The sequence below is a fragment of the Chenopodium album genome, chromosome 22 (genome assembly GCF_948465745.1).
Source record: "Chenopodium album chromosome 22, dcCheAlbu1.1, whole genome shotgun sequence".
Lineage (NCBI taxonomy): Eukaryota > Viridiplantae > Streptophyta > Magnoliopsida > Caryophyllales > Amaranthaceae > Chenopodium > Chenopodium album.
This window is the reverse complement of record NC_137855.1, coordinates 38,261,090-38,332,850: the sequence shown is the minus strand read 5'-3', so window position 1 is coordinate 38,332,850 and position 71,761 is coordinate 38,261,090. Positions and strand designations below refer to the sequence as shown.

At 35.0% G+C, this 71,761-nt stretch overlaps 5 protein-coding genes and 1 pseudogene across 9 annotated transcripts; 3 read left to right on the top strand and 3 right to left on the bottom strand.

Annotated features, from left to right (window-relative positions):
* Positions 1-12,494: 12,494 nt before the first annotated feature.
* On the top strand, positions 12,495-14,132 carry LOC145604865 (ATP synthase gamma chain 2, chloroplastic-like). Its single transcript, XM_081660843.1, has one exon. It carries the CDS (start codon positions 12,710-12,712, stop codon positions 13,835-13,837), a length of 1,128 nt encoding a protein of 375 aa, XP_081516969.1. The 5' UTR covers positions 12,495-12,709; the 3' UTR covers positions 13,838-14,132.
* A 572-nt stretch (positions 14,133-14,704) lies between these two features.
* LOC145605482 (uncharacterized) lies at positions 14,705-23,600 on the bottom strand. The gene is made up of 6 exons (XM_081661541.1): positions 23,323-23,600; positions 22,056-22,183; positions 17,796-17,965; positions 16,903-16,980; positions 16,279-16,423; positions 14,705-15,430 (listed from the first exon to the last, which is right to left on the bottom strand). Exons 1-6 carry the CDS (start codon positions 23,420-23,422, stop codon positions 15,026-15,028), a joined length of 1,026 nt encoding a protein of 341 aa, XP_081517667.1. The 5' UTR covers positions 23,423-23,600; the 3' UTR covers positions 14,705-15,025.
* Positions 23,601-28,591: 4,991 nt separating this feature from the next.
* Positions 28,592-30,044, top strand: LOC145603719 (protein translation factor SUI1 homolog 2 pseudogene; annotated as a pseudogene). The gene is made up of 2 exons (XR_014104896.1): positions 28,592-28,742; positions 29,441-30,044. The product of XR_014104896.1 is annotated as a protein translation factor SUI1 homolog 2 pseudogene (transcript).
* A 990-nt stretch (positions 30,045-31,034) lies between these two features.
* Positions 31,035-35,335, bottom strand: LOC145603718 (calcium-dependent protein kinase 33-like). 4 transcript variants are annotated; one of them, XM_081659684.1, is made up of 9 exons: positions 35,197-35,335; positions 34,037-34,771; positions 33,417-33,560; positions 33,172-33,324; positions 32,559-32,671; positions 32,249-32,416; positions 32,033-32,160; positions 31,426-31,525; positions 31,035-31,339 (listed from the first exon to the last, which is right to left on the bottom strand). In XM_081659684.1, the coding sequence occupies exons 2-9, from the start codon at positions 34,749-34,751 to the stop codon at positions 31,262-31,264; spliced, it is 1,599 nt and encodes a 532-aa protein (XP_081515810.1). In that variant the 5' UTR covers positions 34,752-34,771; positions 35,197-35,335; the 3' UTR covers positions 31,035-31,261. The 4 variants fall into 4 exon arrangements, with proteins under 4 accessions (XP_081515810.1, XP_081515812.1, XP_081515811.1 ...); XM_081659686.1 differs by having other exon boundaries at positions 34,037-34,764; positions 35,197-35,263; XM_081659685.1 differs by lacking the exon at positions 35,197-35,335 and adding an exon at positions 34,861-35,182.
* Positions 35,336-50,997: 15,662 nt separating this feature from the next.
* On the top strand, positions 50,998-54,040 carry LOC145605035 (reactive Intermediate Deaminase A, chloroplastic-like). The gene is made up of 6 exons (XM_081661045.1): positions 50,998-51,232; positions 52,205-52,320; positions 52,418-52,462; positions 53,314-53,387; positions 53,478-53,527; positions 53,646-54,040. The coding sequence occupies exons 1-6, from the start codon at positions 51,046-51,048 to the stop codon at positions 53,738-53,740; spliced, it is 567 nt and encodes a 188-aa protein (XP_081517171.1). The 5' UTR covers positions 50,998-51,045; the 3' UTR covers positions 53,741-54,040.
* Positions 54,041-59,656: 5,616 nt separating this feature from the next.
* On the bottom strand, positions 59,657-63,325 carry LOC145604368 (uncharacterized). The gene is made up of 5 exons (XM_081660280.1): positions 61,753-63,325; positions 61,057-61,606; positions 60,651-60,950; positions 60,451-60,547; positions 59,657-60,373 (listed from the first exon to the last, which is right to left on the bottom strand). The coding sequence occupies exons 1-5, from the start codon at positions 63,323-63,325 to the stop codon at positions 59,657-59,659; spliced, it is 3,237 nt and encodes a 1,078-aa protein (XP_081516406.1).
* Between the last annotated feature and the right edge of the window lie 8,436 nt (positions 63,326-71,761).

The following is a 71,761-nucleotide window of genomic DNA, read 5'->3' as shown; positions in this document are numbered from 1 at the left end:
TCAACCAAATATGGCCTTACGGTTCTTAACATGTTCACTCTCTCTTTTTTTTTTTTTTTTTAAAACCATATTTTCTCTGAGCGGTGCCCGGTTAATATGCGTTATTAACAATGTTTGTCAATATAGTGGCAAAATTGCAATTATAAGGGGTTTGTTGTATTATTTTAATATTTTCTCAGTTTCCTGGTGAGGTGGCACTTAACTTGGACATTAGTCAAAGGTTAACTCTCATTTTGGATCCCGTTTTGACTCATCCATACCCACCTCGTAAAACCGTTATTGTTGTCTTCAATCTCCATTTTTGTCAGAGCTCTAGTTCTTCAATGATTCAATCTCCAGCAAATTTTTAGAGGGCGAGACGGAAATTCAAGGGTGTAGTCTTCCGATCGAGATTGTTGGAGCTTATTTGGTGCAGAGTGCTGTTAGCGCCGCAAGTAATTTACAGATATATTCTCCATTGAGCAATCAAAACACGTAATTAGCGACTATATTGCAACAATAGCATGCCAAATTACAGAGATAGTCTAACTTAACAACTCAATCAACAAATGTATACGCAATCACAAAAATTTATCATATAAATCGCAATAATATCATGAAGATACACGAAATTTAACACAGAAAATAATGTAGGATGAAACACAAACCAGTGGAAACCCTTGCTGAACTTGCAGACGCCAATCCTTCAATTGTTCGAAATACAATTGACCACTGATATTGAGTTACCTCGAATTTGATTGCGCAAGAACTGGTTCATTCAGAAGACAAAATACCTCGGAATCGCAATCTCGTCTACGATGGAGTCCGGTAATGAATTTGAATCGCAGTGACCGACTGACCTCAATTCGCAGTTCGAGGTTTTATGAGAAGTCATTTAATTATTTTGAACGGGAAATCTTGAAAACGGGGGATATCCAACGTACGGAGCTCATTCTATTTAGAATTAACGGCCGTTTGTAGCAGTTAACGCTTGTATTCACGGTAGACATCTTTACCCCTATGACTTACGCGGAAATGACCACCGTACCCCCATATAAACGCGGCTGGTTAATATGCGATATTAACAAGTATTTTCTCGTTTTCTCTCCCTTGTCCAAATAAGTTTAGTTTAATAAAATAAATTTCAATTAAATAATTTTTGGGTTTTTTTACGTGGTACCCCTGAGTTATTACCAATTCTACGTTGTGCCCTTCTAAATAAAATATTTTATACGGTGCCCATGAGTTCTGTTGGACTTAATGATTTTGATGATGACACAACCTTACTTACTTACATACTAATAAAGGCTTGATTGTTTGAGTATGTGATCAGTGCAAAGACTAGGAGAATTAAGTGTCGAGCAAAGATACCATGAGGAACAGGAAAGCCAGAAACAAAGTTATCCAAAAAGAAGAGTTCCCTCACAGGAACTGACGCTTCAGAAATGAAGACTGGAGAAGAGAAGGTTCCCTCAGGGAACAGAAGCTTCAGAGAAGAAGCATCACCAGAGAAGAGAAGTTCCTTCCAAGGAACAGAAGCCTCGGAGTAGAAGCTTCATCAGAGAACATGAAGACTAAATATATTTTTATATTTTAGGATTTATGTAAGTATAAGATATTAAATGGCACTCGAAAAATCTGTGTGGAATTGGTCTAAGAAGATAAAATTGTGCATGCTAGTTTTTAGGAAAACGGTTGCTTTCTAAAACGTTTATCTTTTGAAAGGGATTTTATCTCTTTCTGAATTTCGAAAATATCTTGTGCAAAAAGATTTTATTTTATTTTCTTATTTTCGAAAATATCTTCTGAAAAAATAAAATCACCATGTTTTCCAAAACTTGCGGCCTACTCTCCCACGTTCTTCATCAAGTCGTGGTTCTGCAAAATTGAGGAGTTCATGGTTCCTTAAATTAAGGGACATGATCTTCTTAGTGGGGATGAGTAGTGGCGTAATGGGTTTGCAGCACAATGAAGTTTTTCCAAGGCGTTTTGTGATCTATAAATAGCTCTTGATTTCTGTTGGAAAAACTTGTCCTTGCTCACATAAGTTTTCAAGCTTTTAATTGAGTCAAGCGTCCAATTCCACATAAGTTGATTAGAGTGTTCTTAATGTTCTTATACTAGAGTTTGTTTTCCTTTCGAGTTGTAATTGGGGAATGGGGAAGTTCGAGTGAACATTTGTGTATGAGAAAGAGAAGAGAAAGAGAAAAGAGAAAGAGAAGAGAAAGAGAAGAGAGAACAGAGAAAGAGAACAGAGAACAGAGAAAGAGAAGAGAGAACAGAGAAGTGAGAAGAGAGAAAGAGAAGAGAAGAGTAACAAGTTGGGTGACTTGTTCCTCAGGGTCTCAAGTTCGTAGAGGAACTTGAGTGTGAGTCTTTAGCTTGTAATAGGATCATTTGCCCTATTCTAGTGAAGATTCTTTTCCCAAAATCCCAAGTGGTCGTGGTTTTTCTCCTTGTTAGGGCCAAGGAGTTTTCCACGTAAAATCTCTCTTGCATTCTTTAGTTCCTTCAGTTAATCTCTCAGTTCCTTTAGCTAGCTTAATTTTAATTCCGCAAAAAGTTTGGCTAAACTCTTATACTACAATTCAACCCCCCCTTCTTGTAGTATTCATTGAAACAACAATTGGTATCAGAGCCTAACTTCTAAGAGAATCAGGAAACCCTGAAGAAGAAAGGTCTTGGAGAAAATGAATACTCACGAAAAGCTCGAGGAAGGATACTCAACTCAGAGACCTCCTATGTTCAACGGGAAGTTCTATACCTACTGGAAGAACCGTATGGAGATCTTTATCAAGGCGGAGAACTACCAAGTATGGAGGGTCATTGAAGTTGGTGATTTCGAAGTCACCAAGACAAACGCTCAGAATGAGGTAATCCCTAAGCCCATGTCTGATTATGAGAAAGAGGATTTTGACAAAATGGAAATCAATGCTATGGCTGTGAAATTGCTCCATTGCGGGCTTGGACCTCATGAGCACAATCGTGTTATGGGGTGCAAGAACGCTAAGAAAATCTGGGATTTGCTGCAGATTACTCACGAAGGAACTAACGAGGTTAAACGCTCAAAAATCGATCTACTTATGTCTAAGTATGAAAGATTTGAGATGCAACCTAAGGAAACCATCCAGGAGATGCTAACTCGCTTTACTAACATCATAAATGAGCTGGTTTCCCTTGGTAGACAGATTCCTACAGATGAGCAGGTTAGGAAGGTTCTCAGAAGTCTTCCACAGGACGAGAGATGGAGAGCTAAGGTGACAGCCCTACAGGAAACTAAGGACTTCACCAAGTTCAACATAGAACAACTTGCTGGTTCTCTCATGACTCATGAGCTACACCTTGGAGTCAACACTGAAACCATGAGGAACAAGGGGTTGGCTCTGAAAACAGAGGAGGAGGAAGACTCAGAAGTGGACGAGGATGAAGCTGCCATGATCGTTCGAAGGTTCAAAAGGATATTCAAGAAAGGCCGCACCTCAAGGAACTTCGGGAAAAAGAACTCCAATGCCAAACCTGACTACAGCTGCCACAAGTGTGGATCCCCAGATCACTTTATCAGGGATTGTTCCCTCTGGGAAAATGATAAAGGAAAAGGAAAGGGCAAGGAGCAAGGAAAGGAAAAATTCAGCAAAGCAAACTTTCAAAAGTCGGACATGAGAAAGGCCATGGTAGCAGCTTGGGGTGATTCTGACAGTGAAGAAGATGAGGATGACCAACCAGAAGAGGAGACAGCCAATTTGTGTCTGATGGCCAAATCAGATGATGAAAAGGCCTACCTTGAGGAACTCCACAAAGAGGTATTTCTTGATCCTAAACAGCTTAAAACTCTCTCTAAAGATGTCTTAATAGATTTGTGTCTAGAAGAAGAAGAATTCTTTAGAGAAACTTGTGTGAAACTGAATAAGTGTGAGAAGGCTCTTAAGGTTTGCAAGGAACATGGCACTTGGTTTGAAACAGCTTATGCCAAGTCCCAAAGCAAATTGCAAGAGCTGAATATTAAGTATAAACACATAAAAGAGATAGCTGATAGAATCAAGAATGAAAGTATTCTTTTGAATGTTGAATTAACTCAGTATAAGCTCATGAATTCTGATATCAGTTCTAGCAGTTCCTCGAGTGATCAGTTGCTAAAATTCAATGTTGATTTTGAAAATCTGAAAAATGAACTTTCGACTTTAAGGAATAAAAAGGATCAACTTGAAAATGAACTGAATGCTAGAAAGGATAGGAGTATTGACCCAAAAGTTATACCCAAATGGATTGCTGAAGCTCAAGGAAAAAGAACAGAAGGACTTGGTTATATGACCAAGAGAAAAGGAAAACAAAAGAAATATGTTGAGCTTCCTAGCATGAAGATGTGTACCTTTTGTGGTAAGACTGGACATCTCTATGGTAAATGTTGGAATAGAGAAGAAGCTAATCAAAGGAATATGAAACAAGTGTGGGTCAAGAAAACTGATATTGCATCCACGTCAAAGGAACCCAAGGAAACCTGGGTTCCTGATTCTAATGCTTAGTTTTCTTGCAGGTTCTAGTGAGGGGGAACAACTCGTGGTATCTCGACAGCGGGTGTTCAAAGCATATGACAGGTGATAAATCAAAATTCCTCTCACTAGAAGACTACCCTGGAGGAACAGTAACCTTTGGGGATAACAAGAAGGGCGAGATCATTGGAAAAGGAAAAATTGGAAGATCAAAATCTCATTCCATTGATAATGTGTTCCTGGTCGAGGGCTTAATGCACAATCTGCTCAGTATATCACAATTTTGTGATAAGGGAAACTCTGTAAGTTTTACTTCTGATTCTTGCAACATCATCAACAACAAATCAGGAAAGGTTGTTCTAGAAGGAACAAGAAGAGGGAATACATATACTGTAGACCTCAACTTAATCCCAAGGAACAACCTTACATGTCTGAGTGTTGTTGAAGATGATCCCCTGCTATGGCATAAACGTTTTGGACATGCTAGCTTTTCATTACTGGACAAACTAAGGTCAAGGAACTTGGTTGTTGGAATTCCTATTATCAAGTTCCTACAGAATAAAGTTTGTGATGCATGTGTGAAAGGCAAGCATGTTCGTTCATCTTTTAAATTGAAGAAAATGGTGAGCACTACAAAGCCTTTGGAACTAATCCATATGGACTTGTGTGGTCCCATGAGAATTCAAAGCAGGAGTGGCAAGAAATATGTTTTGGTTATTGTTGATGATTACTCCAGATTCACTTGGGTTATTTTCCTTGCAAGTAAAGATGAAACTTTTGACGAGTTTGTTGCTTTTGCTAAGAAAATACAGAAAATCAGTGGTTACTCACTAGTCCATCTCAGATCAGATCACGGAACTGAATTTGAGAACTCAAGATTCGATGAGTTTTGCAGGGAAAATGGCATGAACCATAACTTCTCAGCTCCAAGAACCCCCCAACAGAATGGGGTTGTGGAAAGGAAGAATCGAACCCTTGAGGAAATGGCTAGAACCATGCTGATTGCAAGTGGATTGCCAAGGAACTTCTGGGCTGAAGCCGTGAATACAGCATGTTACATTCTTAACAGAGTAACAATCAGAAGCATCATCAACAAGACTCCCTATGAACTTTTCAGGGGAAGGAAACCAAACATATCTCATCTTAGGGCTTTTGGTTGTAAGTGCTTTGTGCATAATAATGGTAAGAAAATTCTAGGCAAATTTGATGAGAGAAGTGAAGAGGCTATATTTCTTGGATATGCCTCTGACAGCAAAGCTTATAGAGTTTACAATAAGAACTCAATGTGTGTTGAGGAAAGCATTCACATAATATTTGATGAAGTTAACCAGTTTGTGAGTGTACAGGAACAGGAAGAAGATAATGATTTTGAAATAGGATTGATCAGAGACAAAAATGAAGAAGAAGATCAAAAGCAAGCCAAAGAAAAGCATCCTGCAGCAGAAGAAGAACCTCAAGAGAATGAAGACGTTCCTCACCAAGATGAACAGGTGAATGAGGAACAAGCTGAAGAGGAACAAGCAGAGGGAACAGGACAAGAAGCTCCTCAAATTGGAGTTCCAGCAAGGGAGTATAGAGGTTCCCATCCTACTGATCTCATAATCAGTGACATTGGGAAAGGAACTCAAACCAGATCACAAATGAGGAACTTCTGTGCGTTCCAAGCATTTCTATCCATCCTAGAGCCTCGAAATCATCAAGAAGCCTTGGGAGATGCTGACTGGATAGTAGCCATGCAAGAGGAACTAAATGAGTTCGAAAGGAACAAAGTCTGGCACCTTGAGCCAAAGCCTAAGGAAAAGAAGATCATTGGGCTCAAGTGGGTGTTCAGGAACAAGCTGGATGAGCATGGTACCATTGTAAGAAACAAGGCAAGGTTGGTTGTGAAAGGCTATAACCAACAGGAAGGTATTGATTTCGATGAAACCTTTGCTCCAGTAGCTAGATTAGAAGCTATTAGAATTCTAGTAGCTTTTGCCTCTTTTATGGGTTTCAAACTCTATCAAATGGATGTGAAATGCGCTTTTCTAAATGGTTTCTTAAATGAGGAGGTGTTTGTAGAACAACCTCCAGGTTTCGAAAATCCTAAATTTCCAAATCATGTCTTCAAGCTTGATAAAGCTCTTTATGGGCTTAAGCAAGCACCAAGAGCCTGGTATGAAAGGCTCTCAAAGTTCCTCCTGAAAAATGATTTCAAAAGGGGAAAGGTTGATAAAACTCTTTTTCTTAAATCTAGAGGAACTGATTTGTTGGTAGTACAGATTTATGTTGATGATATTATATTTGGTGCTACTAACAATGGTTTGTGCAAGTACTTTGCTGAGCTAATGGGTGGTGAATTTGAGATGAGCATGATGGGTGAATTAAATTTCTTCCTTGGACTCCAAATAAAGCAAACAACAGAAGGAATAATGATTCACCAGCAGAAGTACATCAAGGAACTTCTGAAGAAGTACAACATGGAGAATGCCAAGACAAATCACACACCTATGGGAACAGCAACGAGACTTGATGATGATCCACAAGGAACAAGTGTGGATCAAACGACTTATAGAGGTATGATTGGTTCATTGCTATATCTAACAGCCAGTAGGCCTGACATCTCTTTTAGTGTTGGATTGTGTGCTAGATTTCAGTCTAACCCTAAGATATCTCATCTAACGGCTGTTAAGAGAATTCTGAGATACCTCAAAGGAACAGATAACCCGTGTCTGTTCTATCCTAGAAGTGATGACTTTATACTTAGAGGATTTACTGATGCTGACTATGCTGGTGACTTAGTCAACAGGAAAAGCACCTCAGGTATGGTTCAGTTCCTTGGCTCTTGTCTAGTTTCTTGGGGTTCCAAGAAACAAAATACTGTTGCATTGTCTACTGCAGAGGCTGAGTATGTAGCAGCAGCTGCTTGTTGCTCTCAAGTCCTTTGGATCAAACAACAGTTGCGTGACTTTGGTATTAAATTCAATTGCATTACTATCTATTGTGATAACACTAGTGCAATTTGCATATCTAAAGATCCAGTCCATCATTCAAGAGTCAAGCATATTCATATAAGGCATCATTTCCTTAAGGATAATGTTGAAAAGGGTTTAATTAAGTTAGATTTCTGCCAAACTGACAATCAAATTGCAGATATATTAACTAAGCCCTTAAATAGAGAAAGGCATGAGAAGATGAGAATGGAACTTGGGATGATTAAGTTATACTAAGAGAAATGCATCAAGTTCCCTCAGGTATGAAACTCAAACTGACGTGCTTAAACTATTGTATACTGTGCACAAGTGTTATATGTTTAATTACATAGTTAAGGCAAGTTGTGAGCAGGAGTAACATTTACTAATGGGCATGTAAATTTGAAAGTCATAGATATTAGAAGTCCAAAATTGATTGCATGAGCCTTGTTGAATTGTTCCGTGTATCAAGTTGTATTTGCAAGCAATTTCATTGAATTCAAAAGATAAAATTGTTGTGTTTATCTGATCTTCAAAATTCCAATTTTTTTTCTAAACACTAAATTCGGATGAATATATCAAAATTCATCATTATCTTTTGTTCAAAAGTTGCCCACATCCATTACTCTCTTGAAACACGGTTTACGTTTCCCTAAGCAATAAATAGGAGTGTCAAATCAACTAAATTCACCTCACCTCCCAAACGACACCTCACTCACTCAAGTTACCTCCACCATAAAAGATGTCAACCTCACACAAATTTACACCACACAAAAATTACCTTCTCTCTCATCACTCCGATCAAAACTATTCTCCAATGTCTACCTCTCCAAAAACCCAAATTGAAGCCGACCTCAACACTAACCAAATTCCAGAAATTACCATGGAAATCCCACCGGCAATTAACCCCATTGATAGCCAAGAGCCTCCAAAAGTGGATTCAACCACCGAATCCCAATCTTCTCGAAAAAGGAAGTCCGATGACATGCAAGAAGAAGAAGAAAGCGCTCCGGAACTAGGGGTCAATTACCGAGACAAGCCTGCAGCCATGAAAAGGCAAGAGAAGATCAGTGATCACTTTGTGACAGGTTTGGCTATTAATCTTCCTTGGTGTAAGTCTGTTAAATTGTATGAACTGCTTGATTTGATTGAAGCTCAAAATTGGGTGAATTTGTTGAGTGAATGCTTTAATCGGAGTATGTATGTTGATGCTATGAGGGATTTTTGTAAAAGTTTCAAATACTCTAAAGGTGTTATTCGCTGCTGTGTGTATGAAAAAGAAATTGAGTTTGATGCGATGTACTTGGCTGAGTTGTTTGATGTTCCTAATACTGGATATGACCTGTATTTTAAAAGCAATGTGATAAGGAACCCTCTACCTGATGCAAACATTGATGAGATTGTGGAGTATCTAGGTGGAGACCCGGAGGAAACCTACATAAACCACAATGTCCTAACCCCTCTTGACAAAATCTTGCTAAAATTTGTGTTCAATGACATAATCCCTCGCTCTCAAAAGAGAGACAGTGCAAACAAGCTTGATTCTGTCCTAATCTATTGCCTAGCCAAAAAGATCCAAATTAACTTTCCCTCTATCATGATCCAACACCTATCTCATTGTGTTCCTAAAGGCTGGAAGGTTGGATATGGTAACCTACTTACCTATGTTTTCGAAAGCTTTGGTATCTCCTTTACTGACAAAGAACCCCTGCCCCTCAAAAACACTGAATACATACAACCCATTTTCCTTGAAAACCATAAGATGAAAGTTGTAGATGGGTGTTTTGAAGTTGTGCAGGAAGAAAGGAGGCCAAAAGAAGTAGGTGGTCCAGTTGAGGGGGAAGTAGGAGAAGATCAGGCAAGAGAGGCCATAGGGAATGTTGTTCAGGAGTTGCAGGAACAAGAGGAGGAAGAGGAAAGGCAGGTGGAAGAGGTTATTGAGACAGGGGGAAGGAAGAAAAGGAAGAGTTTGAGGTTGATGAAGAAAAAGGAGACCTCTGCCCCCATTTGCATTGATATCTCAGGGGTGCAAGAGGATTTGCAGAAAAGCACAAACTCTCCTACTTCGGGCAAGTATGCATCTACTTCAGGTTTTGCAGCATTCAGTTCCCCACCGAAAGTTCCCAGCGAAGATGTGAAGGAGATAAAGGAGATGCTCCAGAAGGTGCTGAAGGAACAAGAGCAGTCAACGGTGAAGATGGAGGAACTGAAGAAGAGTGTGCTCACTCTTGATGTTGAGCTGAAGAAACTGGTCCAGAGCTCAGAACAGGGGAGACTGTCCACAGTGAAGGACATTGTGTCTCAAATCAGCAAGAAGCTTGAGGATCTTGCTGTTGATGATGACCAGAGCACTGCTTCCTAAACTCTCTTTCCTTGCAGCCTTTTTATGTTGATGAAACTTCTGTTTATTTGTTTTTGGGAAACAATTTTTAATATTTGGGCACTCTGTTTTTTTTGTGAACTTGCAAATTTGGTACATTGGCCGATGTTTTAAATCGGTTTTGGATGATGAATGTCTATACTGCTTTTGACTATATGCTTTGTGAATGTTTTCTCTATATATGCATGCTTCTTGTCTTAACACTAGACCACTTGATGGTGCTGTGTTATGGTATACTATGCTTGTATGTTGGTTTTTGATAATGCCAAAAGGGGGAAAAGATGCAAACTATCCAAGGAAACTTAATCATTCTATGGTCTCTGTTCGAAGTCTTCTCAGCAAGCCTACATCTCTACAGGCAGGTATATGTAAATACAAGTTTTTCCATTTTTGCAATTTTTCTTCTGTCTTTATTTTTACTAAGTAGTTCCCTTTCTGCATTGCATTATATTTTTGCATTTTCTTTCCTTAGTTTAGGGTGGATTATCTTTGTTTCCTTGTAAGTAAGTTTGGATTGTTTGTCATCATCAAAAAGGGGGAATATTGTTGGACTTAATGATTTTGATGATGACACAACCTTACTTACTTACATACTAATAAAGGCTTGATTGTTTGAGTATGTGATCAGTGCAAAGACTAGGAGAATTAAGTGTCGAGCAAAGATACCATGAGGAACAGGAAAGCCAGAAACAAAGTTATCCAAAAAGAAGAGTTCCCTCACAGGAACTGACGCTTCAGAAATGAAGACTGGAGAAGAGAAGGTTCCCTCAGGGAACAGAAGCTTCAGAGAAGAAGCATCACCAGAGAAGAGAAGTTCCTTCCAAGGAACAGAAGCCTCGGAGTAGAAGCTTCATCAGAGAACATGAAGACTAAATATATTTTTATATTTTAGGATTTATGTAAGTATAAGATATTAAATGGCACTCGAAAAATCTGTGTGGAATTGGTCTAAGAAGATAAAATTGTGCATGCTAGTTTTTAGGAAAACGGTTGCTTTCTAAAACGTTTATCTTTTGAAAGGGATTTTATCTCTTTCTGAATTTCGAAAATATCTTGTGCAAAAAGATTTTATTTTATTTTCTTATTTTCGAAAATATCTTCTGAAAAAATAAAATCACCATGTTTTCCAAAACTTGCGGCCTACTCTCCCACGTTCTTCATCAAGTCGTGGTTCTGCAAAATTGAGGAGTTCATGGTTCCTTAAATTAAGGGACATGATCTTCTTAGTGGGGATGAGTAGTGGCGTAATGGGTTTGCAGCACAATGAAGTTTTTCCAAGGCGTTTTGTGATCTATAAATAGCTCTTGATTTCTGTTGGAAAAACTTGTCCTTGCTCACATAAGTTTTCAAGCTTTTAATTGAGTCAAGCGTCCAATTCCACATAAGTTGATTAGAGTGTTCTTAATGTTCTTATACTAGAGTTTGTTTTCCTTTCGAGTTGTAATTGGGGAATGGGGAAGTTCGAGTGAACATTTGTGTATGAGAAAGAGAAGAGAAAGAGAAAAGAGAAAGAGAAGAGAAAGAGAAGAGAGAACAGAGAAAGAGAACAGAGAACAGAGAAAGAGAAGAGAGAACAGAGAAGTGAGAAGAGAGAAAGAGAAGAGAAGAGTAACAAGTTGGGTGACTTGTTCCTCAGGGTCTCAAGTTCGTAGAGGAACTTGAGTGTGAGTCTTTAGCTTGTAATAGGATCATTTGCCCTATTCTAGTGAAGATTCTTTTCCCAAAATCCCAAGTGGTCGTGGTTTTTCTCCTTGTTAGGGCCAAGGAGTTTTCCACGTAAAATCTCTCTTGCATTCTTTAGTTCCTTCAGTTAATCTCTCAGTTCCTTTAGCTAGCTTAATTTTAATTCCGCAAAAAGTTTGGCTAAACTCTTATACTACAATTCAACCCCCCCTTCTTGTAGTATTCATTGAAACAACAAGTTCAATCATTTTTGTAAATTGTACCCTTAATTTCAGCATTAGAAATATTAGCTAAAGCGTGGTTATATATTAACCACACTCCCTATAATAAGTTGGAATTGAAGTTGCAGTGGGCAACACTCTTAACAACAAAGTGCAAATGAACCGGATTTCGCAATTATGAGACAGTAACATGCACTAAATAGTGTCATTTCTTCCCATAAAAGATGCAGTAAGAACTTCCATTTTGTCCAAGTCCTGGAAAAGAGTATGCAGTTCATACGACTATAAGATTTGGTTCCCTTTGCATTTGGATCATAATTCTTTTGCATTGCAAACTTAGTTACTGCAGAAAGTGGGAGAGAACCTAATTCTATGAAATAAGGGACAAATTCATGGAATGTGTTAGAAGTGAGCTTATAAAGTTGAGCCAACAAAATTCACCAGTGCTAAAATTGGTATTGGATACGGCTTTAATTAATAATGAGTATTATTATGTTGATGAGTTGTTGGAATTAATTATGCAAACTAAGGTTGATGAGCTGCGTTATAGGGAGTGTGGTTAATATTTAACCATGCTTTATGTTTTTAATTTGTTAAAATTAAGGTACAATTTACAACTATGACTAAACTCATGGGCACCGTATAAAATTCCTGACTTAGAAGGGCACAATGTAGAATTAGCAAGAACTCAGGGGTACCAAGTTGAAAAACCCATAATTTTTTTATAGAAAAACATACAATGTTTCAAAAAAAAAAAAAAATAAAAAATAAAAATAAAAAAAATAATTTTACATTGAGTTCAATTCATAGTTCATAGTACGGAGTATCCAATTTTCCAACCTAATTATTCCACCAAAAATCAACGTAATTTTGTCGGAGAATTCCAAAGTACTGTTGCAAGCAGCCACTAACAAGATCAACTATATCTTCTCTGCTGGTGAGTATTAAGTCTCTAATTTGATTTTATGTAACATTGATTGAATTGACTAATTAAATTTTACATACACCATGTTTTGTTCTTCAAATTCTGTATTTCGGGTACCATTAAACCCTTCAATTAACCCCAAATCTCCAATCTTTTCTGAAACAAAATTCAACCCATTTCATGAATTCCCCAATTCTCTAAAACCCAGTTCCCGATTTCAAATAAGATGTACCATTAGAAAGCTTAGAGATAGAATTGATACTGTGAAGAATACCCAGAAAATTGCAGAAGCCATGAAACTTGTGGCTGCTGCTAAAGTTAGGAGAGCTCAGGAAGCTGTTATTAATGGCAGACCTTTTGCTGAGGGTTTAGCTGATATGTTGTACAATATTAATCAAAGTGTTCAATTAGAAGATGTAGATGTTCCCTTAGCTAGTGTTAGGACTGTTAAAAGAGTTGCCCTTGTCGTAATTACCGGCGAAAGAGGGCTTTGTGGTGGGTTTAATAGTGCAGTTATTAGGAAGGCTGAAAGTAGGATGCAGGAATTGCAGAAACTTGGGTTAGGTTGTACAATTATAAGTGTTGGGAAGAAGGGGAATGCTTATTTTTCGAGGCGGGTGTCTAGTGTGTCTGTGGATCGATTCGTAGAGGGGGAGGGTTTTCCGACTGCTAGAGAGGCGCAGACGATTGCTGATGATGTTTTCTCTCTTTTTGTGAGTGAGGAGGTTGATAAGGTTGAGCTGTTGTATACTAAGTTTGTGTCATTGGTAAGGTCTGATCCTGTGGTTCGGACCTTGCTTCCTCTTTCGCCAAAGGGGAAGGCTGTTGATGCTTATGGGAATAGTGTTGATGCATTGGAGGATGAATTCTTTAGGTTGACGAGTAAGGAAGGGAAGTTAGCAGTTGAAAGACTGAGAGTTGAGAAAAGGAAGCAGGAAGTGCAACCTCTTTTGGAGTTCGAGCAGGACCCAGTTCAGATTATTGATGCAATGATGCCTCTATATTTAAACAGCCAGATACTGAGAGCCTTGCAGGAGTCGCTGGCAAGTGAGCTAGCAGCGAGGATGAATGCCATGAACAATGCAAATGAGAATGCTATGGAGTTGAAGAAGACACTTTCTATTGCGTATAATAGAGAAAGGCAGACGAAGATTACTGAAGAGCTGTTGGAGATTGTTGCTGGAGCTGAAGCTCTTGTACCATTTGATTAGATTGGCATTTGCTGGTTGACATGACTAGTTTATTGCTCCAAGTTTCTTCCTTTTGTTGGTTGTTTAGTGCAGTTCAGTTTTTAGACACAATGGACCTACTTTTGACTCCAGCACCAGTTTATAATGAGGAGTGCTACGACGAGTTTTTGAAACTAATAAGCTGAAAGTATTACTCTGAACTGTATGTGCTCATAAACTGTCAACTGATCAGATCAAACTGATAATTGCATCCATGGGCACTTTTGAAAATATTGAATAAAGAGGAGAATTAGGAAGAAGTAAAAAAAAAGGTGTTCTAGTCATTTGTTCAAGGAACGACGTTTTATGTATGAACAAGAAATCAGTAGCTAATAGCACTTAACCATCTTAAACTCCCAACTTGCCAAAAATAGAATTATGATGCACACCATAATTTTGTTGGAGAATTCGACCCTTGCTCATGAATGCATGTCTGCATGTTTAGATAGGCCTTACTTGAGCCTATTTGATTTTACAAATACAGTTAACAGTCCCACCTCATGAAAGATCAGAACTATACCTTAACGTATGTTCTTTACTTGAGTACTTTGTGTTAACTTGACAAGCTATGTCTATTGTTTAGGCATCTTGGATAGTTGGATCATAGAGCTTAACGGGAAATAGTTTATATACGAGTGATGCGAAATAACTTTGCTGCCAACAACTCTATAAAATCAACATCGTACTTGTGATCCATCCAGCTCACTTATGTGTTTACAAGATCTTAATTTGTCAGAGTTCATGAATCATGAGTACATTTCTTCATCCTTGTTCTTACCCCGAATTCAGGAATTTACTCAACCTCATTTTACATTTGCCCCGATTTTGAACAAACAATAGAGACACGGATTATCAGAGTACTTATTAAAGTATTCAAACATTAAAAAAATTGTGGCAAGTGCACACTAATGTAAAACTGTACAATATACAAACTTGAGCTATTATGTTCTCATTGTCATATGTACGAAGTACATAGCCTCCCCTGGCTGTAACTTCCTCAAGCATACCACTAAAGTTAATCCAATTGACCAAGATAGTAAGGTACCAAGTGTTCTTCTCTCCCCCACATTTTTTTCATATATGTTAATTTACACTTAATATCAGAAAAATTACAACAGTAAACTGAGTGGCTAAAAGAAAGAAAAGCGGCCATCAAACATAATTCCAATGCTAGATTCTACCACGTGATTTGTTTGCCTGTGAAGCGTGAGATATAGCTTTGGCTTCTGAGGTCATCATCCACAATCTCTCTGCACGACGCTGATGTTGCCTTGCATTCTTGGCTCGTTTAGGAGCCAACCTTGTATCTCTCTCAACAAATGCTAGCCTAAACTTCTCAGCCATGGACAACTCGCTGGGATTAGAAATGATCGGTAGAATTCTTTTTGTTGGTCTACTCGATGCCCATATAGTGGGGTCGATATCCTCAACAGCATGTTCATCCAAAACTGTGTTCGGCAGAGCTTCCCTGGGGACAGCAACTTCCTTGAAGTCAAAAGGTGAAGGCTTTGGGTTGACAATAACACGAGGGCATTCGGAGGAGAAATTCTCCAAAGAATCAGGATCAATGTTTGGCTGAAAATAGCACAAGAAATATTAGCAGTGAATAAAAGGTCTTCAAAAAGTAGACAGGGATGCAGACCTACATCTGCTAACTCCAAAATCAAGCATTTTCCAATTACCGGTATTTAAACAAAAAATTAACAGCACAAATAGTGTTTAGTTTACGCATCAGTATTAGAGATTGCAATTGAGATTTAGGCATGTGAACAAGTAAGGTCACGTTTCTATTTTAAGACGTGCCAAAACACCCTCAGTACAAAATTGAAAGAAAGGCAGCAATGGTATGTTGGCAAAGCAAGACTTTTAAAGAAAATTTGATGTACAACATCTACCCACCTTGTGTAAATCAATTATGTACTAGTTATACAAAAGTAGGCAGCCACATGTCACAGAAAGTTTTGCTCAAGAGAAAGAACACTTGTTGAAATGACATCAAGAATGAATGCAAATACTATACAAATTTGTTTTCAATTTCTGCATGATTACACATGAGGAACTACCTCATTATAGGTACACTAAACAATTTGCGAGGTGATAACAGTTATAATCAGTCACTAACACAAGAACGGTAAAAGCCGTAAAACAACTACCTCATTATAGGTACACTAAAGGGTTTGTGAGGACAACTGTGAGTAATTGATCAATAATTGTTATTAAAAGTGGCCTGCTTTATTTAACACCTTGTCATAAATCTCCAAATGCTTATGAGAAGAGCACAGGGAAGGAGAGAGGAGGTGAATAGCACACGGAGAGGAGTATACGAGTGATTGATCAATAACTGTTGCCATGAGTCATGACCCATAAGAAGATATATGAAGTATATTGCAATAATGAAATTTGAAGCAAGATAATGATCATACCCACACAAGCCACCTCAGGGATTGTCCACCATGAGTAAACTCCGTGGTATCAAGTTCCTCCCACGAATCTCCTTCCAAACTGTTCAGATCTGGTTTAAATAAGTGTAAGATTCTTCTTGCTGTGTAATCACTCCGAGGACACCCTCTGCAAAATTAAGTTTGGTTCATAGCCGCTTCCAAGTTGCAATTAAAAAACCGACATCCTGGACAACCCCATCATTTGGGATGTCAATTAAAATGATAGAGAACAATTCACAAAACAGAATTTAAAGCCTAAGCAATCTATAGACTAAAAAACAAGTATGATATTGCCACAACTTATTTGCATACCCCCCACCCCACCCCCCACCCTACCCCAAAACCCAAGCCAACAGGAAAAAACCAAAAAAAAAAAAAAATTTGGTTAGCAGTGTTTTTATCCTATCTTTTAAAGAGTACATATCAGAACAAGAGTGGACAAAATGACAAATAAATGAGATGTTTAATAATTTAAAAGTGAAGCTTGAAATTATAATAAAAGGCAGCATCAAATATAAATGTCATCTACACAAAGTTTAGTACTTCCATTCTCAGTAAAACAACAAATTTAAAGCCCAGATGTTAGTCAAAGAAACAAGTGCATACCCACATCTTAATACCTCCAACGATTGACAATGCTTCACCAATTGAGAGACACCATTAGGAGTGATTCTGCCGCATTGGCTGTAGTGTAGGAAGGGAATCAACTTAGCTATTTCATACAACAGGTACAATAATAATAGAAAGGAGCAGTCAAAATCTATCCACGTAACTGTCATGTACCGACATGGCTAAGTATTAAACAGTAACTAATGGCAGAAAATTGCAGATTAAAGGAGGAATAATAAAAGCTAAATGTGAAATATTATAATTGATGAGATGAAATTACACACACTAACACACTAAACAAACTACTCGTAAGATAGATTATCAAGCTTTCGAGAGGCTTGATTCTCTCCCAATCAGTAACTTTAGGTTACCACTCTCCAAGTGACTTGAGGTCACAACTCTCAACAAGTTTCATTCAATTTTTGCCTACCTATTTCCTTTCCTAGTTTCCTTACCTCTCTATTTATACTAAGGACTATTAACCTAGTGAGCTAATATTAGTAGAATACCTATACTATCCTTAGGTTGATCTATTACAGTAACCTAAAATGAACATGTTATAGATTGCATCCATAGACAGGATCATCTTTGACCTAAAGTATCCACAACTTTGTAAAGTTGAAACCCCCCCCCCCCCTCCCTCTTTCTTTTTTGGGGGGGGGGGGGGGGGGGGGGGGGGGGGGGTTGAATTTCATAAAGCATTAAACGCAAGCAACAAATTACAAATGGTTTTAAATTTTTCGTCAGTTCAAACAATTATTTGACACAGCAATCATCAAAGAAAAGCCCCAATAAATTATGTACAATTCCTAACTTTATAATGGCCTGCAATTTGTTATTCATTTTACTCAAATTATCAGCCATCCCGATCAAAACACAATTACTCAAACCTTATATTCACTGCTCGCAAATTTGGACACATCTCTGCCACCTTCACAAGACCAAAATCTGAGACATCTGAACACGAAACGTCAAGGATTTCCCAGGTGCCATCAGCAAGAGAGATGATTACTTCATCATTTAGAAGCTTTTTTCTCCTAGCAACTGCAGCAATTGACAGCTGTAGTTTATAACAATGATAAAATAAAAACTTTGTAAGTACACAAGCCTGAGAAAGAATTCAGAATAAGCACAATTTTGTAGACATCAATGATTTGATAACAGTAACAACAGAAAATGTCAGCCAACTATGTCTCTTCACCCTCCATCACACAAACACTCACATACACAGAGAAAAGTTTGGTTTAGACGAACTACCAACATCCTGGTTACCCTTCTCAGAAAAGTTTCCACTTCTAGGTTTCTTAGAGTTACTTTGGTTACCAAAATTCCCAAAGTCTTTCCACTTTCTTCAACATTGCTACTCTCAGATGCGTCTTTAACATTCAAACCATATAAATGCGCAACTCTTTCATACACCTTGTCTAAGGTCTTTAAAACCTTCTCCACCTAATCTTTTGCAAGGGATCAGCCCAAGCCTAGTATCCGTTTTGCTTAGGCAAGAAGGCTCAAGAATACTCACAATTGATGAGAGGGAAGTTGTTAAGAAATCAGTTTTGGGGAGAGGGTAAAGTAGTAATTCATGAATAAGTTAGTTACTGAGTTTGTTATTTTGATGCCTTTTGCTAGCTGCTTCTAGTTTGTTGCTTCATTTTTGGGTATTAATAGGAGTTTGGGGTCAAGGGGAATGCATGAAAGGAATTAATAGAGAAGTTCGTTTTGGGAGAGTACCTTCCTTTCGCATAACCAATTCTCCAAAAAGGTGGGGTCAACACTCCCTTTTGGCCGCACTTGGGCCAGTTTCTTAACTAATTCATCGTGTGGATCAGGTAGTTCCACACGTTCTGGTTCAAATTCTGGGCTAGCATCCTTATAGCATCACTAAATACTCTCTTGGACCAATTTATGTGCTATAAATGCAATTTTGTGACTAAGCGCCTATGCCTGATTAGCATTTTCCCATTTCAATTTAAGCCTGAGTGAATGCTTGCTTACTGCTTTCAGGTGTAGGGACAATATGGCACGTAACGATGCTGTAAGAATGCTAACTCAAAGTTTGAACCAGAACTGTGTGGAACAACCTGATCCACCACTGAAATTTTAAATAAACCGACCAACTGCCAAAGTGAGACCACCCGTGTTTATAAAGGGAGTGCTGACCTCACCTTTTTGGAGAATTGGGTATGTGAGCTTAAAGAGTTGTTTGTAGCGCTGAAGAAGGGATGAAGGTTAATCAGGCATTCAGGCTGCTATGTATTTGAAAGATGAGGCAGAGACGACTAGAGCCCAACCAAACTTTGTGTGGGAAACCTTTAAGACTGTGTTAATAGATAAATTTTACCCTTCTTTCCTGGAAAAGCAGAAGGCTCTGGAGTTGATCAACTTGTTCCTCAATTTTAGATCACTACAATAGATTCATGACCCTTGAAAGTTCAGATATTTGAACAAGGGTTGACTAAGCAAGTACAGAAATATTTGGCAGGGAAGGTCTTTAAGACTTTAGGAAAGTTCCATAAAAGAGCTGCGCATTTATTTGGTCTATATGTTAAAGACGCATTTGAAAGTAGTAATTCTGGAGGAAAGACTTTGAGAATTCTGGTGACCAAAGCAACTCTAAGAAGCCTAGAAGTGGAAACTTTTGTGAGAAGGGTAAACAGGATGTTGATAGTCTAAACCAAACAATAGGGAAAGACGATTCTTCTGTAAGAGGTGTAGGAGGAATCATCTTGGAAGGGAATGTGAGGGAAATCTGGTGACGAGATAGTATAATAAAAAAGGGGCATACGGAGTTCGAATACTATTCCAGGTGGAAATGCTCAGCATAGGCCTAAGCCTAATAATTTCTATAACTAGGGAGTTGTAACCCATAGCTTGGAACAAAAGTGAGCCTCTTGATTCTTGAATGCTCACAGATGTGTAACTCTCTATTTATAGTATATCTATCCTTCTATTTATTTTTCTAAAATTACTTATTTTCTTTTTAGTATGATCTGAAACTATCAAAATTGTGTAATTCACAAAGCTAAAGACTTCCGGGAGAGTGATCAAATTACATATGGTTAAACCAAATACTTCTTAAAAAATAATAATAATAATAAAAAAAAAATTTAAAAAAAAAAAAAAAAAAAAGTTTTAGATGTAAATTTACTCTTAACAAATTTGCCAAAACTCAACTGTCTAACAGCAAAGGGATCCCCATCCCCTGTATCATTTATTCCTGATGCTCAAAGATATCTATCAATAGCTCTCACCTATAAGGAAGCTGAATTCTTCTACTTAGGGGATAAAACTGGCAATGGGTGGCCTGAAATTAGATCTTTTTTTTCCTCAGATGAGACACATAATTCTCTTTTTATCCTAGAGGAAACAAAAATATTATGTGAAAAGTTGTCAAACACAACCACTTGATTATGTAATAAATTGAGTGAATTGATTAATTTTAAAAATCTTTGGTATATAAATCCACACTTAGAACCAGCCCTTAGAAAAGGAGCTGGAGTATATCCATAGAGTATAAACACAGTGGACTCTTAGTTGGAGGTTCCAATCTCAGTTATGGGCAATGGTACAGCAAATTTTAACTTTATGGTCCACTGGGTCTTGAAGAAGATTTCTTTACGAGAAAACCAGTACAATCAGGCAAAATAGGGCTCCTAGAGAGTATCTTTACAGCCTTGAATCTCTATGCTCTAACGGCAAGGAAGAACGAAAACAAGTTCATCACTGCTTAAGGTATGGAAGATGCATCAGTAGAGTAAAAAAGTACAAATTACTTACGAGATTTGGTGGGCTGAGGCTAAGAAATAAATGTGCCTTTAACGAGGCCCTGATAGCTATATTAGGTATGAAACTGCACAACTCCTCTTCTATTTACCCAACCAGAGTGTTTAAGGTTTCCATATAAGAATTCTCTGCTGATGTTTTTATAAGTAGTAGAAGAAGCAAAGGAGAGATAACTCAAAACTTTAACCAATTGGTGAGACTACAAACAATGAAACTTATTGAAGCTGTACAAAGAAATCTGGATATGTAGCTACTTATTGAAATGAAAGACAATTATAATAGATGAATAATGATGCTGATAACTGCAACACTTTGGTCCATAATATTAATTTGCTACTTTTCAGAGGAAGAGGGATAAAACCCCGGACACTAACGGAAGATAGAAACAATATACTTCAGACCACAGCAGGAGCACCCATAACATAGGAGATGAGGGATCTTATGGGGAACTTATGGACACACGCAAAGCAATAGTTCAGCTCTTTTTGAAGTCAGCCTTCTACACCATCATTAAATTGGAAGGGAGGGCAGTTTCCAGGTGCAGCTCATCATCTAGGTTGACAGAGCTTACAAAAATATGAAAAGATAATGTGAGATCGTAAGCAGGGACTGGGAGCCTAGAGGGTGGTATAGTGCAAGCGGGGAGACTGATTAGACTTTCAGTTTGGATGGAAGTTTAACACAGTTATGTAGCTGAAATATTTATCCAAGCAGAGTCAACGGCTCAACTTGAGGCAATACAAAGGACTACAAGCACGGGAATCTTTGCTGTAGAGTTCTACAAAGATTTCAACCTACTGGACTAGGGATGAAGCCTGAAGCTAAGTGCACAAGTAACCTACTTATTATCGGAAGAGATACGGAGGATACTACAAGAATTTGGTAAATTTTCTTTATGTAGCATTTACAACCTTCCTACAGCTTGTTCACAAGGACCACAATATGATATCTAAGCCTATTACATTTTGCAGTTGATCTTTTCCAACACCATATACAGAACTGTTTAAACAAAAAGTACAAGTAAACTGACGAAGTGATGATACTATGGAAGCGCACATTGGATTAATAATTTTTGCACGTAAATGACTGATCATGACTTACAGCTTTGGTTCAATCAAAAAATGAGCCTGCAACCCATTGGATTTGAGATCATAACATGACCTTTCAGATCCAAACAACAAATGGTACCAAAAAAAAAAAAAAAAAAAAAAAAAAAAAAACCCTCAAGGCTCAAATGGACATAAATAGCTAAATCTAAATTTCTAATTTCCCTTTATAGGCCTATAAGTCTACAGACTCTACACATGAAATAGTACTCGATATCATCTTCTAAACTAAAAATTAAAGAAGAAGAATTAGAACAGAACCTTAATGTGCGCTGGAAAAGCGATAGCAATCTCGCCCAACTCGGGAATGAGATCCTCCAAATTCTTCCCAATGACAGAAATGCATAAGCTGACCAAACTCGGAGGCTTAGTTCTTCTAATTGGAAGGACTGCAATAAATCACACTAAACTAATAAGCTCAGATCATACACATTGCCATATACTTTAGCAATTAGTGAGGGTCAGATGTACACAATCATATCCCTATAAATTTTAAGAAAAAAAAAATATCAAAAAAGAAATAGAGTTGAAGAACACTAGGGTTTTGCTTTAGCATCCAGCCATCGACATTTCACATTTTACAATCAAAACATATCTTATTATAATCGATGTAGAAAGGAAAAACAACATCAATGTGTTCTATTGAACCTAGCCACTAGTCAAGGATTGCAACTATCTAACTTAATTAACAATGAAAGATACTGAAAATTTGGTAAACCTTGCACAATATCAACTAAATTAGTTGGTAAATCCATGGGGTTGGGTGTAATCATGTCTACACGCATGCCCTTAATCGCACTTTGGTGCAATGCGAGAACAAACAATCAGCAAAAAAAGTTGATGCACCAAGGACATTCAACATCACTTAGCTCTATTAAGCTCAAAACCACTCATCATGGCTTTCAACTACCTAACTGAACAACAGTGCAAGATATCCATTCAGTCACCAATTAAGCCTTTTACTTCCAATGTGAATCAGGGGCACACCGCCTGATACCTAGGATCGAATCTTGTCTACACAGCGACTACACTAGTACCCTTTTAAGCAATTTAGTCATCAAACTTATAAGCCTTATTACACAACAACAAGAAGTCCAAAGTTACAACTTTGCACACCCAGTATTGTCAGTTGCGGCAATTAAACCATATCATTATCAATTAGGGACATACAGCCCGAGACCTGGGATCAAATTCTGTCCACACTAATACCCTTTAAACAAATTTATTCATCAAACAGTTTCTAGGCCTTATTAGACAACAAGAAGTCCAAAGTTACAACTTTCAGTATTGTCTATTGCAGTATTGCGGCAATTAGACTATACCAATGTCAATTGAGGGCATACGGCCCGAGACCTGAGATCAAATCTTGTCTATACTAGTACCCTCTTAAGCAATTTAGTCATCAAACAAATTATAAGCCTTATTACACAACAAGAAGTCCAAAGTTACAATTTTTGCACACCCAATATTGTCTTTTGCAATCGAACATCAACAATTCAAGAATAAGAGAGAAGGAGAGAGTGAGAACCTGGGAATAAGAAAGAGGCGGGGTTGGTGGCGGAAGAATCAAGAGCAAGGTTTTGAAGAGAAGCTGCAATGGCGGTTGCCGGAGCTTTGTGTTCCTCCATTGAAGTGAAGCTCGAGATGTTGAAGATGAATCAGAGGAGATAAGTTTGGTCGACGTTGGTTAAATTTTCCAATTTATATACGAGGTGTTCATCGCCGACGTTGGAATTTTGTTTGTGCTTTCATTACTGTGTATTTTTTGATCGATTTTACCAATTCTTCTAATAGCCACAAAAGCTGTGAAAGTTGGTGTGCATTGTATTATTGGGTTTTTGATTTTTTGAGTGTTTGTATTGGGCTTAATTTTGATGGGTGGCTAGCAAAAACTATTGAGGTCGCACCCAAATAGATGAAGCAGGCTTGGCCGCCTATACATGACTTAATTTCTTGGTGGCCTAAATGTATCAATTTCTTGAGGAAACACAGGTGTGCGGTGTGCCTAGTTTTTTTTAACACAAAGGGGAAATATTAATATATTAGATGATGATAAATCTGATGATCGAAATTATCAGATACAAAAGGTGATAAATGGTGGGTAGATCAAACCACACCAGATCATCAAAGTTAAACTTAGTACAAAGGATAAGAACATAAACTAGAGCATAAAACAAGATAGAGTTCAAAATAGCAACATGAGTATAACAGTTCAGCACATCAAGGTCGACCTTCCTGCATATCAGTGATTTCCATAGTAAAACAGCAGCATGGCTATGGCAGTACAGCACTTCATGGCTGAGCTTCCTGCATTTCTAGGATCTCCATAGCATAAGTCTGGTGCACTTCAGGAGGAGGGTAAGAAAATGGCACCTTCTCACCTGTCTTAAACTTGGTCCTTCCCATCATAGCTAATCTGTCTGCAACATAATTGACAGATCTGCTAGCATGAAACACATTAACCTCCTAATCCCTATTCAAAAGAGCAGCCACATCACGAATTATGTTACCCAAATCACCATCCTCAAAAGACTTAGGGTCTTTCAGCATCTTGGATAAACTGTCAGCATCTGTTTCAAGTTCAAGAAACTTGATCCTCTTATCCCAAGCAACTAAAAGACCTTCCCTGATGGCTAAAAGTTCAGCAGCTGCAGCAGTCATTGCATTGAATTTTGTGGCAAAACCCGTGACCCAAAGGCCTTTATCACATCTGATAACTCCCCCTCCCCCAGCATTGTCCATACAGATCCAAGAACCATCCGTGTTCAATTTATGATAACCCTTCTGAGGTGGAGCCCAGAGTCTGGGGTTCTGAGCAGCAGCAGAAGAAGGAGAATCTGAGGGAAGTACCTGATTAATTCTCAAACAGTAAAAGTAATCAATATAAAACCTGTTAAAAGAAGTTTGGATGAAAACCATTTTTTGTTCAAAGATGGCAACATTTCTGGTGTTCCAAAGGTGCCATATGGCTACACAAAAAAACAGTTTTCCATGAAGAAGAATTTGTGAGATTAAAGTCTAACCAATCTGTAAAATTCAAGTTATAAAAACAGTGTAAATCAATATTTAGAAACTGAAATTTGTTAAAAACCAAAGACCAAAAGGCAGAAGAGTTGGGACAGTCTCTAAAAACATGGATACTATCCTCTAAAGGAGCTTCACATCTCATACACATAGGGTCAAAACAAGGAATTTTTTTCCTAAGGGAGCAACCAACAGGAAGGATGTCTCTGACTAAATTCCAAATAAGCATCTTATATTTATAGGGAACTTTGATTTTCCAAAGACTTTTCCAAGCAAAAATAGAAAGGAAGGAGGAGTTAAGATTAGCAGGAGGACTAGTAATGTGATAGGCCGTTTTAATAGTAAAAGTACCAGATTTATGAAGAGACCAATTCAATCTATCAGAAACATTAACAAGTTTAGGTAAAGGGTAGGCTAAGATTAAGGAGCATAAAGAGGAAGGAATAATATGGATAATACTATCTAAGCACCATTCATTATTCCTAATAATATCGGAAACACGCCAATGACCTTTAGAGTCAGGAATACGAATATTAGGAATGAGATAAATAGGTGAATCCCCAATCCAGTGGTGAAACCAAAGAGATGTGTCTTGACCATTACCGATGTTGATAATTATACCTTTTTTAAGAACATCCCTACCCTTAAGAATATCCTTCCAAATGACAGAATCAATAACTTTGGGAATGTAATCTAAAAAATTAGAATACTTAAGATATTTGTTCTTTAAAATATCGATCCAAAGCTTATTCTTTTGAGTAAGAATTTTCCATCCTAGCTTAGCCATGAAAGATAAATTCCACCTCTTTAGATCCCTAATCCCTAAACCTCCCTTGGCCATAGGATCACAAACAACATTCCAATTGGTTCTAGGAATATATCTAGATCGATTAACCCTATTCCAAAGAAATTGTTTGCATTTTTTTTGAAGATCATTAATGACACCTATCGGAAGGACATTAGTTTGCATAGCATAAACCGGATAAGAATTAAGAACAGATTTAATGAGAGTACATCTACCGGCCATGTTTAAAAGCTTAGCTTGCCACCCTTTAATTTTTGAGCAAGTTTTATCAAGAAGAGGAAAATAATCAAGTTGATTAAGACGTTTATGAGAAATAATGATACCAAGATATTCCAAAGTTGGTGGTATTAGTAATATTACAAACATTACAGATGGACTTTCGAACATTATGATTCATTTTTTTAGGAAAAATAGCCGAAGATTTGAGAATATTGATGGAGAGGCCTGAAATTTTCTCAAAGTGTTCAAGAACTTCCATCATATTAGTAATATTATCCGTAGTTGCTTTACCAAAAAGAAAAACATCATCGGCATAAAATAAGTGAGAAATATTAATATTTTTAGCAATTTTCATAGGTTTCCAAGAGCCATTATTAACCCTATCTTGAATCATACAAGAAAGACGATCAAGGCAAAGAACAAAAATATAGGGGGATAACGGGTCGCCTTGTCTTATACCTCTAGAAGGAGAGAAGGAATCAGTAATTTCTCCATTCCAAAGGAGAGAAATCTTAGGAGTACAAATACAACTTAGAATTAAATTAACAATATTAGGAGGAAGGTTAATATTAATTAGAGTGTCCTTGATAAAATCCCATTCAAGGCTATCAAAAGCTTTAGAAAGATCAACTTTGAGAGCCATTAGGTTAGCTTTATTAGAAGCCTTATTAAAATGGTGAGCCACCTCTTTAATGATAATAATGTTCTCTTCTATAGACCTATTAGGAATAAAGCTAGACTGAAAGGGACTTATAAGATCATCCATGATAGGTTTTAAACGGTTTGCCTAGTTAGTCAGTATAGAAATTGACATACTTGTATATGTGTCAGTATCCATTCTTGAGCAACCCAGGCCCTGTTTGATTCACCTTAATTTTGCTGAACTGAAATTATTTTTACTGAACTGAACTTATTTTTACTGAACTGAACTTAATTTTACTGAACTGAAATTATTTTTACTGAAATTAAATTATTTTTACTGATTTTCTATTATAATTCTTCTTTAAGAAAACTGAATTTTTTACTGATTTTCTATTATAATTCTTCTTTAAGAAAATTGAATTTTACTGAACTGAACTTATTTTTACTAAACTGAAATTATTTTTACTAAACTGAAATTAATTTTACTGAACTGAACTTATTTTTACTGAACTGAAATTATTTTTACTTAATATTATTTTTTTAAGGTGAAAAGAACAGGGCTCTAGTTAGTCAATTTCTATACTTCTTTAATATTGTATCGGGCTCGTATCAAGCCACACAAGCTATATATCTCCTTGCACTTTATTCACAAACAATTAACTTAAGTTGCATCATATTGCCTAGTAATTTGTAAAAGATGAAATTTTTTGCAAGACCATGTTCATGTTGGAAATAATTTATGAGTTTTATTTTATGGAATTTAATATTCTCTGAATTTGTCATTATTATGTCCCTTTCGAGAGAAACTAATAAGTATGATTAATGGTACTTAATACATAGATTGGAACTTTTGAGAATAAAAAAGCATATTTAGAGAATTTTTTTTATATATTCTAGGCATAACTAAAGAACTTTGATACATTCAAACTAACAAGACGAGCCAAAAAAATATAATAGAAAAAAAGATACACCTTGTATAAGTGAACTCGGAAACAAACCACATTTTGTACTCCATACTTTAAACCTTAATTCACGACTTTAATTTAGATCATGTCGCAGGACTGTTATTTAAATCAAAGCGTCTACGAGTAAAAAGTTAATTTAATAAAAATTTAAAAGGTTTGAGCCTTGTCTAAGTTATTGAACCTAGATTAAGTTATTGTCACTATTCTAAAACAAAAATTGTGTCGCGTGTGGGATACAATTAAAAGTATACAAATAACTGAATTTGGAACTTTAACATATAAGTGTATTTAACTGGGCTATTAGTTCATTTATTTGCATTGGTTGATTTCGAATTAGATGGTACATTTTGGATCCAGTCTAAGTATTATCCCGCTTTCGAAAATAATATCAGTTATACCCTTATTGCTCGTAATTAATTTCAAAACTAATTGCTCAATTCGAACCAATCCAAGACATCAAGGGCCTATTCTGATTCACTGAAAACAACTGAACTGATTAGGGCTGAAGTTAAATTGAATTAAACGAAAGTAAGTTGAAAGTCATTGTTTATAAGAGAAGGAAATTAAGAACTGAACTGATTGGAACTGATTAATTAAACTGAAATAAAATTAAGCTGTATGGAACATGCCTTTAGTTGTGTCAAGTCTACTTTTTCAAGTGGCAAACACAACACCTAAAAACTCTTCATGATTGTTCTCAATTTCTCATGCTCATTTATTGGACCCACATACCCAACTTCCATGACTTTCTTCACTAAAATTAAACAAAAAAAACAATTATTTAACCAAAAAAAACAATATACGGAGTACTAAATAAAATAAAAATAAATACGAGTATAATTCTTCTTCGGATTGCGTTGAGTCTACGCCTTATCTGAACCCTTTCCTGTCTCTACCTTGGGCCCTACTCTATTCTCCCAGAACCTTCCTTCTTTAGATTTTCCTGCCCCCTAATTATGACGTAATTATTCCCTTTTATTCCGTAATAAATATTCACTTAAACACGTCAACTCTCAACATTCAATCTCAGCCCTTTATTTTGTACACGTCATACCGTCGATTTAGCTGGCCGACTCTAAAAGAATATTCACCCCCTTTAACCATGATTACTTATAACGCAACTATAGTTAATATAATTATTCTTTTTTATTTTTAATTATTTTTGTGGCTAATAACCGACATAAAAAAATAAAATTAAAAATTTCTATATATAGACCTCCAATTACACTTTGATTTAATTTATTAGAAAATCTTTGGTTTAATTTTTTTGCAGAAGCAAGTCAATATCTTCAGGTATTTTCTCTCTCCTAAATTTTGGTTTCTTTTGATTTTTGCTTTGTTTGTACTCGTAATTCATAATTTCTGGGTTGAAATTTGTATTATTTTCTTGATTTCGATATTCTTTACGAAATTGATTGTTGACTTGTTGGAATTATGATGTTTTGATGTATTTTTTCGGATTAATTTGAAGTTAATTTTTGTTTGTTTGATTGATCTTGGGTAATTAAGTGTGTTCTGATTGTTGATTATGATTTTGATTGATCCAAAATTTGTGAATTTACTCAAGAAATTTGTTAGGTTTAGATCGCTGATTACAAATTTCATCATGTTTATAATATACTTCGAATGAGATTGTTCTGTTCTTGTCTTTTTAATTTTGGTGTGTTTGTTTGATTGCGCTTATTTGGGTATGTTAGGGTTTTCTTTAACAAATTTAATTGGTATTTGATCCCTGATTTTGATAATTCAATTGCCGATCATGATTTTGCTTATGTTCTACGAATTGTAATTGATGATTAAATTGCTGATAATATGCAATTGATGATTCAATTGCGCTGATTAAACGATCATATTGCCTTCGAATTTGATACTTGATTCTATTAATTGAATTTGATACCTGAGTATATCAATTGAATTTGATACCATATATATCAATATATGCATGATTAGTTTATGTTTTACTGATTGTTGTATATTGGGATTGATTGCAGTTTTCGCGTTTACAAAAGAAACCCTTTTAGGACCGTTTTCGAGTTTTCGACAAGCAAGGTACATGGTTGATCTAGACATTCAGATCCCCGCAGCTCTTGACCCATTTGCAGACGCCGAGTCGGAGGCTCCTGGAGCTAAGGAGTATGTGCACATTAGAATTCAGCAAAGGAATGGAAAGAAAAGCTTGACGACTGTTCAAGGGCTGAAGAAGGATTTCAGCTACGAAAAAATCCTCAAGGACCTCAAGAAAGAATTTTGCTGTAATGGGAATGTTGTGCAGGATAAGGAGCTAGGAAAGGTTATCCAACTGCAAGGTGATCAGCGTAAGAAGGTCGCGAATTTCCTCGTTCAGGCCGGCCTTGTTAAGAAGGATCGGATCAAGATTCATGGTTTTTAAGCCTTGAGTTCTACTCAGCTGATGAACTAGAAGTTCAATTTCTGTTTTTCGAAGTTTTTGATTGCAGTTTGATGTTTGTGGTTTGAACTTGATTTTCTTTGTAATTTGTTCTAGTTTAATGCATCCATGGATGATAGTAGTGTGGAATGTAATCAGCTTTCGAAGTTGGTACTGATGAATAAAATTGGATGTTTTGTTGGTTTAAACAGCGTGTTCTTTTTCTGTTCTTTGAATCCTAGTTTCGTACTTCATACAATTATAATTTACTCTTTACTCTCTTAATCTGGAAGTATAGTCATTCCAATTCAGAGTCATCGCGTTTATTTACTCAACCAGAAAAGAGCCTTGTAATGTTGAGATGAAAGCAATGTAGCAATTTTATCCCTCTTCAGCCTTCACAAAGACTAATATCTGGGCTGTATTCATGACCGTTGTTGTAGAAATGGGGTCTGATTTTCTTGCGCCAGCTTAAAATTTCTTCCCTGATAAAAACTGAGTTTTCTGTAGTAAGAAGAGTGAATTTTCTCTGATATGTAGACATGAGCATCACTTGAAAGTAAAACTATCAATTCACAGATGATTGACTCTGTGAGAAGTTTATGACGGAGGCTACACTATCATGGAGTCCAATATCTTTCAAAATCAAATTACCCATCACTGAAGAGAGTTGAACCTTGCACTCCTAATGCTCTTTTCTAAAGCTAACTAAGCAAGGACAGTAAGTTGATCCAGCTTTACTTAATGCCATAACGATTAACGAAGGGAGGACAGTAGGTCGAGCAAGCTTGACCTAATGGCCTGTTTGCTGTTAACTATACGACTTCACAAGTGTGTAACCAGAGGGGGCAGGAAGCCAGGAAGTGAGGCAAGCATATTGTGTAGCAGCATTAACGGCATTTTCACAACTGGATTTTATGGAGTACAAAATTCTGATTCCGGCATCTATGCTTCTTGTCCGGACAGCTAAAAACTTGATAAAAGATGCTACTCGTACTATTATTGGAGTGGCACTGGACAATGAACTCTGGGTAAAAAAGGTTTCTTGAATAGATAGCTTACAAATGGATCATCTGAGAGGCTTTGTAGAAAACACATATATAACTCTCTTTAAGGTTGTTTTGTCGCCCAACAGCTAGAAAATTAACACAGATGAGAGCCATTAGTTTCTCCGAGCGCATTACAGAAATCTTCAAACATGTCCAAAAATCTTCCAACTCAAATTTAAAATAACATCACTCCCAAGTCTCAAGGGATATTGTGTATGCACAAACTTTTTACAAAAAACTCAGCCATGTTACAATGATGGGCCTCATCCGACTTAGTCGTTTGATCTAGGGGAACAAGCCTGTCTTTCTAATCAACAGTATCCCTCGAACATCACCTTGCAGTAGATAGGTGGTAAGATCACACAGAATAAAAAGCATTAAAAGAGTTTAGCAGCTGGATTCTGGGTACCACTTCTCATCATTGCAACAAACTCATCAAAGTTTATTCTTCCATCCTGCAAAGAGATTAACACAACGCATGATTAAAGGCATTTTATTGATTAGATAATCCAGGGAACTCAAGGGATTGAGCAAATCTTACATTGTCAGTGTCGACTTCCGTCAATATATCTTTGATGCAGTTCTCATCAGCAATCCCATACTCCCTCATTGCTGCTTCTAGCTCATCTGTGGTGATGAACCTGAGACATTTGACCAAAATGACAAGTATGAGCAAATGAGATGATAATAATCTTCACCCACAAAGTGAACAATCAAAACTACAGATTTAAAGGACAGGAACATATTCTTGTCTAATTTCAGATGGTGACTATTGGCTGGACAACGAATCATCTTGGAGGTAAACACGCAGAGTACTTTTGTATACATGTGGAAGTTGATATGATAGCGCAAGTCTACATAATGTTCATGATCAGCACATGCTGCGGTATAAAACCCACGAAGTACTTTTGTAAATCTGACATTTCTTACAAGAACCTGGAATTTTTATTTTTATTATTTTTTTCCAGTAAGACTTTTTCTAAGACTAAATCATGATTCCTCTAGTTTTCTCTGAGACAGGTGGAGCTGATGAACATAAAAATTATAGTTTAAATTATATAATTAAAAGTAGTGGAGATTAGCTTATAGCGGAACAGGAAAAGGGTCTGGATACTTGGGTAGACAAGGGTTAAGAAGGAGCCACTCACCCACTATTATCTTTGTCAAAAAACTGGAATGCTTTGTAAAGTTGGTCATCTCTCTCGAGCCTATACCGATGCATTGTGGCTGTGATAAACTCGATATAATCAATTGATCCACTTCCATCTTGATCAGCCTAAAAAGAAAAATGGAAGTCAGCCAGAGCACAAGTGCATGCCATAACAAAGTCTCCTTGCTTTTATTAAATATAATCTAGGTCTTACAGCTTCCATGAGTGCCTTCACTTCAGTTTCAGTAAGCTTTGATCCAAGTCGAGCCAATCCCTCCTTCAATTCTTCATAAGTGATTGTCCCACTGCCATCAGTGTCCATGTTTGCAAACATCTGTTTCAGCCCTTGGATTTCTTCTGCAGGAAGATTCTCAGCAATGACCTATGCCCAACAAAAAGAGCCAATACATTTAAATCCTTTGAAGTTATTTCTGACATTTGTACAGCACACATGATGTTCAAGTTTAGACACCTTATAGTGTCAAGAGAATATGAAAAACAAAAACAGAGACGAGGTTTAAAACCTTCAGTGCGAGTTGCTTGAGCTTGTTCATGACTCTAAATTGCTTCATCCTGGAGAGGACAGCACTATCGATTGGCTTGTCTGAGGCCTCACCATCCTTGAGCCATGGATGATCTGCATTGTTGACATGAACCTTTGAGTTTCAGGATGTAGATGCAAATTACATAGTACCACAGTTAACAAAGGAACATCAATCCTTAGACAATCATGATAAAGAAAAAAAAATAAATAAAAAAAAAACACCCTTAGGGAAAATATTAAAATTCAAGGGATGCTTGCCACCTCCAAAGATACATCAATGAATGACACCCAACAGCAGGAGATTTTTTTGGGGGCAATCACATGAAATTTTGCCCTGACACTTCCCAAAGCAATACTTACCTGCTATTTGACTTCGATGTTCCTTCTTCCACTTATATTAATACCAATTCAAAGATTTCTGAGCCCCAATCAATACAAAGGAAGATTTGGATTTCAGTATCATTTTGTGCAAAAATGAAAACTTATTGCACAGAAGAGAGAAGTCATAGAACCCAATTCACTCATCAGCAAAGTTTGTTGTAAACAATGAAGCGTTAATCATTACATATTAGCAACAGGCAAACATTACGTACCAAGAACTTGAGCAGCAGTGATTCGTTTCTTGGGATCTGGTGTCAACATCTTCTTCACTAGGTCTTTGGCACCATTAGAGATTGTTGGCCATGGCTTACATTCAAAATCAATATGTCCTTGCAGTATAGCATCAAATATCCCTTTTTCCGTTTCTATATCACAAAATTACAATGAAGTAATTAACAAAAGCACCAATGATACAATCTTTGTAATAGATAAAAAAAATATAAGAAAGATAATTTACCAGCCCAAAAGGGTGGAACACCACTGAGTAAAATGTACAACATAACTCCAGCACTCCAAATGTCGATCTCCTTACCATACCTACGACGCAATACCTCAGGAGCAACGTAGTAAGCACTACCTACTATATCACGATATACTTTACCTGAAAGGGAAAAAAAAAAAAGATTTACAGCTCTGAGTAAAACAATCAGATCAAATTTTCGCATCGCCAACAGTCAGAAGTAAAGAATGTATGGGCAATCTTACACTACAATGCAATCGAGATCAGTCTCCTAAGTACATTGAATATGGGCAATCCCTAATCAACACATTGTTAAGACAACCCCACATCTCTAATCAACAAATAAAAAAGTCAACTCCACAGCTCTAATCAACAAGTTCCTAAGCAAGATCATAACAAGCATCATAAAAATTCTCTACAACAATCCACCATCAATTCATAGGTCAATGGATCCGCGAAACAGGACAGATTAACATTTCTGATGTCCTGCAACAACCTAGCATAAAAACATGATCTATATGCTCATATTAAAACCATCTAATCAGTATTTCCCAAACCAAAACAATCAAGAAAACAAGCAAAATTAAGCAGGAAAACAGCTGAGAAACACAGTATACCTTCTTCAATAAACACAGAAAGCCCAAAATCAGTAGCTTTCAAAGCAGCATTTTCATCCTTACTAGAAAGCAAGAAATTTTCAGGCTTCAAATCCCTATGCATCACACCCATGAAATGACAAACATGAACAACATTAACAATCTGCCTCAAAATAGTAGCAGCAGCTTTCTCACTGTAATGCCCTTTAGCAATGATCCTGTCAAACAATTCTCCACCAGCACACAATTCCATGACAAGATTAACAGATGTCTTATCCTCATAAGCTCCCTTAAATTCAACAATATTAGGTTGACCACTCAAATGTTGCATGATCTGAATCTCTCTTTTCATATCCTCTTTATCAGCTCTTGTCACAAGTTTTTTCTTTGAGATTGACTTACAAGCTAATTGTTGACCTGTTTGTTTATCAACACAAAGATAGGTAACACCAAATTGACCTCTACCCAATTCTTTCCCCATTGTATAGTGCATCTTCACATCTTCAAAGGGTTTTCCTACAATTGTGTTTGAATCAGTTCTTGCAGCTGATTTAGCAGGGCTTGGGACTCTAACAGGCGGTTGCGCAACCGGTCTCTCCGGTGGCGGCTGCTGAGGATACTGCTGATTTTGCTGCCCAGCTGATGATGTTTTTGATTGATTTTGCTCATTTACTCCTCTACTATACCCATTTTGCTCTGGTCTTGGATCTTTGTCTTTGCTTGCACAAATACCCATTTCTTCAAATCCCCTTCAATCTTCCAATAAAATAAAAAATTATAAAAATCAGAAGATTTGGATCAAATTTCAGCACTAAATTCAACTACTTGGGAAAAAAGAACAATACCCAGAACCCCAATTGGTTATTTGAACAGGGTTTATTATGAATTTCAGCACTGAATTGAACAATCAGGGTAGAATTGAACAATACCCAGATTGTGATTTGAACAGGGTTTTAAGAATTTCAACTCTAAATTATGTTTTTTTTTTTTTTTTTTTTTATTAAGGAATAATAGATCAAGGGTTATAGTGTTAATAGAAATATAACTAAAGAAAAAGGTGGAGAGATGATTGAAGGAGAAATAGTCAGCTGAATAATGTGTTGAAATAATGGAGAGTTGAATGTTTCAGGCAACTGTCAAAATGGTAGATGAGGAGAGAGAAAAGGGAAGGAAGAAAGTACCTGCTGCTGTATCTGTAATCTGTATGAAAATGGCAAATATTCGGGCCGGCAAATCGGGCTAATTGTATTACAGTAATTGATTGATTTTATAAAATTCTGGTTTTTTGGCGTATAATTTATATATAGGGTTTGATTTTGTATTTGTCTGCGGAATTATACTCGTTGTCTCGTTTATTTACCTTGACACCTTTGTTCACCCCTCGGGCAAACTAAATTTATTACCACCTATTGAACGGGCCGGAAGTTAAGAGTTGTGGCTGAATAGAGTCAAAAGATTAATTACTCGTAATTGGTAGGGTTGTGATAAGTTGGTATCGTTATGGTTTGAGGTGGTTATACTACTAATATGAAGTGCAAGTGGAAGTAGTCTTTTGATACGTGTTTAATACGTAATCGTTAAATCGGACTTACTATAATTGGTCAACATATTGAAGAGCAAGTCTTTATCAAACAATTGTTAGACATCAACCATTTTGCTTGTCATTCTCGATAGGGGAGATTTTTCAGATAGGGTGGTAACCTAACAATTCAAAAATGTTTACACGAAGTATGTTCACAATTTGCACATTGTCAGTCATTAGAGTAGTCCACAATAGTTTGGGTGCAAAACTTGTAAGCTTTGAGTTGTCCATGAGAGTCTAGATGCAATCGATAGTGATTTTAATAAGTTTTGCCAATAAAACTTTCACCCTTATATAAAATAGTATTTCCTTTGTTTGTAATTGGTAGAGTTAAAACTTCAAAAAAAAATTGAAATCTAATGCTTTATTGAAAAATCAATGGGAATAAACATGCTCATGTAAGATTTTTTTTTTTAAGGACTCCTTTCGATATGAAGATATTTTACATTTCTCTACTTTTAAGGATTTATTAAAAGGCTAATGTTATAAAATATGTTAATAATGGATGGTCATTATAGCTTGTAAATATCACTTTTATGACTATCTTAAGTATGGTTGTAATAGCACCCTTGTAATCCTCATTTGTCATTAGGTCACATTAACCCTCTCATGAATGGACTTTTCATTGTCCATATAGGTTACAATGTTCTATCATGTATATATATAGGTGACTAATGAAATGGATGAATATAGACGTAACACTATTACCTCTTTATATCTCTCTCTCATATTCTCCCTTTTCCCCTTGTTTTATAATACGTTATCAGCACCATACTCTAAACGAAACTATTACATTGATCACTCCTTAAGTATACTAGCCAAGAAAAAAAAAAGTCCAAAGGTATTTATTTTATATCATTAGTTAACACATATCAAATATGATGCTAGGAATTATATTATATCATGATATCGTGGTTACATACCTTCTAAAGATTTCATCAATATTGGAATGGAATTAAACATTTACTTCGTTATCTTCAAGGTACGAAGGATATGGGTTTATTTTTCCCAAAGTTGTCCAAAGAAAATTTGATTGGTTTTGCAGATGCAGGTTATTTATCTGATCCTTATAATGGTCGATCACAAACTGGATATGTGTTCACATATGGTGGTATTGCCATTTCTTGGCGTTCCATAAAACAAACCATTGCAGCTACTTCTTCCAATCATTATGAGATTTTAGCAATTCACGAGGCTAGTCGTGAATGTGTATGGTTAAGGTCGGTAATTCAACACATAAAAGAAGTTTGTGGTTTATCATCTGGGAAGGAGGCACCGACAACTTTATATGAGGATAATGCAGCTTGTATTGTTCAACTTAAGGAAGGATACATCAAAGGCGACAGAACAAAGCACATCTTACCCAAATTTTTCTTCACTCATGATCTTCAGAAGAATGGAGATATAAAAGTATTGCAGATTCGTTCAAGTGAGAATTTAGCAGACTTATTCACTAAGGCTCTTCCGACCGCAACATTTAAAAAGTTAGTTTATCGTATTGGATTGCGTCGTCTCAGAGATCTTCAGTGATATAATAATGAGGGGGAGTAATTGCGTGCTGTACTCTTTTTCCCTTATCCATGGTTTTTCCCACAGGGTTTTTCCTGGAAAGGTTTTTAATGAGGCAGCATATATGCGCATTATTCTATTTTAAGATAATGACCATCCAAGGGGGGGTGTTATAAAATATGTTAATAGTGGATGGTCATTATAGCTTGTAAATATCACTTTTATGACTATCTTAAGTATGGTTGTAATAGCACCCTTGTAATCCTCCTTTGTCATTAGGTCACATTAACCCTCTCATGAATGGACTCTTCATTGTCCATATAGGTTACAATGTTCTATCATGTATATATATAGGTGACTAATGAAATGGATGAATATAGACATAACACTATTACCTCTCTATATCTCTCTCATATTCTCCCTTTTCCCCTTATTTTATAATAGCTAATTACTTAGTCCATTAAACAATAAGAATAGATTTGTCCATGTAATTAAAGAGGGTTAGCTAGTAGGTCAAAATCATAGGGAGAGATATTTTCAAGCAATGAAATAGGGTGAAATGCACTTTCTTAATAATAAATCATTGTATTGGTAATTTCATGAAACAAATAATGCAATTTTTTATATTGTAGGTGGAAAACAAAAACTTTAAATAAATGTTCTTCTTCAGTAAAAAAAAATTGTTTTTTTTTTTTCCCCTCTTACTACTACTTTTTACCTTCTATGGATAAGATATTTACTCCCTCTGTTTAACAATCAAAGTATCAAACAATCTCTTAAAAACACTTGGAAGTGACATCAAAACAATTAAAGTATTCTAATACAAGTACTTGGAATGTTTTCCTTGAGAGAATTATTCATCATTATTGAAAAAACTATTTACTACTGGCCATCACAAACTTAAAGATATACTTCGTGTATACATACAATATACAATATAAAAAGGACGAAAATAAATTTCGTGTAAAATGTTTTCTTCCCAATCAAAGTATCAAATCGTCTCTTAAAAACACTTGAAGTGATGTCAAAACAAGTGGAGTAGTAAAGTAAAGGAACAAACTTTAGAAGCAACATCATTATTTAAATATGATCTTCCACATCTAATCATCATGTTTCATCACTTCATGTCCATTACACAAACAATAACTAGTTCTCGAACTGTTTATCAACCACTGTCCAAATCGTCACCAAATTGCATGTTACAATTCGCTTAATTATGTCCCTCCTACGTATATGTTTAATTAATGCCCATTATTATTATTCCTTCAAAAAAAATTATTTAGATAAGATTGTTTAGTCGTTTTGTCATTGGACTTTTATTTTTGCAAGATACCAATTCCACGACATTTTGTTGTGGTACTAACACTATATAATCTTTGGTATCCATTTTCCCCACTCTATATATATAAGTAGACAAAATTTAATTTCCGAGTCACAAATATCAATAGTATATAATAAAAACAACCATAATATAATATTATAATATAAATAGATTGTGAGATCGAGGTTTTTGGAATACCATTTTCAAGACTTTAATCAACTACGGGATATGTACGTGTCGCAGCAAACATTTAGCAAAAGAGACAAATGTACGCATAGCCACGTGGGACGTGAGTAGAAGTTCCGGCTGAAAACGTGAGAAATGGATTAGTTTATTGACTTCTCAGTTCGTTATCTGTTCAGTCATGGACTTATGGTCGTGTTTTTACGCGGTTATCACATTCATTGCTTTTTTTGCATTATTTTGCATTATTTCTCCAATATTATTAATTAATGCAACATATTAGGAGCACAAACGGTATTTATATATTTATATGGATATGGTAAATAATACATGTCGATTGTAAATTGTGAGGTTTAGTGAGTTTAGTCACTAGTCATTAGTCATTACTCAATGAGTCATTGTCACAGAAATTTACAAACATAGTTTTCTTTGAAAATTTTCATTCAAAAACCTAGCATGATTTGAAAGATAGCTAAGCAGGTACGGGAATCGCCTTATATAACACGTAATTGGTAGAATAGTAGGTGATCACTTCATTTAATAGGTAATCCGTAATTTACAATGTAAGATTTGAATAGGACCATCCTAGCATCTCAATTACTTGCATCCGGTTTTGGCTTTCTTTCCCTTGTACTCCCTCCGTGTTTTTTTAAGTGATACATTTTCCATTTCCGGCCGTGTTTTTTTAAGTGATACATTTCCTTTTTTGGCAAAACAATACATTAAAATATTATATCTCTCTCCTCTCATGGTCCCCACCCAAACCCACTACTACTTTTTTATAATATCTTTCCTCTCACATATATTACTTTTCAATAAACTATTAACCCCACTATCTTTCTTTAACAATTTTTTAATACTCCACTACCCTCACTTACCTCTTATTTTATTTAAGTCAATTAAATTGCCTAAAACTATGTGCCGGTCAATATGTGTCACTTAAAAAAACATGGAGGGAGTATCTAAGTTCAATCATAATATATTCTTATGTGGATGATGGGTTTAAAGCAATTTTACCCATCTTAGGTAATAGATGTGAAGGAATAATATACATTTATACTCCGTATAACATCAAGATGTTACTCAAACAATGTGAGGTAGATTGAATAGAATTTATTAGAGTTCTATCAATTGTAAAATGATTTTGAAAACCCTAGTTTTTTTTGTTTTTTTTTTCCTCTAACTTAAATTATTTAAACTTATTTTTTTTGAGTTTATTTAATTTCACTTATTAAAACTTATATTTCTAAGCTAATTTTATTTATTTATGTTTTAAGATAAGTGAAATAAAGGTGAACAAGCTGTACTAGAGAATTTAACAATTTACAAACCACAAAACACATTGCAATTAGCTTAGAGAGCCACAAAGGGTGGGGGTGAAAAGACACTGCAATTAAAATGCAACTATTTATGCAACTTTGTATACCAACTAAGACAATTTTTTTTTTCCCTTTACTTATAAGCTAATACTACGATGTCTTGTCAAAAAAAAGCTAATACTACGATGTATAGTAGCTTAGTAATTATTAAAGTATTAAATCCTAATAACTCATCTCAAGGCTTTACACGTACGTATACTTATGAGTTATGAGCTTATGACCCCTGCCATTCAGCAAGATTCCAAACTTTGATAAATGACTGCATTGAAAATTAGAGTTTAATCAGTTGATTAATGCCCAACTTATTTATAATTTTAATTTCAGTTAAAATAACCGAACATGATTCGCTAAGCAAATGTCTTAATGAAAACACGTACAATAAGCATGCATGCTTATGTCTTCCTGCTAGATATTTTATTCACTACTTAATTAGTGAGAAATATCTCAACTAATTAAACTTTTTATTGTTTCTAGTTTTCCATAATTTTGACAATACAAGTGTCATTATAACTTATAAGGGAACAAATCGAAACTTTCATTCTATGCTTTAGTGATGTCACCAAACAAAAACTTAGGTGTTGTTTATATAAAAAACATGGGAATTATTGGCCTATTGGGAGCTACTAGAAATTGCAAAATGAGTAAGTTGTTTAGTTGAATAAAATTTGGGGAAATGGGGGGAGTAGAATTTCCTAGGATTTTTCCACAAAATGTACGTAGGACTTTACGTACTTACCTAGTCCCCCCAAAGAAAGTTGAAATTGCTATGGAATTTTGATTTACTTCCTTTATTACTAACCACAAACAACTTTAAGAATTTCTCGTGAATTTAAAATTACGGAATTTAATCCATATATTAGAAGCTAGTGAGAATTTTCACTTCCTATGTTAACCAAACGACCCCTTAGTTAGTATATGTACTGGAGATAGTGGATAACTCATCATCAATTCACCATGCTTTAAAGGTTATAAGTTTGAGCCTCGCTCACTATCTACCTTAAATACCTATGCTAGGAGTAGAGGATTTCTTATCTTCTCACTCAGCTCTTAAGCGTTGACCTATGTATAGCTAGCTAAAACCCAATTAAAATGACTGACCTAGCTTTGAGCCATAACATATTGTATGAACTTAATTAAATATATAATTAATACAATAATAATAATGCACCATATTATTACTATATATAGTTTAAGTTATCTCCAAAATTCAGTCTATCCTGCCAAAAACAGCTCATCTAAATCATTGACTAAAACTTCAATCCTTCGTATAAACATTTTATCAACTACGTAAGAGTATAAGACTTCCAAGGCATAAGTTCAATTATAAGCTCCAACTGTATGCTTCGTATGTATGTAAAATAAATTCTATTTAATAGACGCCCAACAGATGATATCTAAACACATTGATTTTTCTAGTCTTCACATGACATGATTAAATCCTAATTACAAAATGTTTAATATCTATCAACAAGAAAGTAGGTGTCAACTAGAGTAATTAATTAGTTGATAAAGTCTAAACACTAATTAATTTCTAAGAAACAAAATCGAATCCCGTCTATTTCATTACGTCTCTCTAATCTCAATAATTTTTTAACTTACATGTGATATGACACTATTAAAAATATGTGCTCCATTTTTCTGACATTTACAAACCATTTTATACTCAGTATTTGATACAGTATTTGATATTATTATCATTATTAATAAATCATATGTTTTCGACAATTAGTCAATTACAATACATTTTATTCAAGAATTTGATATTATTATGAATATTACTGTTCCGATTTTTATTATTTGCAACTTTGAAATATTTTATATCTCACAAATAATACACTAAAGTTACAAATAATAAAAATCGGAGGTAGTATTAATTAAAAGTTTCATCTATTTTTTTCGATTTTATTTATATGGATTATTAATGTTGTCCGGTGGCTAACAACCTATCACCGAATACAAAATCAACTACTCATGTAAACAAAAATGTGATAAGCACTACTATCCTACAAACTAAGAATAAACCAAAAATATATTCAAGGACCACTCTACTGAATAATAATGTATTTATAGTTTTATATTAAGGTCACGACAACCACCTTTCACGGCAAAAAAAATAAAAAAAAAAAAATAAAAAACTTTACAAAATAAATTTTACAATAAAAATGGAGGCAAAGATTTTGTAATTTGTAACTAATTGACAGATAAGATTCTGTTTAAGTCCTCTAAGCATGTCCACGTCGTAGCAATTCATGTGAAATTTCCTCATAATTTGGCAATAATTATGCATTCAATATTTAAAAAAAAAACTTGGTACGTAATTGTTAAAGTCTACACCATATAATATGTCATGCACCGAAAGTGCTAAACCATCTTAAGTAATTAGCTAGGGCACCAACCTTATTGAACAGCGGCCGGGAGGTACGTCTGTCTTTTTCCAAGGTTAATTATGGGCATAATAATATGCATATGCAAATATGCATATGTATAGTGACTAGGGGGCAATGCACAAAATCTAAATCAACATTATTCAATTCTATCGTTTTTGCCTATAACTTTGTGCCGATTATAAAGACAGTTTCGAAAATGAATTTATTTGTAACTTTGTAAAAAAATTTATTTTGACGGTATATTGATGAATCGGTGTTAATAATGGTATTAGAGTGAAGCATTTGAAGTAGATAGAAGAGGCCAGGCTATTTTATAATTACTGACTCACTACAATTAAAGTTTCAAAATAGTTAACCTAAGGAGAGAAATAAGAGTTATAAAAAGATAATAGAAGCAGTTCTTCACATTTAAATTAACAAGCGGGAATTTACGATAATTATCAAACCATATACATGTATTGAAGGACATCAATCATAAAATCTAATACTTGTACATATCATTTCTAGTTAATTTCTTTAAGACATAGTATTAACGAAGTTCATTATAATTGGAGCTTTCTCAAGCCTTAATAATTACTCGTAAATACTTAACCTTTTAACATCAATTCAAACAGAGTCCCTCGTTTGGGTGAGTTAGTCCCGTTCTAGGGTTAGTGAGTGAGTACCAAAAAACAATCGAAATTCCAATAATTTTGTCAATAATTTGATCCTGCTCCTGTGCTCTGTTTCAATTCGAACATGGAGGACGACCTTGTGAAAGATTGGGAGAAATTACGATTGACAGAGGACGAAGGTGTAGTGTTAGGAGGTGACGATGTCGAGACGGTGACTGAAGATACCAAAACGCAATTAAATCTTACTTTGATGGGGAAATTGTGGACCGTTAAACCGTATAATCTGAAAGCAGTGAAGCGTACTTTAATGAACGTTTGGAGATTGAAGGAGAAGTTCGCAATTAGGGTTGTTGAGACAAACCTTTTCGCCTTTCAATTCTTTTGCGAGGAAGACAAAGACCGTGTTCTGGAAGGCAGACCTTGGTTTTTTGATGAAAAATTGCTGTTATTACAGGAAGTGTATGGCGAAGAACAACCTTCTGAAATCTGCTTTAAAAATACTCCAATGTGGGTGTGTCTGATGGATGTACCTCTGAACAAACGATCAGTATCAGTTATGTATGACATTGGTGAATTCCTAGGAGGATTTATGGAACTAGATGAATCGGACCCTCTAGGATGGAGTGAAAGCATGCGGATTAAGGTTCTGGTGGATATAAAAAAGCCTCTGCGAAGGGGATTGTTCCTAGCAACTGGCCAAAACTCTTCTCGGTGGATTGATGTGAAGTATGAAAGATTAGCAGATTTTTGTTTTTTCTGTGGAAGGCTTGATCATACAGAAAAGGAGTGTCAATATAAAGAACAAGCAGAAGGGAGTGAATCTATGATGGTTTATCAATACGGACCATGGCTTCGTGCCTCTCCAAAAAAGAAAACCAAGGTAGATACGGCTGAGAGGGAGTTTGAGAGAGCTTGGATTGAAAAGCTCAGACAGTCGGCAGGCAGTAAGAAGGCTCCATCATACAACGATCCTAATGTCATCAAATTGGGACCGGTTGGTGCAGCGAGGAAGCTTGTTTTCTCGACAACAATGGCCCATCATAAACCTGAAATACCTAAGAGCCCAGTGAAGACAAGGGAAGCTGAACTAAGGGTAGTGAAGGGGGAAGGTAGTATGAATCTAGTCTTGAGTTTAATCGGAAAAGCAGAAGATAAGGGTGGTAATTTAGAGAGGGAGGACAAGGAGCTCGAAGAGGAGGGAGAAGTAGGACAGGGGAAGAATGCTAGTATGGAAGGGATAAAAAGAATAAGGGAGATCATAAAGGGAAGTGGAGGTGAAAGAGGGTCTCATATTGATGAAAAAGGTGAGGAAGGTTCCAATAATAGGGGTGAGTGTAATGAGGGGGATGTAGTTGACAAGGAAGGGCAGATTAACAATAATAAGGTAGAGAAGGGGGGAGTGGTAGGTTCTCCTGGGAGATCCTTGAGGAAAGTGATGATTTTGAGGGATAGGAAAAAAGAAGGTGAAGGAGGAATGAGATTATCAGGAAGTAAAAGGGGAGATAGAGAGATGGAAGGGAATGATGAGGATATGATGGTTGACAATGATGCTATGGATGAATCGATCAAGAAATGCAAGACAGTTGCCTCTTCTCAAAACGTGGCGGGCCCCACATCTTGGGCTCTCGGTGGCCAATGAATTTCATCCTCTCATGGAATTGTAGAGTTTTGGGGAATGCCTCGGCGGTAACGGCACTTAAAAATATAATTATTCTTGAAAAACCCCAAATGATATTTTTGAGTGAAACTAGATTAAAAAGGCATGAGATTGAGAAGATAAAGCAAAAGCTCAAATTTTGCAATATGCTAGTAGTTGACTGTGAAGGGAATGGGAGGAAGAGAAGTGGAGGTTTGGTGTTGATGTGGAAGGACGGGGTGGATGTGGAAATAAAGTCTTATTCCCTTAACCACATTGATGCATGGGTGAAATTGGCAAAGAAAGGAAAATGGAGGTTCACAGGGCTGTACGGGTTCCCAGAAGAGGAAAACAAACATAAGACTGGCTTGTTACTTGAGAATTTACACCATAATCATAGAGGGCCGTGGATATGTGGTGGTGATCTTAACCTTATGCTCACTTCAGATGAAAAAAAGGGAGGGAGAGATTTTAATATGGCAGAAGCTGAAATTTTAAGAAGAGCAGTAGACTTTTGTGAGCTTGAAGATATGGGGTTTGTTGGTCATAATTACACCTGGACTAATAATAGAGGGGGAGATAAGAATGTACAGGAGAGAATTGATCGTTTTCTTGCAAACAAAGAATGGAAGGAGTTGTTCAGTGCTTCTTTTGTTTCCCACCTGTCGAAGCGCAAGTCTGACCACTTACCTCTTCTCTTGTGTATTAGTGAGGAGATTGGCAAACAGAAGAAGAAAAAAAAGAGGAAGTTATACCGTTTCGAGGAAATGTGTCTCAGGGATGAATCATGTGGAGACATTGTTGCAAATACTTGGAGTCAAGATGGTGACATCTGCTTAAAAATTGCACACACCTCGATTAATTTGAGCGCATGGAGTCGTAACAAATTTGGTGATTTTTTCAATGAGCTGAAGGATTGCAGAGCCCGTATGGAAATGTTAATGGGGGAAAATCAAACCGATGTAGTTATTTCACAAATGCGTGCTCTGGATGACAGGATAGATGAACTTGAAAATAGAGAAGAGTTGTACTGGAGACAGAGAAGCAGACAAGATTGGCTCTTAAATGGTGACAAAAACTCATCTTTTTTTCATCAAAAAGCCAATCAAAGAAAGGCAAGAAATCACATAAAAGAGATCAGAGATGCTGCTGGGAATGTTTACGAAGAAGAAGAGCAAATCTCGGAGGTTTTCGTTAATCACTTTGCCGAGTTATTCTCGTCTGGTGGTCATGTGGAAGCAGAAAATGTAGTTGATTTTGTGGATTATGCAATTTCAGAAACGCAATTCTTTGACTTGGCAGAACCTTTTACGGGTGAGGAAGTTCGTGAAGCACTCTTTCAAATGCACCCAACAAAAGCTCCCGGCCCTGATGGTATGTCTGCGATTTTTTTCCAAAAATTCTGGAATATTGTTGGTTGTGATGTTGTGAAAAAAGCCTTGAATATTTTGAATAATGTAGGGGATGTAGGTGCTATTAATCAGACTCACATTGTTCTAATCCCGAAAAAAAAAGAGTGTGAGTCTCCTGTTGATTATAGACCTATTAGTTTATGCAATGTGTTGTATAAAATTGTGTCGAAGGTTTTGGCAAATAGGCTCAAAAAAGTTCTTCCTACTATTATTAGTGAGAATCAGAGTGGCTTTGTTCCAGGGCGATTGATCACTGATAATATACTAGTGGCTTATGAATGTTTTCATTATCTGCGGAAGAAAAAGACGGGCAAACAGGGTTATCTTGGATTAAAGTTAGACATGAGCAAGGCATATGACAGAGTTGAGTGGGAGTTTCTGGAAAAAATGATGATAAAATTTGGTTTCCCGGAGAAATTTGTGATGAATATCATGAATTGTGTGACTAAAGCTTCTTTTGATGTGTTGGTGAATGGTCAGCCGTCTCGGGAATTTAGACCAAGTAGGGGGCTTCGACAGGGAGATCCTCTATCCCCTTTCCTGTTCATTATGTGTGCGGAGGGTTTGTCCGCTCTCCTGCGGGATGCTGAGAAAAAGAAGATCATCCACGGAGTCAAGATTGGGAGACATGTTGAGCCAATCTCTCACCTATTTTTTGCAGATGACAGTCTTCTTTTTGTTCGGGCAAATGAGGATGAAACAGATAAAGTTATGGATATTCTTACGACTTATGAGATAGCGTCGGGCCAGAAATTGAATATGGAGAAATCGGAGGCGTCTTTTAGCCGAAATGTTGACCAAGAAAAGAAAAATTTGCTTCAGATGAAGTTATCTTTTAAGGCCGTAGAGGGGCACGAAAAATATTTAGGTCTCCCAACGTATATTGGGGAGGTCTAATAAAGCCGTTTTTCAGAGTATTCAAGACAGAGTCTGGAAAAAGCTCAAAGGTTGGAAAGGGAATTTCTTATCTCAGGCAGGTCAGGAGATCCTTATAAAGGCGGTGGCCCAAGCTATTCCCACATATGCGATACAATGCTTCCAAATTCCGAGTAGTATACTACTGGAGGTGGAAAAAATGTGCCGGAATTTTTTTTGGGGTCAAAAAGGTGAAGAAAGAAAAATGTGTTGGGTGGCTTGGAATAAGTTGTATCGGGCAAAAAATAATGGTGGTTTGGGATTTCGGAATATGCAACTCTTTAACAAAGCAATGCTTGCCAAACAAGCTTGGAGATTGGTGACAAATGAAAAATCTCTTATGTCTCGTGTATTAAAGGGCAAATATTTTCCCTCGACCAATTATTTTAAGGCAAAATTAGCTTCAAACTCGAGTTTCACATGGAGGTCTATATTGGGAGTGTGGGCTGTCATTGAAAAAGGAGCAAGGAAAATCATAGGTAAGGGTAATACCATAAACATTTGGGAAGACCCGTGGGTACCAAATCTTCCTGATTTTCGTGTCTTAACTCCTAAGGGTGAGGGAGCTGATGTTCCTGAACTTGTACAAGAGCTGTGGGATGATAGGCAGTGGAATGTGAACACCTTAAATGAAATATTTACTCAGCGTGAAGTGAGGGAAATCTGCAGCATCCCTATTCCCTTGTTTGATGATGAGGATGGGTGGTCTTGGCATCTGTCAAAAGATGGATGTTATAATGTTAAAAGTGCATACAACATTATGATAGAAGAGGAAGAAAGATCTAAAGCATCTGGTTCAGGTAGGCAGAAGATTTTCAATTGGAAATCAATTTGGCACTCTCTCCTCCCCCCAAAAATCAAATTCTTTGTGTGGAGGTGTGTCCAAGAAAGTCTACCTGTGAGGGCTGTGCTTGTGGAAAGAGGTATGCAGATTGATGTCAGATGTCCTATGTGTGGTGAATCGGAGGAAACTTTGATGCATCTACTTCTTGAGTGCCCGACAGTTGCTGCAGTTTGGAGATACTCTGTACTCAGACTTGATACAATCATGATGGAGGTAAGTGGTTTCAGAAATTGGTGCAATGTCATGAAAGACAAGATCAAAGACTCAGATTGGTGGGATCAGTTTTGGTCTCTAGCTTGGGGGGTTTGGAATAGGCGAAATAAGTGGGTTTTTGAAAGAAATTTGAAACCTGTCATTGAAGTTATTCACAAGGCGGCTAGTATGGTTGGGGAGTATGTTGTTGCTTTGGAGAAGGCTGCAATCTCACCCCCGGGTTTGCAGTTAGATTCTATTTGGAAAGCACCTTATAGTGGGATGTATAAACTCAACACTGACGCTGGCTTATTTGGACAGCAAGTGCTGGGTATTGGTGGTGTTTTGCGGGATGCTGTTGGAGATGTGGTGTTGGCCTGCTGTTCGTGCCTTCATGGTGTCTTCGAAGTGGATGTGGGGGAAGCAATTGCCATGAGACAGAGCCTACTGTTTGTAAGGGAAGCTGGGTTCACCGATATTGTGCTTGAGACAGATAATATCAAGCTATTTCATCACTTGAAGAAAGGCAAATCCTCACCTAATGACTTTGGCAGTGTTCTAAGGTATATTAGAAGGCTGGTGAGGGGTTGTCGTTCTGTTTCTTTTTCCTTTGTCAAACGCTCGGGCAATGTGGTGGCTCATAGCTTAGCAAAAATTAGTAGCAAGTTTAATGAAAGTCGTATTTGGTTAGAGGAGTACCCTCTTGAAATTCAAGAGGCGGTTTGTAATGATCTTGCTAATTTGATTACTTAATAACATGCTAAGCTCTGTTCCTGTCAAAAAAAAAAAAAATTACTCTTTAAAAAAGTTTATCTACATGATTTTGTTTGTTACGAAAAATAATTATACGAAGTACGCAAATTTAAAATTCGTTTTTGCAACGTGTTAGGTGAAATCTTGTAGCTCTAGCCTTCACTATTTTAATTTATTCACTACTTTTTGACTACTTTTCCCTCGTTACTCTTAATATTATGGTAGTGCCACCACTTTGTTTTGTTCATCATGATCTACCACTAGAAAATATGCATACAATGTATAATGATCATCTAAACTAAAAAAGGGAATATGAAGGAGTAATCTATCATTTTTCCAAATGTTCTTCAAGATTATTGGAAGGCTTTTATATGCCCAATTGACAATTAAGAAGAATATCACTTTTGTGATCACTCGGAATTCATTTGTTCAGTCGACACTCTCTTTCATTAAATTACATAAATTATACTACGTACGTATATACCTTATCCAAATCATTAAAGAAAACTAATGTCATTATTCCTCATACCCCAATTCCATTTGTCTATTACAACTTCTCCAAATTGACTCGTTTAATTTGTTATTTATATGTTAGTTGTTTGTACTCCATAGTTTATATATAGTCGATTATTACTTGTGTCGTCAAATAATAATTGTTACATTACTCTATATATCAATGAGAATTCATAGTTGAATGTTGAATCCGATGGACAATAAAAACAAATTATTAAGAACAAAGGGAAGTACAATACATTATAGTCACGTAAGTTATTTATATTAAAAACTGATTGAAAGAAACATGTTTTGTTTACCTTATTTTCACTTAATTCAGATGTATAATAAGTTCAGATTAGGAAAAATAAGTTTTGATAAGGGTTAATCAAGTACAAATTAAAACTAAAATAAGTTTTAATAAGGTCTAATAAATTCAGATAAATGAAAATTAGGAAAATAAAATACACCCTAAAACGATACTAAAAACGGCTAAACAAAAACATGGATAGTGCATTGTACAAGTCTATAGGTGGTCACCGGCCAAGTAATGGATCCAAATGAAGTAAAATTGACATGATGAAATTAATACTTATTGTAGGTGTTTAATGGGCAACCGACGTAACATTCAAATAATAATAAGTGCTTAGAAGATCAAAGCATTGCTTTTCCTATAATCGCTTTCACTTGTTCGTTTTTATTCAATTTGTTGGTCGTGGGGCTGGGGTATAATGCTATTTCTAAGGACCATTCATATATGGCGTACAAATAATAATGGTTTCCACATTTTTGGTATTTTGACTTTATAGCGAGTATGTTACCAGCTACTGTGACAGTGACAATAATTTAATTGATTTCATACATTTATTAGCTTGAACAAGAATAAGTTTGTAGGGCAGTAAATAGTACGAGTAAGGTAGTAACAATGTTGTAAAAGCCACCATTTTTTGGGTCTTTGTTGCAGTAATTTTTATTTTAAATATTGGTATTAGTTGTAAACTTGTATATTATTTGAAATAATATTAATAATTAATCTAAAGTCTATTAGATTTGACTAAGCTGGATTTGAACTAGGTCACGCACCAATTGGATTATTTACTAACAAAATACTACTATTACTATTTTAATCATCTTTTAAAACACATTTGTTAAAGACAAATGAGACTTTTATTAGCGACAAAAGGATTATCCATTCATTCTGTAAAGATTATACTCATAATAATTGATATTTCGTAAAATAATAATACATGTAGGGCCTATTCTCATCAGATTATTTTCACTTCAGTTTAGTTCAGTTCAGCTCTAATAAGTTCACTTCAGTTCAACTCAACTCAACTCCTAATTTTCTTCTCTCATAAAATATTCATTTCAGTTAAGTTTAGTTCAGTTCAGTTCAACTCTAATAAGTTCAGTGCAATTCTGTTCATCTCATTTCAGTCAATGAGAACAGACCTGTACTTTATAATTCAATTTGTACAAAATTCCATTAAAAAAAGGGACACATCTAGTCATAACTCATAAGTATGTACTTGGGTTGCACCAAAAAAAAAAAAAAAAAAAAAAAAAAAAAAAAAAGTATGTACTTGGGGGCTTGGGGCCTTGGGCTAAGACCAATTAAAGTTGAGGGTGTAGGTCCATATACATAAAATAAACAATGGACCAACATCATAAAACCAACCAGCCCAAAAATAAGCAACCAAACAAAACAACGAAAGAAAAGAAATCTACTACTAGTAGTAGTAGTACAGTGTACAGTCACTTGACAACTTCACTCAGAAATTTAGAGGACAGAGAATCACTTTTGCATAACAATGGCGTGGTGCGCAGCTAGAACCTTCCAATTGCCGGCGATTGACACCGGCGCACTTCGCGTCAAAGGCCAAATAGTCGCCGGAGTTGGCTGCGTTTCATTCGCCGGCTCCAATTTATGGCGTTCTTCTTCTTCTTCTACCTCTCGCTCTAAACCCTTTGCTTGTCGTGCTGTTTCTACTGATGCCAGTATTCTTTCTCCTCCTTCTTTATATTAGTTATTTCTATTTTTATTGGTTTCTGGGTTTTGTGTCATTTTATGTTTGTTTGAATGTTGAATTGAATTTGGATTTAAAATGGGGTGTGATTTATTGTTTGGTTTTTGTAATGTAATTGGAGTTTGTTACTATTTTGAATGATGTTTTATTGAAATTTGATGTTTTTTTGGGATGAATTGGTGATGTTGTTTTGTTAATTTGTATTTGGAAAAGGATTTGAGTAATACTTAAATTCAAGAGGAAGACATTGTTTTAGTTTTGGGAAAGTATTTTCTGTTTGAAATTGGTTGTAGTTTTGAGCAATGAGCATGTGGAGAGTTCGGGCCGTAAATGTCGAATTACTTGATTTATTCAATTTTGAGGCAGTTTGCAACTTCAACTTTGCATAATGTATCAAAAAATTTGAACCTTGAAACATTTGTCCACTTAGGCCATTAATTTCTCTCATGCTATTAGATAGAATATTATGATCTTTTGAGAAAAAGTTTTATTTAATAAGATGATACGGAGTATTAGCTTAATGAATGTATGCACTTCGTATTCTTTCGTATTGGGTTAAAGATGCATTTTGACAAACTTTGGTTATCAAGTTTTGAGACTTTTGACCATGGCGTAATATAATAGAAAAGACTCAATATTGAAAATTGAATTTCTTTCAATATGATGGATATTGAACGCCTTTGCAATTAATCCAAGTTTTTGACTAGTTGAGGCTCATATTACATTGGGTGGTTAGAGACTAAGGGGAAATGGGACTGACCTTTATCAGCTAATCAACATGAAATAGAAATTGAGTGGATGATGGCTTCCTCTTATCAAGTAGGCTCAAGGAGGAGTTGGCTTTAGGCTTTCCAAATATGTGTTTATATGAATTGTGAATTTGTGATCACATTTTCTTAACTAGTGATGATTTATGAGTGTGTTATCATTTCCGCATATGTAGGTTTAAAGGAAGTTGTTCAAACAGACAAGGCTCCTGCGGCATTGGGACCATATTCTCAAGCCATTAAAGCAAACAACATGCTCTTTGTATCTGGTGTTCTGGGTCTTGTGCCTGAGGTTTGAGTCTCAAATTTGATTATTCCAGCTAATTTTGTCAGTTTGTGTTCTTGTAATTGTTCTTGCTTACTAATGTACAATACCTGTTTGAATGCAGACGGGAAAGTTTGTATCAGAAAATGTGGAGGAACAAACTGAGCAGGTAATTAAAAATTTTGCAAACTGACACGATAAGGACCCGTAATGACTCAACCACTGGATAGTGGATTGACAGAATGACGGATTTATGAGTGTAATTATATATTTATATATACATTTAATAAAGGAAGTTTTGCCTTGACGAGCTTGTTAATGCATCTCCTTTATCGCTGCTAACTACTCTACTTGTGCATCATTCTTTTGGTTAGGATGGGAGACTGGGAGGTGGGGTACTGTTTGCCAAAGAGAAGTTCTTTAAACTATATTGTGCTGATAATATATGCTTAGTAAAGGCATATCTCAATGCTCTACAATGGGTCATTTGCTTATTCCTATTAAGCAATATTAGCTAAGACAAATATGATGCTCAATGAGTCAAACTGTCAAAGTGCCCATATTAAATTGGCTTCAGTGGCTGAGTAGTATCAAATGCTTCTCACTTGTCTGCATTGTAAACCCAAAATTTGTTTTTCTGTGGTCAATGAAATGCCTAAAACTGTAGCAAACTGGTTCAAAAATACTGCCTTTGATGTGAATAAGTTGGTCGGCTTTCATTTGCCATGAAGATAAACATGTTCCTTTTACAAACTGTAGTTTGATGTATGCAAGTGAGCTTGCCAAGCATGCATTTTGATTATCATTTTGAATGAACTTTTAGGCATTCTACAATTATTGTAGACCTCTAGTGTTCTTGCTTCCAGCACAGTATCGAGGTAGGGGCAGTATATAGTTCGTGAGTTTGGCATATCTAGACTTTCAACCTTTATTACTCTTAGTTCTTTTCAATATATTCCCATATTTTGGACCCTAAAGTTAGAGAGGTGTTAATTTTGTCAAGTCATCTTACATTTTCAGGTTCTAAAAAACATGGGTGAAATTTTGAAAGCTAGTGGGGCAAGCTACTCTTCTGTAGTCAAAACAACCATCATGTAAGAGCGTTAGCTTCTCAAATTTCCTTCTTAAAATTCTAAGAAGCCATGTAATCTGAGCTTTACTGATTTGTTTGATCTAAACGTTAGGTTGGCAGACTTGAAAGACTTCAAGAAAGTGAATGAGATATATGCTAAGTGTGAGTGAATTTGTATCCCTTAACCTATTGTTATTTGCAGAATTTTATTACTTGTGGTATACACTTCAAAAAGGTGTTTTGAAAATTTTATGGATTGTAATTTTATTTTATTCTGCAGATTTTTCATCTGTACCTCCAGCTCGATCAACTTACCAGGTTGCAGCATTGCCTTTGGATGCCAGGATTGAGATTGAGTGCATTGCTGCACTATAGGTTATGTCTGACTTTAATTTCTTTATGAAGATCAATAAAGTTATCATGGCTGTGCAGCAATTTGGTGCTTTGAGCATTCTATTCCTACTACGGAGTATGGTTGCTTTAGTTTTCTTTGACTTGCTGTTGGATGTACATGATATATGTTCTCCACTCAATGTATGATTCTGTAGACATTGTTAAGACTTTATGTCGAAATTTGACCCTTGAGCTTATTGAATATTACAGTGAGGGTGCTATTGGATTCATGTTTCCATCCCATTTCTTATTTTAGGGAGTTCAATAGAGAATCTGTTGATACGTTGGCTAAATCTGTGATCAATAATTTGTTGGAACCTATCAGTTCCTTAGGCCTTGTGGTTTCGGGTTTCCCCACCAGATTTTGAAACAAGTCAAACCTATTCGGCCTCCTTTAGAAGACTACACCTTGGCTTTTATGTATATTCTTGGTAACTAGCAGATTATTATGTGCTCCTGGAGTCCTGGGTTCATGTTCACTAACCTGGTGTGTATGTATCACACCGGTGCTTGAGGTAACATGTTTATTGATCAATGCAAGTAGGATGGATTTGTACCTAATCAGCATATGATGGTTGGCATCTGCAAACCAGGATTAGCGATCCGTTTATGCATTTGCTGATTTTGAACCATCTAGTAGCATTGGGACGACACAACAAAGTATCTATTGTACTACGTAGATTGATTTTGATCTTCAATGATAATGTCTGGAAACCGATTCCTATTCTGAAATTAGTCCACTACAACGCTATGAATCTGTCATCGAATGAGTCTTAGGCCCTAACTAATACTCCGTATAAGCGCAAGCAACACAAGCCATGATCAGAATATAACAAACAGCTTCAGCTCAAGTAACATAATAATCCATCAACGAGTAAAAGATAATATTATGATATGTGAACTAAAAAGTTCTATAAATTTGCACTTTGTTTTATGAAGGAGCCACAATAGAATTACACATTACAGATAGTAATCGTAAATTCCTAAGTTTGTGTGCTATATTAAAATTGTTAATCAGCAATGAATCAAAAAGAGTTTGACGAATCATGGCCTCTCTCTCTTGAGGAAACACAAACACCGTGGCTTCTGTATACCCATGACCATGATGATAGTGACTCTAGTGTGTGTGAACAACTCCAGGCTTTTTTACTCACCCGGTGACTCGAAATCGTACATGAAAAGTATCCCTGAATTGTGCCACAAGGACGCAATTGCTTTTAATCATGGCTGGTTAATTCTACGCGATCAGGAGGACAGATGCATCTATTCTTTGTTCAACATTACCACTTTACAGACCACAAGTCTTCCGCGATTACCAACTGATGATGTACCTGTTGGAGGGTTGCCTGTGTGCTTACTAACATCATCCCCATCCCCTGCTGATGATAATTGTATGTTTTTATTATCCATTGATAGTGATATCTGTGATAGCCTGTTGTTACTATGCAAAGATACTTGAGCGCTGTATCAATTACCATTGAGAATTAAACAACATTGTCGCTATCAAGGTATGGGAACTGAATTTAGAGGAAAAGAATTGGATGGAGTTGAAGAGTTTGAATGGCAGAGCTTTTTTATTGAATCCTCGTGGAAATCTTGGTGTGTTTGAAATAGTATATGACGAACCAAGTTGGCAAGTTTATGATATGCCAAACAGCGTGGATGATGATTTCGAGTCGTGTCATCTAGTCGATTGTGAAGGAGAACTCTACATAGTATTCGTCTACAGGATTGAAAAATGCCGGGTTCAAGTCTTTAGATTTGACGGCTCTAACAAGAGTTGGGTTGTAGTTGATGATATAGGAAATTATATTTTCTTTATTAGCAAGACATCGTGTTATTCAATAGTATTAAGTGATCCTACGATGAGAAACAAGATCTACCTTCCGAAGATAGAATGGAATAATATCGTGTTCTACTCTCTAAACACCAAGATGTATCACATTTTAGGGAGTGGGGATTCAAAGGAGAATTTGTATGGAACCAACCAACCGTTAATGTGTTGCTAGGTTAAGCTACATATGCTTATTAATTTATACTCCGTAATAATTTTTATATAATGAATTTATAATTTTTACACTAATAATTATTTTCAAAGTTATTTTCCTTGTCAACTTGACAGATAAGATGGTAAAATCCTTGAGTTATTTTACTTGTCAACTTGTTATAATCATCTTCCTATTACGAAAATACATCTGCTTCTATTCACAAATTTGAGTTTTACCTTTCAATCATTGTTTGTTCTTAAATTTATTTATTGTCTTTGATACAAAACGATGGTTGAAACATGTGATCGATGCACTAGGGTAAGAAAGGGTACTTGTTGACAAATTAAAACAAATAACTAAGTATAATTTACTGGTTCTATTAGTTACTAAATAAAGAGCATGTATGATCAATAAATAAAGAGCATGTATGATCGTCATGGTCAGTTTGGGTGTCGGGTCATTTTCATTTTCGAGTTGAGTATAGGTCGGGTCAATTTTGGGTTTTGGGTCAATGTTTGCGAGTCAATTTTGAGTTGGGTCATTAGATCTCATTTAGAATTGGCAGGTCTAGGTTTATAGATGTATTAATTATTTAAAAGTACTTTTTAGTATGCTTTCTATTATAAAATTTATCAATAAATAAGTCAACTATATTATAAACACTTTATTTGTATCAACCGTTTTACAATTATAGTAGTGTGCATCGAATGTGGCTCTCGAAAGAGTTAAAAAAAAAATGAAAAAGAGAATAATAGGATAATGTACTTGTTAGTTATTTTGGGTAATGTTTAACCTGATGTGATTTTGAAGTTAATAAACAATGGGATAATGAGTTTTAATGTAGTTACTTTTATTCACTTATATTGTACTTCCTCCGTTCTTTTTTACTTGACCTGATTTGACTTTTACACTATTCATCACCCTTCCTTTGACCGTCTTTTGTGAATAATATATAAGGGATAACAAATTCATGTGACATCTTTTTGACACTACTAGAAAAATAGTCTTTAGTATCAGAAATTAAGCGATACTAAAGTGTTGTTTTCCGATACCAAAGGTCATTAGTATCAGAAATAATTTCCGACACTCAACTGATACTAGTACCTCCGTGGCTAATGGGTTGGTATCAGATTTCCAATCCGATACTAAAAAGGGGTGCCTATAGTATCGGAAAAATCAATAGTATCAGATAAATAGAAACGGAAATTCTGATGCAATTATCATGTCCTGTGGTATCAAAATTCTTCTGTTACTATATACATACTATTGTATCAGAAATATTTGATACAAAAGAGTTAGATCTTTAGTATCAAATTGGTTTCCGATACTAAACAATCCCTATAGTGTCAGAAGTTATTGTTACAAAAGTATATTATTAGCTTTGGGAAATGGCTTTAGTTTCGAAAATTTCTGATACTAATAAGGTATCATTGACATCTAAATTTTTGTTTCCAAAGGAATAGTAATAGAAATATTTGTTATAGAAGGATATTCAATAAACTAATAAAAAAGATATATTAATATATAAATACCAAAAGGATAACTTGCATTATATTTCATTTCTCATCACAATTTGAGTACAAAAAGCTGATGTATAATGCAGATTCTAAGGGTATTAATATCACCACAATTCAAAAGTTAATGTACATTGATCATGATAGTTTCTTCAAAATGTAAAGGGTTATGATCTCATCTCGTATTCTTCAAAAACATATGCGCGACCAAATAAAATTGGGCTTCTTGCACTAAAATCTGATTATCAGCTCAAAGTTGAACCTGTTAAGACAAATTATAGGAAAAAGCAATCATAATCTAGATATAATAGCATAGCAGTTGGTCGACTAAGAGAATATCATGAAAATGCTATTTATATAAATATATATAAGAATAACCAGTAGAAAATCAAAGCAAGCATGTCCAAATGGTAACCATAGGGTAAAAAGAAATTAACACTTCAACATATTAGCCAACAATGAAATAATGTTAAAAATGCACACAAAAGAGGAGGAAAATGATTAAAACATACCAGGGAGTATCTTACTTAACAATTCCTTCATATTCCGCATTTGTTCTTCTAAAGCTTCCCTTTTTCTTTTTTCACCTAACATTTGTTCTTCAAGCTCCTTTCTTTTATTTGCTTCAGTTGCAATTTCTTGTTCTAATTCTACTCTTTTTTGTTTTTCAGATGCAACTTCTTCTTCTAAGGCTTGTCTTTTATGCATTTCTTGCTCAACCATTTGAAAAGCTTCACTATTATTCAATTTAAAACTATAACTAGTCGACGCCTTCACACCTATTCCATATGTTCGTTTGTAGCCACGCTTCTCTTCTCCAACAACAAGCTCAAAAATTTTTTCCCTCTCAATAACAATATCACATTCTGGTGGAAGCTGTTGAATGTGATTTTTTGCTTCAGCCTACAATTTATGAATTAAATTGGTTAAAATAGTCTTTATACATTAGACAATAATTAACATATAAAATACATAGACAATTTTTACATACAATTTTCTTTTCAGAAACTAGATCAATTGGTTTCTTTTTTGCAACTCCATATGCATTTTCAAAAATAGTGAGACGATCAGGTTCTTTTCCATCCTTTGTCTACAAAAAGAATAGTCATATAGAAGAAGAATGGTTTTACATTTAGATAACAGTGGAAAGTTCTAATAAAATTTACCAATTCATTTCTTAATCGAGCTAAACTCTTTGTGCCCAAATGGTGTGCCATTGTAGATTTCATGCGATTGTCAAAGTTCCTTTGACTGCTAGCCTGTCATATTGAAAAAAAAAAAGATGGCATGTTTAGGGAAAAAAAATTCCATTTTTGATTGAAACTTGTGCATTTTACATACCCTTCCAGCTTCTGACTCCCATTTGTGCACTAAATTCACCCATTGTTCAGGATCTACTCTGTTATTAGGTGGTTTTAATAAGTCAGCCAGAGACTTTTCACCAGGTTTATAGTGTTTTTTCTTTAGTTTTCTTCTCCATGATCTCAGACAATGATTCATCTTGTCTAAAGCCCAATCTTTAGGAGAAGTCAGACCTTCAAATGTGAATCTTGTCTGCAAAAAAATAAATTAAAAGCAGATAAAACGTCATCTAAATGAAGTCAACATTAAATATTCACTCAACAGTGGTTAATTAGAAGTATATTACCAAGATGATCTTCCAAAACATGTCTACATTTTCCGTAGTCTTAAACTTTCTCCAATCCTTAAGGTCAAGGGGTACCAATTTAGGGTCTCTTGCAAGTAGACCAAGATATGATGACAACTTTCTGCCATTTTTCCCAATTGGTTGTCCGTTATGATTAACGGTGACGATTGTTTTTTCATTACTCGACAGGTTACTGCACTTGTTAGGTCCCCTAGGAGGGTTAACTTTTGGCCTCTCTATCATAAAAACAGAAATTAACTAATTGGTCAGCACAATGATAATAGAAGAAAATAATTAAAAACAGATAGAAAATAAGAACTACTACCGTTTGTTTCATGAGAGGAGATCATGTTTTGATCTTGAACATTAGTGTCATTAATTTGTTGTCCATTATTAGAGTCTTCTGGGCCATTGTCCTCATCACTTGAGCTCTCATCGCTTGAACTTCTGTCATTTCTACAGACACGATAATCTTCTTTTCTTTGTGCTGAAGTTGAAGCAATACTTTTCTGACTCTGTAAATTTCCTTTCAAACTTGATAGCATTGTAACCTGCGTATATACATACACAACAAGCAAGGAAAAAACAGGAAAGTGCATGCACATTAAGTTAACAATGGAAATACTCCTTCAAAATATTCAGCATACATATATAAATAGCAACAATGAAACTAATAATAAGCGACATAATTTATAGTCATTAGAAATTTTTCTAAGCCATCATTACACAAGACATATTTTATTTGAAGTCATATCAAGCTGTAAGTGTAGTCCTCATCATCTTCGCTATCCTCACTAAATTCCTCCTCTTCACTATCCTCACTATATTCCTCCTCTTCACTATCATCACTAGATTCCTCCTCATTAATATTATCATCCTCATTTGCTAAATTCACATAAAAGTTATCAAGATCAGTTCTTGCACTATTCATCAATTCATTCTTGTGTGGCTCACTACCATAATAAGTTCTCATGTCAACTTCAAGCGCATCATTATCCATGTCATATGCATCCCTAGGTTGTACCCTGGTCACAACATTCCAATTACTCTCAACTGGATCAGGTGTGTAAAAAACCTGTAATGCTTGAGAAGCTAATACATAAGGCTCATTTGTTTTCCATGGGTTTTTGAAATTTACGAGAGTAAATCCCAAGACATCTTCTTTAGTTCCTCTCCCGTTTCTCAAATCTACCCAATCGCACATGAATAAGTACACTTTTCTTCCTTCATAATAATCCAAAACAAGAATGTCTTTCAAAACACCATGATATGTGACACCCTCCTCACCATTCACACATATCCCACTATTTTGAGTTGGGGAATTTCTCTCAGAATCTTTTGTACGAAACTTTAATCCATTGTAGTATATTTTCTTTATACGCTTTGCCAAATTACTGGGACCCTTGCTTAGCCATCGAAGATCATTTTTAATCTGGTCATCTTCCTCTTGACATATGCTTTCACCCTACAATCAAAAAATAAAAATTGTTACTACAAAAAAGATATATGTGTATAAAGTAACTACTCAAACTAAATACGTACATGAAGCTGAAACCATTTCACAAATGTTTCTTTGTGAAGATTTTCAAGAACTGACTGTTCCATATGCAAATTTTGTTGTCTAAGAACCTTATGCTCTCTGTATCATACTCACAGAAATAAAAAAAAAAAAAAAGGTTACAATGTAAGTAATTTATGCGAGTTTAATCTGATAAAAATGAATTAAAATAAAAGTATCTTACTCTGCATATTTTGTAACTTCATCACAATTAAACAAGACATATTGATGGGCTTGAATCCATTGATGATGACTCAAATGAATTGTCTCTTCACTCCCTAAAGTATGACCGATTATTGAAAAGATGGATAACCCATTTCGTTCTTGATCAATATTATTTCTGCTAGATCCACCTTTGCTTGATTCAACTTCTTTCAAGTATCGAGAGCAAAAGATCATGCATTCATTAGCAATGTAAGCCTCGGCGATTGAACCCTCTGGTTTTGCTCTATTATGTACATATGATTTTAATTTGAACAAAAACCTGTTATTCGGAAAAAGGAAAAAAAAATTAGCCTCAACTGAAAACATCATGACAGAATTACCATAAAAAATAAATGAGAGTATAGAATAAGTAAAATAATGTACACCTTTCAATTGGATACATCCAACGATATTGAACCGGTCCGGCAATGGCAGCTTCATAGGATAAATGACTCACCAAGTGTACCATGATATCAAAGAATGATGGTGGGAAAATCCTTTCTAGACGACAAAGTGTCAATATAACACTAAGCTCTAATTTCTCAAAATCTTCCAATGAAGCATCTTTAGAGCACAACTCTTTAAAAAAATTACTCAGCTCAATCAATACAACACTTATATCTCTCGGTAATGCTTTCCGAGCAGCTAGTGGCAGCAACTGTTGTATTATAATGTGACAATCATGACTCTTTAAACCATATACTTTTCCATTTTTCATATCCACACGACGAGAAATATTGGAGGCACAACCATCTGGAACCTTCACCGAAGATAACACTTTACAAAAGTTCTCCTTGGCTTTTTTATCAAGAAAGAATGGTGCTGGAGGTTTTTCAAATTTCTTCCCTACCTCTCTGGGATGTTGATTATGCCTAATGTTCATGTCTTGAAGATCAAAGCGAGAGTTTAATGTGTCTTTACTTTTTCTATCAATGTCTAGTAAAGTTCCCAGCAAAGCTTCACACACATTTTTTTCCGTATGCATGACATCAATATTATGCCGTATAAGATGGTCTTTCCAGTAAGGTAGAGTAAAGAATATACTTTTTTTTTCCAACCTGAACTCAATTTTTTTTTCTTACTTCCCTTTCTCTTCCTCTTCAGACCATCAGACTTTCTATTATGCTTCCCAAAGATAACCTTAGTCTTACGCATTTGAAATAGCAAATCAACACCAGATCGTAACTTTGGTGGTGATCTGTCCTCAGTTTTACCATTAAATGCAGCCTTGCTTCTTCTAAATGCATGATTAAGGTCTAGAAAACGACGATGTCCCATATAACATAACTTCCTACTTCTTTTTAAAAAATGAGAGCATGTATCAACATTGCAATGAGGACAAGCAAAGTAGCCTTTAGTTTTCCACCCTGAAAGCATTCCATAGGCAGGAAAGTCATTTATTGTCCACATTAATGCAGCATGTAACATGAAAGTGTTATTTGTTGAAGCATCATAAGTCTCCACACCATCCCATAATTCCTTTAACTCATCAATTAAAGGTTGCAAATAAACATCTATGTCATTACCAGGAGATGTAGGACCAGAAATAAGGAGTGACATAATAAAATATGAATCTTTCATGCATAACCACGGAGGCAAATTATACACCATAATTATAACAGGCCAAGTACTATGATTAGTGCTCATATTACTAAATGGGTTAAAACCATCACTAGCCAAACCAAGTCTAACATTTCTAACATCTTTAGCAAAATCAGGATATTTCTCATCAAAACTCTTCCAAGCTAAAGAATCAACTGGATGCCTTTGTTTCCCATCCTTACTACGTCCCTTTTTATGCCATCTCATTAAATTGGATGTTTTAGATGACATAAAAAGACGCTTTAAGCGTGGTATGAGGGGGAAATGACGTAGCACCTTTGCTGGACCACTTTTCTTTCCAATTGAAGGATCTTTCCATCTCGAAACATTACACATAGTACAAATTTCATCATCAACCTTCTCTTTCCAATACAACATGCAATCATTTGGACATGCATCAATTTTAGTGTATCCCAAACCTAAGTCTGCTAGTACTTTTTTCATTTGGTAAAGATTCTTTGGAAAGTTTGAACCTTTAGGAAGAAGCTCATTAAAGAATTGTAGCATACCATTCAAGCATGTATCACTCCAACGATGCAAACATTTCATGTGATAAAGTCGAAGAATAAATGACAAAGTAGTAAAATTATCACATCCAGGATATAATTTAGTTTTAGCATCTTCCATAAGCTTTTGAAACTTTTCAGCTTCTAAATTCAACCCCCCCTCACCAGGTTCAGGATATTCACCTATGCTATCACCAAAATTAGGAAACCCAAAAGCATCATGAAGTAATCCATGCATATCATCAATACTAATATTTGACTCCTCATCACTATGAGATTCATCATCTAACAAGCCTGATGGTGAAGGTTCTTCCCCGTGAAAAACCCATACACTATTAGCATAGTTTCTATCAAAACCCTCACAAAATAAATGCTCACGAACATCTTTAGGATCAAGATACACAGTAACAGAACATCTCCTACATGGACATTTAATCCTCCCATTTAAAGCTGAGGCATTTGCAGCAGAATTTATGAACTGGTCTACTCCTTCCCTATATTCTGGACAATTTCTTGGCATATGAACCCATCTCTTTTCAATATCCATGATACAAATTTACACACCTAACAAGCCCAATTAAAAGCCATATTCAATTAAGTCATAATTAAAATTTCAATTAACAGAAAGCAAAAGGCTTAGAGCCATATCCACATACTGTTCAAGTAGTATATATATATACATATATATATATATATATGTATATGTATATGTATATGTATATGTATATGTATAACAAGTAGACATGCATGCAAATCTATCACATTACACCCCATCAATAAAGTAATAATTAATCATACAACTTACACAACATACAAGTTACTCTATTAACAAAAAAAAAAAAAGAAGTAAAATCAATAGCAATGTTTAACTATAATGGAATAAAGTATAATTATAATAGTGGAAAGATATAGTACCAACAAGAACTCAATCCGCAAAGTATAGATTTTCACCAACGCTACCAGTAATATAACAATAACACCGGTTGATATGACCTTAACACCTTTGATCGTTTATAATATCAAAATAGCAAGCTGCACGAAAAGAGATAATGTGGTAATTTAACAATTGAAATTATTAAGATAGAGGTAGGCAGGTAGCATGAGTAAAACAACGAGATGGATAATTATTACCAAAATAATGAGAATTATAGAAACTTACTCCCACCCTAAGATAACCAATCTACCCTCTTTTTATCCACTACCCTTCTAATCATCACATTACAATAGCCAAGTATAGAAAAAAAGTAAAATACTAATTATTTTTAACCTTAACAACTTGTTATATACATTTGAAAAAAAATTAATGTCACAACTCTTGTGTTTAATTTACCCATATACATCAAAGTAGTTTTAAATTAGCTAGCATGTTTCAATTTAATTTAGATTTAGTGGCCATTTAAACTACATTATTTTAATTAAAATATGCTACTCTATATTATCATAAAATCAATAGAAATTCACGATTATAGATAAAAGGCAAGAACTTCCAATTCAAACAGGGAAAAAATGAGAACTCAAATCACCAATACAAAATTATAGAGACAAATTTTTTAGTGTTACTATAAAAATAGTCAAATTTTGAACGGATTTTGTGCCCTTAACAATGAAATTAAAAAGCAATTACAAAGGAGTAGGCCCATTAGTAATCTTTGTTGCAACATCTCACTAACAAAGTAAATATGGGGTAAACTAAACCCATCACACAATCTTTCGGTATTTTTTTACTATATTTTTTCGTACCAACTAGATTCTTAACAATTTTGACAAAATCCTTTGAAATTGTGATACCAAATTAAATCTAACCATATAAATACTCACTAATTTATGAACAAACAAGTTCAGACCAAATCCTTAAACGTTTTTCACATTTAAATCAAAAATTGTTGACAAATTAAGCTAAAAATAAACAAAATTCAAAGAAAGAACTATGAACTTACAAAATAATCACCGCTAGTGAATTTCAATCGCAAAACCCAGCAGATCCGGCCAGCTTGATGCGCAACCATTAGAGAACAATATATACGAGGTTCAATTTTGTTATATTTTACAAATGAGCAACACCTTCGAGCGTAATGTATGATTTTTTGTTGTAAATTTGAGTAGATGAATGATAATTTTTGTAAATTTGAGCAGATTTTGTTAGAACCCTAGCTTTGTGAAATAGAGTGAGGAGAGAGAATAAGAGTGTTCTTTGTTGTTTTTACTGATGAAATGATAAAAGGAAGGACTTTTCTTTTGGGTTTGGTTACATTACCGAGGTGAAATTTTAGAAATGAAAATGTTTCAAAATTCTCTAATATTTTAATGTGGCGCCAGCGCCATCTTTTTATTTTCTTTCTTGTGAAAGCGCCAATTTTTTCATGAGATATTCATAAGGTGATTTAGTATCGGAAACTTTTGTTACTGTAAGTATCTAACAGTATCAGAAATAATTTTGATGGTAAAAAGCTTATTAGTGTCGGAACATTTCTGATACTATTTTGTCATTTGTATCGGATCAATATTTTTCCGACACTATAATGAAGTCTAATACTAGCCTACCGTTCAAGCCACGGAAGTAGTATCAGAAAAAAAATAACTGATACTACTGACATTTTTAGTATCAATAATAATTACTGATACTAAAATTTCCGATACTAAAGGCCCGTTTTCTAGTAGTGTGAATTCGCCTCAATAAGTACTATCATAATATGTAACTTTCATAATTTTTACTTTTGGAGAATTAAAGTTATTCATTGTTAAATTTTGCATTGGCAAGCGTGATAAAAGAAACAGGTCAAGTAAAAAAGAACAGAGGAAGTAATAATTTAAATCAAATGACTCTGATTTATTTTGGGTAACTTTTGATCTATCATTTTAGGCCGACTATTCAACTAATATATTTAGTGTTGTACACCTGATTTTTTATTTTAAATATGTTTATGTTATGGGACAATAGAGTATGTTTTATTATATTGATTAAAACAAAAGTGCACATGAAAAGTATGTATAAGATATGTGATTGTCCATGACTAGATATAAATAGGTAAAACATGACCAAGACATTTATAAAGGTTATAAATCTTTATGATAGATGATTAGATGGGTACATGTTATTCATTATTGTGACTAAAATTATTATACACTAAAAGCTTTCAATATAACAAGTAATAGGCTAAAATTTGTGAGATTTAATTTTTGAAATTTTTTGCACGGGTACGATACCAGTTGTTACTAAAAATGAGCTAATATTGTAACTCAAATTTTAACCAAAATTAAATTAACTTGAACCAAGGTCTTAATTAAATCCAAAATGACCGAAACTCTACCTCGGTACCAGACTTAACACGTCTAATACGGAGTATTAAATATTAATAGAGTCTTGTGTATGCCACTTTGCCTAGCTGATATCTCAAAAGAAAAAAAGATCTGATCAAAAATGGGAAAGGGGAAGGAGAAGAAGATTGGTGATGAATATTGTCACACTTGCGGAGTGAGTTTCTTGGATTGGGATAAATAGAATCAGCATGTTCTTAAATGTAAATTAACGCATCCTAAGGTACAATTATTATTTTGCTTCAAAAAAAAAGTATAATTATTTTCCTTCTTCTCATCCAATTTGTGGCTGATTAATCGCTTATTCTAGATTACAGAATAAAGTTTGATCATAGATCTGGGATCTTACCTGTTGTACATTTTTTTTGCTCTAATTTTTGTATTTGAACTCGTTATAAAGCCAGGATTGTGAATTGTGATCTAAAATGGGAATAATACTGAATAAATCAGAAGCATAAATGGGAATAAAATATAAGCTCTCACAATATTTGGGAAAAAAAGAGTAAAATATTATTATTACGTATAAAAAAGAGCTCTCATGATAATAATACTAAGATGGTTTGTAAAAAGAGTGAAATGGGAAAGAAGAATGCTACGTCTGGGTCATCCCAACAAATCGAATTTCTAGATTCTGATGCATTTACTAAGCATGTGAGAAAATGTATTAAAACTCACCATAAAAAAAATACATCGAAAATGGGAAAGGGTAAGGATATCACTCTTACCTTGAGCTCACCAGGCCCTCTACTTGTGAAAATAAGCTAGGGTTCATTGAAAAAGAAATACATCGAAAATTGAATTATTTATGTATAATGTAAATAATTAAGTTAACAATTAACAAATTACGTGAAACAGATTATGGCGTTTTGATAATATTTGATGGCAGTATTTAACAATCCACTATCATAAACGTCATAAGAGGTTATTTTTTCTTACAAAAGTTTTAATATAGTAGCTAGTATGAAGTGGCTTTAAATGAGGGTTTGCATGGAAACTAAGAAAAAATAACCTCTTCTTTCACCCATATGCTTCACAGTTGGTATGTGACTGCATCTAAAGAATATCGTGATAAATACTCTGCACAGCTCGAACCATTATTTTTCCCCTTAATTGATCCAATTGGGGTTAAACATTGGTCTGCCATTAGAGTTTTGTCCATGAGTAAAACAATCCTGAATGAAAGAAGAGATGATATTCCCTAATAAATTTCAATTTTTTTTTTTTTTGGTAGAAAATGGCTTGAATACCATCTGGACCAGGAGAATTAGTGGAGTTCATGACAAATAAATTATTTTTTATCTCGGAATTGAGAGGAGGATTACCAAGGTCAGTAGCTATTAAATAAAGCATCAATAGAATAGGCAGCAAGCTTATTAGTGTTAAATTCAGAAATGGAGGAAGAGAAAATATTTTGAAAGTAACTACTAGCCATTTAGATAGAGTGTGTTGGCAAAGAGAAGTGTCTTCACCGTTACCAATGTGGATAGTTAATCTTTTTTTCTAAATGTCTCTAGTCTCTACCTTGAAGGATCGATGTCCTTCCAAATTGGGAAATGGTTAGGGTTGGGGTTTGCATCAAAAAAATTTGGAGTATTTTAGGTATCTTTTAGAAAGAATTTGAACCCAAAACTTTATAGAAGATTTACATTAAAAAACTCAATCAATCATATACAAATGTTGTTTTATGAAACAACCAATCATTATTTAGGTCATACAATTTGACTCCTACAATGTTTTTTTTTTCAACAACACAAATTGAGAATACTTTAAGAATTGGAAATGCATACCTTTTTCCAGAAGATAAATTATTTTTCTTAGAAAAGCCATTTAAAGATGTTGTTCAATTAGTGCCAAAGCTAGTAATTAAGTTAAGTTAATCATAAGGCATTGTAAACCATAAAAATTCAAACCTGCTATATACAAATAAAGAGGGTAGAAAATATACGAAAACAACTATTTTATTAATGATTTGTTGAATACAACTCTCGTAAATCTCTTGATTCCTCTCTCCAAAGAGTTAGGGTTTTGATATGTACCTACAATGTTTGGTAGTAGGAAGGAAATGGGGTCTTTGTGACTTGTTCCGTCTAAGCCTCCTTAAACCCTAAAAACGACCCTTTTTATATAGAGTGTTGTAGAGTAGTAAACAAGATAGCTATCTAAATACTCTACAAGATCTTGAAGATAAATATCTTATATTTTTCGATATTATCTCCTTTTTTTCACATATATCTAATACCTAATATTCAACAAAATTTCGGTGTCAACAGGCATGTCCTTAATTTATTAATGAGTATAGTGAGTTCGTTGAAGGGTCTTCTTCGAGCTCAACTAACCTGGAGTAGTTATTACAAAAGTGAGGTTCCAATATTAGACTCACTAGTCAGTCATTGGACTTATTAACTATACGTCTATATATACCTGTACCAAAAGCATGCAAGTGTATATTATATACTACTTCGTATATGTATACACTAACTAAATATTTTTCAAACTTTATGTTATACTTCGTAGTATTACTAGTATATTAATATATTATATTGAAATTATAACTTTAAACATTCAAATAAAGTTGCTATATATGCTGTTTAATGTTGTCTCTTACTTTTTCTTTCTTTTGAGTACTCAATTACTTCTTTGATTGCATTATTGCTTCAATTTAATTCACGTGCTTTTTATTAAATTAATCTTTGTTACATAGGAAAAACCATTTGATTATATGAGTATAAAAAAAACATCAAAAGGGAATAATATTTCAATAATTCTATATATGGATGAAACTTATGAGAATGATCTACGTGTAGTTTGCAATTTAGCCATTTTCTTAGACAAACACTTTCATTGTTCCAAAAGTGGACGAAAGTACCTAGAAAGATGGTCCAAATCTTGTAAAGTTGTAATGATAGCTAAATGAGTAATTAATTATAAATTAGGTAGACCGTACAACATTAATTGGAAGAAAAAATAAATTAAAAATTATTTAAAGGCCAAGTAAGCACACACGTAATGTTAGGTGTAGATTCCTTGTAATATTTGTGTTCACACCCACTCCAGTATCCCAAATTCTAAAGATCCTTTTCCCTTTATTTGCATTCACACCTTAAAAAGTTGTTGAAGTTTTACCTGTTCCATATGGCTGGCCTCTAACTCCATGGCTCTTCGGCTAAATGGCTCGGCTAAGTAATGATCGTGAAGTTGGGAATTCACGACAAAATTGTACAACATTCGATGTTACCATACATTTACTATATCTACTTTCAGTTAACCGGGATGTTGATGAAACTATCGTTTAACTATATTTACTTGTACTCCCTCCGCCCCCTTTTGATAGCCCCTTATGGGCAAATTTTAGTCCCAAAATGTTCACCCTATATGTTTTTTCCAACAACCATTAATATTAATTTTTTACCAAAATTTCCTCCAATTTGCAACAATACTTGTGCAAATTTAAATTTCTCATACAAATGTTGTTTTCCCATGCACTTTTATTACTTTCTCTCTCTTCTTTTTTGCATACTCAATGTCAATTTATTTTTTCAATGTACTTTAACTATTCTTATTTGTGTTTATTAATTCCCGTGAAAAATGCCCATAAGGGACTATCAAAAGGGGACGGAGGTAGTATATTTTATTACATAAATGAATGGAACTTGTCATCATGTTTTGTTTTAGAATAATTAAATGGTCATCTTCATTTTACTATAAATTTCATATGGAATTTTAAAGACTATTTAATATGAAGTTTAACTCTCTTTTCTAATGGCATTATTTTTGCTTTCATTCATGCATCATAGCACAATCATAAATATAATTTATCATTAAGACATTAACTACTAGATCAAGATGTATATAAAAAAAACCCAATCAACTCTTCCTATAGACAAATATTTACAGTAGAAGATAAAACAACGACTTCCATTGTAAAGAAAAGGACATGCACAAGGCACAACTAACAATAGAGTTCATTTGAAACATTTCAAATTTTGACATCACAATTCACAAGTAGGGTTTTCAATTTTGACTAGCTATTTTCACCGTAGACCATTTATATAATTAATACGAAGTATATTGAAAGTTCATCCCTTCCTATTATCAAAATAGTCAAGTGAAGACCTTCAAGGTGTGATAGAAGACTAAATTATTCATAAGTTACTCTGATAAGTATTTTTAAGAAAATATTGAACAATCAAATATGCAAAATGTACAAGTATATATAATGAGTATATTAATCCTTGAGTAGAATTTATCATTTCCATCAAAAAACTTTATTCAAATTTTAGGTGATGTTGCTCTCAAAGACTCATTCTACATTTAATCTGCATATATGCAATGCTAACTATTGAGCAATTTTAACTTTGCATTGATCATATGAACTTATAAAGTATCATTGGTTTCTTTAACTCCAATTCATCTAATTTATTACTTTTGGGTCAGTATTTGCAAGCCAAGCACATGAGAATTCCTAATTTTTAACCTCTAAGTAGCCTTTACTAGTTGGTACAATTTAAACCCTAGATTTCTAGGATCTAAACCGATTAACCAAGAGTCATCTTATCAAGTGATCCAACAACTTATTTGTAAGATGATAATTATAAATGATTACTAATAAAGTAATAAACTAAAAAAAAATTTATTTATTTTTCTTTATTTAATTACTAGGCAAACACACTAATTTTGGACATGAAGCGAAAACGCTATAGTATAATTTATTTTTATTTTTTGAAAAAAGCCTAGAATTCACAAAATAAATACATATTTTATTAGTTAAACTCAATTCAGTCAATCACAACAGGCCCTTAGTGTTCTTTTAACATCTTCAACTAAAAATAAAATAAAATAATTATAAAAAAATTCTATTATGATTAGTCTTCCATCTCATTTATACGTATGTCACTTCAACTTACATTATCTTATCGTGTTAACAAAACATATCTTTAAAGCTCAGTCATCCCCAATTTAACACTCTTGCGTACAGTAGCATCTAACAAAAAAATTAGGCAAATTAGCTATTACAATTTACAATGTATGCAATTCACCAAAATATGTCTAGCTACTTGTATTATTTGGTGCACCATGTGCGGTACAACAAAATAATTTCCTTCACCAGAATAAGAAATAAGGGGTTGCGAGAGAGTTTCACTGCTAATATGGATAGTTCGCGCCTAGCCTGCTAGCCAACAACTCCAATTAAGCCAGAATACATAACAAGCTTAGCCAAAGCTTACGACATATATATATAGGCACACAACTCAACAAACAGCAAGAAAAGTAGATGGTACTTACTAGTATCATACCAATAAAATAAATGAGCCAGCACATGCAAACTTAGCTACGTTGTTGCCTAACTTGTCCCATGAAAATAACCCATGACAATTACTTCACCAGTCCATTACAGTCGAGCTCATCTTCTTTCAAGGCCGAACCTAAAATATTTTCCCATTAATTATATGCAATAATTGTTTTAAAAGGCCAACTCACAAAATTACTTTCGATCCTATTAATTTTCTCTATTACTAATACCACTTAATTAATACGGAGTATTAACAAAGTAAAAAGTTACTTGAAGATAAACAATTGGAACCGAAGGGAGTATTATATAGTCATTGAACATAGTCATAGTCATGCAATGAGGTCAACTCACTCCATTACCACTTATTAATTTTTCAAA

What these genes read in the sequence shown, in the direction of transcription:
- LOC145603718 (XM_081659684.1), bottom strand. Translation starts at nt 34,751, where the DNA reads ATGGGTATTTGTGCAAGCAAAGACAAAGATCCAAGACCAGAGCAAAAT. An exon ending in CACTGCTGCTCAAGTTCTTG is followed by an intron (nt 32,672 to 33,171) that starts GTACGTAATGTT and finishes TCAACAATGCAG; the next exon opens with ATCATCCATGGCTCAAGGAT. An exon ending in TCAAGCAACTCGCACTGAAG is followed by an intron (nt 32,417 to 32,558) that starts GTTTTAAACCTC and finishes TGTTGGGCATAG; the next exon opens with GTCATTGCTGAGAATCTTCC.
- LOC145605482 (XM_081661541.1), bottom strand. Translation starts at nt 23,422, where the DNA reads ATGGAGGAACACAAAGCTCCGGCAACCGCCATTGCAGCTTCTCTTCAA. An exon ending in TTGGAGGTATTAAGATGTGG is followed by an intron (nt 16,424 to 16,902) that starts GTATGCACTTGT and finishes TTAATTTTGCAG; the next exon opens with AGGGTGTCCTCGGAGTGATT. An exon ending in CCCTGAGGTGGCTTGTGTGG is followed by an intron (nt 15,431 to 16,278) that starts GTATGATCATTA and finishes TGCTATTTTCAG; the next exon opens with CCAAACATTGATCCTGATTC.
- LOC145604368 (XM_081660280.1), bottom strand. Translation starts at nt 63,325, where the DNA reads ATGGATATTGAAAAGAGATGGGTTCATATGCCAAGAAATTGTCCAGAA. An exon ending in TGGATGTATCCAATTGAAAG is followed by an intron (nt 60,951 to 61,056) that starts GTGTACATTATT and finishes TCCGAATAACAG; the next exon opens with GTTTTTGTTCAAATTAAAAT. An exon ending in TGAAATGGTTTCAGCTTCAT is followed by an intron (nt 60,374 to 60,450) that starts GTACGTATTTAG and finishes TTTTGATTGTAG; the next exon opens with GGTGAAAGCATATGTCAAGA.
- LOC145604865 (XM_081660843.1), top strand. Translation starts at nt 12,710, where the DNA reads ATGTTTTGTTCTTCAAATTCTGTATTTCGGGTACCATTAAACCCTTCA.
- LOC145605035 (XM_081661045.1), top strand. Translation starts at nt 51,046, where the DNA reads ATGGCGTGGTGCGCAGCTAGAACCTTCCAATTGCCGGCGATTGACACC. An exon ending in TGGAGGAACAAACTGAGCAG is followed by an intron (nt 52,463 to 53,313) that starts GTAATTAAAAAT and finishes TTACATTTTCAG; the next exon opens with GTTCTAAAAAACATGGGTGA. An exon ending in GAATGAGATATATGCTAAGT is followed by an intron (nt 53,528 to 53,645) that starts GTGAGTGAATTT and finishes TTTATTCTGCAG; the next exon opens with ATTTTTCATCTGTACCTCCA.